Genomic DNA, 59,013 nt, shown 5'->3' on the forward strand with positions numbered 1-59,013 from the left:
TTTTTTTTTATTGTTCTTTTCGCTTCGTCTTTTGATTCCAAATCTTTAAGTAATCACCAACAGCTTTGGCAACTTCTTTTTATTTCGCTCCAAATTCCAAAAATCTGTAATGAAAAGACAAATACCAAAGAAACGTAAAATAGAACAAAGTAAAAAATAATAATAATAATAATAATAAAAACCTAAAAAAAATCAAAAAACTCTAGCATAAAGACAAGTCCGCGTCGGCGGCGCCAAAAAAAGATGTGATTTTCAATTGAGTTGTAGTGAAAAGGTTCGTTGAGACTTGTGAAAGCAAAAGCATTTAGACTTAAAAATTAAAGAAAACTTAACTCAAAATTTGATTTCAAGATATGAGAAAATAACTAAGACACTGATTCCACTATTACACATGAATGAATGATGGTAAATAACCCAAAACTCTAATTATCTTTAAGTCCTTTATTTTCTTAACTCACAAATAATCAGGCAAATTCTCAAAACTTAATTGTATCCCCTAAGCATAGATTAATAATCAAAGCATAACCTATCTACCTGAATCACAACTAATGAAGAAAATTATGCAAACAATTATAAACTCTGCAAAAGCAGTGATTGAGTGAATTATAATTAAATATTAGAGAAAATATAATAGTTACCAAATTATTCATGCGTAAATAGCTTCCTCATTGCCTTGGTTGTGAGAGAATTACCACATCATCATGTTGGAAACACGCTCGAAATTCATTATTATTGCTCAAAAATGGTTTACAAATGATGAAAAGGGAGAAATATAATGAAAACCGGGTTTGTAACAGTTATATGTGTTACAAACCAGAACGACCTACAATATGTTTCACTGATACTGTAGATATACGACCCACGGCTAAATGTCGTTGTCACTATTGGAAAACGACTGTCCTGGTAAGTCTGTTCTTCGTGTTCTTCAGCTTTGCAGTAGCAGAAATGGAGTTTCTGCAATTTGATCTTCTCGACTCTCTGGTGCTCTATTCCTCTCCCAAACTCTCCATCCCCCTTTATGAAACACCAGCACCCTTTATATAGCCAGTAGCACCAAGAAATCTCGCTATAACTCAAGATAATTCTCTCTTAACTCGGCCTTGATGAAAAATATTTTGGGAATATTTTCTTCGCTGATTTAGCTTCTCACGTTGTTTCCCCACGCCAAATTACTCTCAACGCATCCAGTCATTGTCCAGAAGTGTTCCAACATGCAGCAGCCATGCTAAAATCTCTTGGCCACTCAATCAGGACTCGGAATGGAAAACCAACCCGCGATGCTCTGATTTCATATCTTGGGTTATCTAGCCAAATTTGATCGAAAAAAACACCCATACCAGCTTTGTTATGACAAATCACATCCACCCATGAAGTTTCAGGGATTGAATCTCACTAAATCACGTCCAAACATCCGATTGAAAATCTGCCAGTACTCTTCACCATTTTCCCGCCAAAATTTTTTTTGAATTTGTTAAAGAAGGTCACCCCTTATCTAGTGGTCGCCCCTTATCCGTTGATGGAGTCCGAATAACATATGTCCTCCGGGTGCCTTTAACAACAAACACACAATATTTATTTCCAAAAAAATACCTACAAACACACAAAACACCATAATAAGGACGAAAACAAGTACTAACAATACGAAACATTGAGGACAAATTAGACATATAAATGCGTCTATCAGTCCTTCATCTCAAAAGTTGAGGACAACCACTCTTTTGTGGCGACAACAATTTCCATGTTACTTCCAGCTATAAGGATATCATCAACATATAAGGACAGGATAAGGAAACCTTTATCGGACCGTTTAACGTACACATTGGAAACAATGGCTCGATCAAGTTTTAAATACCATTGTCTGGATGATTGTTTTAGGCCATAAATAGATTTTTGGAGCTTGCAAACTTTGCGCTCTTGACCTTTAATCACAAATCCCTCTGGTTGCTCCATATAATTTTCCTCATCTAGTTCTCCATTGAGAAATGAAGTTTTAACATCCATTTGATGAAGTTCCAAATCCATATGTGCGACAATAACTATCATAAGGTGTATCTAGAAAATTCTCACCACATGGGAGAAAGTTTCCTCGTAGTCAACACCCTCCTGTTGGGTGTATCCTTTCGCCACAAGACGAGACCTATATCTTTTATCTAAACCATCCGCATTGCGTTTGACTTTGAAAACCCATTTGTTTCCAATAGCCTTACACCCTTCTGGGAGGTCAACGTATTGCCACACACCATTTATCCTCATTGATTCTATCTCTTCTTTCCGTGCAATAATCCATTTTTCCCTTATAGGAGATGACACAGCCTCTTTGAAATTCTTAGGCTCCGCGTCATCATGTGAACAAGCCATGAAACTTTCCCCCTCAATCTGAAAACGACGACGAGGGACTTTTCCACGTTCACTTTTATGAGATTGGGTATCCTGATTCGATGGAGCCAATCCAGTATCAGGTGGAACACTCCCACTTTCCCTAGGAGAACGAGGAATTTCTTCTCTATTCTCAACTAGACGAATTGGTGTGTCTTCCATTGACTCTTCCTCCTCAAAGAGGCTAAGATCTCCCCCTACCTCGTTCATTCTAGGAAAGTCCTGTTCTAGGAAATCTGCATCACGTGACTCAATCTCAGTTACACTTCCATCAGGCTTCTCACCAATGAACACATGGCCTTTTGAGTGATCAGAATATCTGATAAAGATACACTTTTTCGCTCGAGGGCCCAACTTCCCATACCGATGAGAACTGTTGTGTACATAAGAAGCCGAACCCCATGGTCGCAAATTACCCAATTAGGGTTTTCTGCTGGTCCATAATTCGTATGGGGTGGAAGGCACTGACTTCGAAGGCACACGATTAAGGACATAGGCAGCAGTCAGTAACGCAACTCCCCAAAAAGAAATAGGAAGATGAGCTTGCGCCATCATTGACCTAACCATGTCTAACAAATTACGGTTCCTTCTCTCTGCTACACCATTTTGTTGCGGAGTACCAGGAATAGTCAATTGTCTCAGGATACCTTTTTCCTCACAATACCCTTTGAATAGTTCAGATAGATACTCGCGGCCACGGTCAGTTCTGAGAGCCTTAATGCTCTTATTTAGTTGATTTTCCACTTCGCATACATAGCTTCTAAAGCAGTCAAATGCTTCTGACTTGTGGGATATCAAGTAAATATGACCATATCGCGTAAATTCATCTATGAAAGTGATGAAATAAGAGGCTCCATGTCTTGCCTTAACGTTCATTGGGCCACATATATCAGAATGAATTAATTGCAAAGGCTCAGAGGACCTTTTGGCTGTCCCAAACGGTTTTCTAATGGCTTTACCTGCAAGACAATGTTCACAGGTAGGCAAGGAGACTTTAGCGATGGGGCCTAAGAGACCTTCTCTAGCTAACCTAATCATCTTTTCTTGCCCTATATGACCTAATCTAGCAGGCCAAATCACAGAATCATTATTAACATCTGAGGAAGACGCAACTAATGAAATAGATTTCTTAGCATCACAAGAATTAGAATTGTCAATATCCAAAACCATAAAACTCAGTTGCCAGGCAAATCTTAACAGAATTACCCCCAAAAAGAAAACTAAAGCCTAGACGCAACATACTATTAACTGAAACTAAATTTCGTCGAATATTTGGAGCATAAAGTACATCATGGAGGATTAAGGTGCGCCCTTGTCGTAGTTTTAGCATATAAGTACCGATTCCAAGTACTTCTATGCTAGATGTGTTTCCCATATAAACTCCCATGCTCCCAGAAGGAACTCGACGCTAATCTAGGAACCCATCTCGGTCCCTTGCTACATGGTCGGTTGCTCCCGAATCTACAACCCACAAATGAGGAGAATGAGCAACTAATGCTTGACTAGAAACAAAACATTCATAGCGAGGAATAGGTTCAGAAATTACCTTCTTATGCTCAGTGCATTCACGAGCAAAGTGTTCTTTCTTATCACAGTTAAAGCATTTCATCTCTTCTTTGTCTTTCTTACCAGTACGCTTGCCTCTTTTGCGCTTAGGAGCGTTGGTAGTGGATGGCACAGATCCATCACGAGAATTCTTAGCAGACGAACCCTTACCCCTCTTGCGCTTAGACCCATTGGTCTTATGCGAAACAGCTTCAGAAGCGAAAACAGAACTGTCAGTCTTAGCAGCTTCCAAGCGCTCGACTTCTAGTTCCACACGACGAGAAATTTCCTCAAAAGTGCGGATATTGTCATTATGTGTCATGTTTTGCTTCATCTGATCCCAAGAATTGGGAAATGAACGAATAAAAACTTGTACCTATTGTACATCTATCATGACCTGAAGCCTCAAGTTCGCGTATCATTGACGACATTGTCCTCAAATGTTGTTTCATTGTAACATTCGGCTTCTTTTGAAAAGTGTCAAACTTCATAGTTAAAGCGCGCAACTTAGCCACAGAGGTAACTCCATATTTCTTCCTGACTGCCTCTAGCATGTCATGAGCAAATTGGTGGTTCTCAAACTCGCCAATGAGATCATTGTGCATCGAACTCATGATCATATGACGAGCACTGCGATCCTTCTTAATCCATTCCTGGTATGCCTCGAGGTTACGAAGGTGTTGAGCCGTCGTACCCTCCTCATGCCGAGGCATCAAATGCTCAGTTCTTTCCTGCAGCACATCATCATGCAAGAGAAAAACTATATTTCGGCGCCATATGTTATAGTTGTCGCCATCAATTTTTTCTCCCTTGTTCAAATCGCAATGATGTTCTTGGAAGCCATATAGTCTAACATAGTAGGAGAAAAATAATAGAAAGGGATATTAAACTTATGGCACTATACACATATTCAAAAATAATTTTGCAACATTAATCTAAATAAATAGCAAAACAACATTACAAGTCGCAAAATCGAAAAATCATTAAACTCCTAATCATCTCTCGCGCCACAAGTAATATTTTCTACATCTATTTAATATATATGCACAAGTTAATGGTTTTTGGGAATTAAACAAACTCAACCAAACAACCTCCCATTCAAATGTTTTAACATGTTATTCAATCAAAATAATAATTCAATCAAACATGTTACCAAACCAAGAAGATTATCTAATCAATCAACATGTTATCTAGACATGCAATTCAATAAGATATGAATTCAATCCAACACCATACGTGTTGTATATTAAAGAAATTAGACAACCACAACGTATAACCATTCACATGTTTTCATGGATAAAGAAATTAACTATATAATTTCAAAGAAACTCTATCATGTGAATCTAATAGGTTCTGAAAATAGTTTTATTGAATCCAGAATGTCGAAAAACCTTAGCATACCAAAATTGGAGTTGATCCGACAACCACAAATAGAGAAACAAAAGGAAAAACAAAAAAAACCCGGTCTAGACCGCGAATCGAACCTAGCTAGACCGAACCGCGAGCTGACCCACTGGACTGAACCGCGATCTGACCCACTGGACCGAACCGCGCGCTGACCCACTTGACCGAACCGCGAGTTGAATCGTCGGTCCGTTACCGAGTTGACTCGCCGATTTAACTCGGTTACTGTTCATCATCTTCTCTAAAAGTCAGCAGCGTGCAGACGCGCATGACCAACTTTGGGAGACGATATCTCACTCATACAAGCTCTGATTCAAGCAAATAATATGTCAAAAGAAAGCTGTCAGAGAGCACTATCTATCTATATTAATTTTAATTAACATGGATCGACATATATACATCAAAACAATCATCAAACCACTGCTCACAAACATGATATAAAACTAGGGTTTTACCTATATCTATCAAACCACACGTTCAAACGATATAAAACGTTCTAGGAGATCATTTTAATCAATAATGAACATACCCAATTAAATATTTCAAAACAAAACACCCTTATCAAGATCCGAAATATTTATACATCCATTAATGGTTTTTAACCCAGAAAAAAAAACAAGAACCCTAATCATGATACTATCATGTTATCAGCAACTTTCAAGCACACAAAGCATGTTATTTCAAGACACGAAAACGCATCAAACCATAGTTCACGTACCAATGTTAGAGATTTATACGATTAGGAGGAAGTGGGCATCGGTTCATACCTTGAACTTGAGCTTCGATTAGCAAGAACAAGGAACAACAACAGCAACAACAACGATTCAACACGACGATCATCAGGTACTACAATCACCAAGGATGAGCACAAACTTGATTCACAGGCTAAGAACTTGAAACCTTTATCTCCTGATGGTATCTCTCTTCAGGGTTAGAGTTACCACTTTTATTTTGGTAAAACTTAGGTGTGATATTGGTGGGAATCACGTAACCTCTACACACATATTAGAGATGCTTATATAGGGTCGAAACCCTAATGGTATATGGAACCCTATCGGACTTACCACATACATATGGGCGACCATATTCGGGTCCAACCCAAATATCTAACAGGAGAGCATACCTTATCCCAGGAGATGAAATAGTGAAAGGTCCAGAATATGATAAATTAGCTGCTTTTTTCGAAGCATATAGACAAAAGGAGGAAGCAGCAGAGAAGAAACGTAAGGCTCATGAGAAGAATTCAGAAAACAAAGAAGCTTCTTCTACTGCTAAGAAGAAGAGTAAGATATCCACCGAAGAATGAATAAAAGAATTCAGTGGAAAAGCTTATTTAGGGTTTGATAATTAAAAAGTAAGATCTACTATCTTGCCACTAAGTTTCTGTAATTTAGGGTTCGATAAATTTCTTTCTTTCCACTACTAAAATGAATAAACGTCCTTCAAATTTCTAATTTCTTTATCTCAATTGGTTTTTGGTGCATATTAGCAGTTTCATTACAAGATCCAAGGTTGTGATAAAGTCTTCCCTTTAAGCCAAGGTTCCAAGATCCGTCCACAAGTGGAGTCATTTTGCTCTGCATGAAAGATAGTATTAATTTACTTTTGAATGTAGTTGGAAGAAGTAGGATTCCCACACACCATATATATATATATGTTTGCTAAACATAGTGCAGACATGAACTGGTGTGTGGAAATCCAACCTCTTCGAGCCACATCCTAAATGTCGACTTGTTCAATTAAGCGTTTTCCATAGACGATCTATGGCATGGGATGACTACTATATAGAGATGGGGTTATACAAATATTTAGCAGTAGTATGAACTGAACCAACCACACCACCACGAAATCCCCGCACCAGGATGTCTCGTTAAATTAAGCTTCATTTCAGTACCAAGACAAGACCAGCACCAGCACATTTAGAAGAATCAGCAAAACTGTGAATGGAACTTTCCTTGGTGCTTTTCTGGTAATGGTGGTTGTTTTCGTCACACTGCTGATTTTTGTATGACCCCAGCTCTATACTCTTAAGCAAAAATTTCTATTGATAGGTAGGTAGCTCTCTAAAATGTTACTCTTATAGGAAATATATATGTAGAACGAGCATAAACATCAAGAAATCTCGATTGATTGTCATTGCATTAATTATACGAGTCTGGTTCATCTGTATCCACGGTATGTCTATCATTTTCAATATAATAAGAGACTCCAAAGATTTTTAAAGTTTAGTGTTTATTAATGTTCAAAATATTGGGTCTTATTTCTATTACACGTATACCTGTTCCAGTATTGACTCATCTGACACAAAATATGAAGGCCGTGTGGGTAAAGGTAGCGTAACTGAGTTGCTAGTAAGCATCATAACAATCACAGCCATGGTAGGTCTATCAGCAATACTGTCTTGAACACATAACAGTGCAATGTGGATACATCTCGTTACTTCGCTTCTCGAACATTTCTCTTTCAAACATGAATCTAAGAATTCCAGGGCTGAATTATTCTGCCAATATCTCCACGCCTGTAGCGATAGACCAGGCTTAGAAACAGAAATTAACTCCCAAGCTTCCAATTCTACAAATCCAGGGCGAAATAACTTTTAAGCTTTCATACTTACATAAGTTAGAAGATCTTGAGCTTCTGTACCTTCTATTACTGATTCATAACACGAGATGTTCTTCTTTCCACTAAGAATTTCGAGAATTAAGACACCGAAACTAAAAACGTCAGACTTGGCAGAGAAATGTCCATGCAGTGCATACTCTGGAGCCATATATCCACTGCAATATCAAATTCAATAGTATTTTGTTAAAATAAATATTAATTCAGATTTATTATCTATTTGAAGTGTTTGCATGCATGTACTTACTATGTTCCAACGACTTTATTTGTATTATCTTGGGTTTGATCTACCACAAAAAGCCTAGCCATTCCAAAATCTGAAATTTTTGGAAGCATATCTGGTGCTAACAATATATTGCTAGTCTTGAGATCTCTATGAATAATCCTTACTCGAGAATCCTCATGAAGATACAAAAGACCTCGTGCAATTCCTCCAATAATCTTGTATCGACATTCCCAATCCAAACATGTCCGTTTCATATTGTCTACATATACATTAACCAATATATATACACAATCATCAACTTATTAAGCCACAAATTTCATATGTAAATAAGTAACTTATATACATACCAAATATGAAATGATCGAGGCTTGAGTTCATTAGTTCGTAGACGAGCAATTTCTCTTGTCCATGCAAGCAAAAGCCTAATAGTCTCACAAGATTCCTATGTTGAAGTTTAGCTAATAATAAAACTTCATTCTTAAACTCCTGATCACCTTGACCTGAACTCTTAGAGAGTCTTTTCACAGCAATTTCTTGTCCATCAGACAATGTACCCTGAAGAAACCAACAAGTTGGAATTGAAAATTCTTAATAATCCACCTAAATGAAACTTTTAATATTAACATAAACATTGCAATATACCTTATAAACAGTGCCGAATCCACCTTGCCCGAGCTTATTAGCTTCGGAGAAGTGATCCGTTGCAATATTTATTGCATCGAAGTTAAACTGTAGTGATTCCGCACTTGAAATATCTTGATCCACATCTTGGGCTATGACACAACAACACAGTAATACAATTAGGATCAATGGTCTATTAAACGGAAGACACTATAAGTAATATCCAGCACTGCTACTCACCATAATCTTTATGATTTAGCATCTTTCCCTTACGGGCATAGAACCAATACCATACAGCAGTATAAGATAGCAGTACAGCAATTCCCAAAGGAACCGCGACACTCACAGCAAGTTTCAATGAATGATTTCCATTTCCTTCACAAGTATAAAACAATTAGTCATTTCCATAACTTGTGCTGCTTTCTTCTCAATATGCAAATAATCAAACAATAGAATATAGTAAAAAAGCGATAACCAAAACCATATCGAAGTACTTACGTTTTGCTGTATCCGATGCTGATTGCAGAATTGGAGGTGATGCTCGAGTAGTATATTTATACTGACCATAAAAAGTATAAATCTCATATCTAACAGTACAACTAGGAAGTAGAACTCTAGCCCCTTGCGTATCATTACAACAACCAGGTAATTTCCCAATAGCCAATCTAAGACATCTATTACACAGTGTTGGTGTTAAATCGGGTGTACATTGGACCATTCCATAAATATCACTAAAATTTGTATAATTTGTTGCACCAGTAGCAAATAAAGAAGGCCTGTTAACGCTATTGATGACAGCTTTAATTACTAAATCATCTAATAATCCAGTAACTAATTCCATACGTGGTTTCGGGTCCAAGATATAATGAGCACTAATCCAATGAAGTGATGGGTTTTCACTCAATAGTGAGAAATAAGATCTATCTGAATACCTTAAAATACATGCACTATAGAACATGATAGCTCCTTTTGAATTTGGACACATGGAATCTTTTACAACTTCATCGGTGGCAAGCTGAACACAATCTGAACATATATCTGGTGCTATATCTTCTCTACAATGTAAAGAACCGTAAACAGTATCTGGGTTTTCCCCGATTGTGACGTTGCGATAACCGTTTAGAGGAATTGTGTTGTTGTTTCTGAATGTATCTGAAAGAGAAGAAAGTAAGAGATTGAGATTGGTTTTATATGTACTGTTGGCACTGTAATTACTTCTTGAACAGAACTTCTGAGCTAAGAAAGATGGGTTAGGTTCCTGATCTTCTGCACTTGCTGTTCGAATATCATAGTAAGATATGAGCATCAAAATGACGATAATGAGTTTATTAGAGACCACCATTGCTAGTTAGTCCATGATGTGTATATGTTTGTATATGTTTGGTTTATGAATTGGAAATTTGTATATGTTTGGTGTGTGAATTGGAAATTTTCACAAGTCAGATTGATTTTCCAGTCTATCTAGGCGGCTGCTTGCAAATTGCATTAAAAAATTTAAAGTTGGTAATGATAATAATATCTTTGTTGTTTTATTATGTTTGCATTGGAAGACTTGAGTCACGCGGGATGGCTTTTTGAGTCACGATGAAGACCAGTCCACACACCAACTTTATAATATTGTCTTAGCTGTAGAATTGTCACTCAAAAACAACCTACTTGGTGTGTGGACTGCTGTCTCCTGTCCTGGTCTTGTAGTATAAGATAATCACCCTCTTGCAACCAATTATGTTTGCATTGGAAGACTTGAGTCACGCGGGATGGCTTCTTGAGTCACGATGAAGACCAGGACGGGAGACAGCAGTCCACGCACCAACTTTGAAATTGTATATATAATTTGAGGCCGAAATACTGGCTCCAGAATGAAAGTTAGGCCAAAAGCTTGAATTTTAGAGCTCCTGACCCCTACCAATAGGAATCGAGAATTTTGAAATATTCTCGGTGTTTTTTGACGAACGTAATGGATAAGTGATCAACATCAGAGTTATAATAGGCCGAAATACTGACTCCAGAATGAAAGTTAGGCCAAAAACTTGAATTCTAGAGCTCCCGGCCCCCTACCAATAGGAATCGAGAATTTTGAAATATTCTCGGTGATTTTTGACGAATGTAATGGATAAGTGATCAACACCAGAGTTATAATAGCTTTCGCAAAACCAAAACCCTAATTAATATTTCTCTTTCCGTTTTCTTTATGTTGACGTCTCCATTAATTTTATTATCTTCCCTTTTCTTGATCTGTTCTCTTCCCTTTCTGTTATACAATAGATAGTATACCATTAGAAAAGAAAAGATTCGAAAATAAAAACTTCGATGCTATTAGATATTCATTGTAATTTATTAGGGTAAAATCTTTTGATTCAATCGTGATCAGTATAGCCTAAGAAGCAAACACGCCCAGCTGTTACTGTTCTGTATAGTAATCTTTCCGCATTAGTCTATAATTGTTTTTCAACTACCAATTGTTGTTTTCTGATGGCAGGACTAATCGAAAAACTTTGGGTGTATGATCTCTGAAATATCAGTGAAGAGTGCATTTGATTTTCAGGAACTTGCTGATGAGATAGAGCTTGGTCCAGAATCTCACATCATTTGATATTTTATTCGTTTCTTTTTCGTTATTATGCTGACTTACTATATAGTTTTCTTCAATGTATGTTAGCTTCTTTTCATGTTTAGTGTACTGTAGCTTGATTGGAATTGTGTATGCATTTGTCTGTGTTATGGATTCTGATTTTCGGATTTCATACATTCCAATCGTAGATTCTTTAAAAAAAATCTTTTGTATATACGATATAGCTTGCAGGGTAGTCTTCCAATCATTGTTTGCAGTTAGAGTATTTCAGCCTTCAATTGATTGTTTGATTTCAGCAAGTCCCTTGATTGGACATGTGATGTCAAAGCTCCACTTTGTTTTTTTTTTAAGTTTAGTTCACTGCATTGTGTTAGTTGTAGAAGCCAAGATAATTTTTAAATTATTTAAGCTAATGGGTACTTGATGGTAGTGTTGTCTACAACCAAGATTATTCATCTTTTCCAGTTTTGTTAACAACTGATAAATATAATATGTTAATGTATAAAACCTTCTTAAGGGTGTCAGAATCGATCTAGAACGGGAGAAAGCTGTGTTGATAAGGTACCCAACATCCCCTAAGTAGCTATTTATTAACCAACACCAAGAAGTCCCTTTACAGGTGTAGAATTCCATCTTATATTGTTTCTTTGCCACATAAAATTAACTACAGGTCGGTTCATATGCTTTGTTTTGTTCCTAATAACAATCTAATTCATAGATTGTTAAACTCATATCCGGAAGGAGCTTAATTTATGTGTTGTGTCATTTAAGGATTTGGATGAGTCTGCCGGCAACAGTCTAATTAAAACTAGATGCCATCTTATATTGTTTTTTTGCCACATAAAATTAACTACAAATCGGTTCATATGCTTTGTTTTGTTCCTAATAACAATCAAATTCTTAGATTGCTAAACTCATATCCAGAAGGAACTTAGTTTATGTGTTGTGTCATTTAAGGATTTGGATGAGTCTGCCGGCAACAGCATAATTAAAACTAGATGCCAACTCCCTTATGGAGATAGTCGATCTACATTTCATAGTACATCACTACATGGATGGGTGATGGGTCTATGACATTAAAGGAAAAGTTGTTTTTTGTTATCCTAATTTCTACAACTTTGTTTCATGAATGCAGCATCATCTTTGGAGAAGTGAAACCATAACTTCGTCATTGCAAAACCAGCCAATGTATGTTGTTTGATTTTCCACTATTTCTTTAAAATATATGTTGATATACATTCTTGCAGTAGTTATTTAGGAAACCATGGTAGCTTATGATTCATGTTTTGGTTCGTGTTTAATTGACTCTATACACAAGGTAATTGATCCAGACAACAATTAGCTTTGGTAAACCCTGGAATTGTGTATGGAGGCTGAAGTCTCAACAGAACATCAAGTTTTTTTTCTTAGCATATCTTGTCGCCAAAACAATTACTAAAAGAAATATAACCTAATTCCTTAGATATTGGGCTGTGGAGCCGTCACAAGCAAAGAGATGTGAAAGTGCATTTAATACTCTGCTATCTCTACAAATTCGCAGTTAAAGCTATCCGCTCTGCTAATACTACATTTTGACACAGTAAGAGCGTCCGTTTCTACATTTTCAACACAAATAATGTAATTAACTTAGTCCTGTGCAACGCACGGGCAAGATACTAGTATTGTCTTAGCTTTAGAATTGTCACTCAAAATAACGTAGTACAAGTCTTTTGAAGGATTACGTAGTCAGTACGCGTCCTACTTCATATATATACCTTAAGATGTTCTTTTGAGTTCTCATCACAAAAAAAGAAAAAAGAAAAAAAAAAAAAAAAAAAAAAAAAAAAAAAAAAAAGAGCGATGACTGTCTTTCATAAACTATCTTTCTTCATTTTGATGTTCATCTTTTGCCCTGACCAGATAAGAAATGCACAGGCTCAGGAACCTACTCCATTCTATTTAGCTTATAACTTTTGTTCGGTAAGTAATTACAGTGCCAACAGTACATATCAAACCAACCTCAGTCTCTTACTTTCATCTCTCTCAAAGACATTCACAAACAGAAACACAATTCCTCTATATGGTTACCGTAACATCACGGTCGGGGAAAACCCAGATACTGTTTACGGGTCATTACATTGTAGAGAGGATATAGCACCAGAAATATGTTCAGCTTGTGTTCAGCGTGCAGCTGAAGAAGTTGGGAAAGATTCAATGCATCCAAATTCAAAAAGAGCTATTATGTATTACAATGGATGTGTTCTAAGGTACTCAAACAGGTATTACTTCTCAATTATGCAAGAAAATCCAGCGGTTCCGCTAAATAATCAAAATAATGTCACAGACCCAGCCAGCTGTTTGACATTAGTAACTGGATTATTAGATGGCCTAGTGATTGAAGCTGTTAACAATACTTCTAGTAGTCCATCGTTATTTTCTACGGGTACAGCAAATTATACTAGAGAAAATACAGTTTATGGAATGGTTCAATGTACGCCAGATTTAACACCGAGTAGCTGAGTTGGATCAGCTATCGAACTAATTCCTAAATATTTCTATGGTAAGCGAGGGGCACAAGTTCTTTATCCAAGTTGTACTTTCAGATATGAGATTTATCCTTTTTATGGCCAATCTGTTTATGCTACTACTCAAGCACTAGCACCAGCTCATGTAGTGTTACCTCCAACTCAGCAGCCGTTATCGAATACAACTACTTTTAAGTACTCAAACACCTTTTCATGCTTAGCGCAAGAGTTTAATCTCATAGTGTGTTGACTAATTGGTTCTTAACTGTGTAGCAAATGGAAGTAATTCAAATTCATTGAGACTATCTGTTGGTATCTCCGTTCCTTTGGGAATTGCAGTACTACTTTCCTCCATTGCCGTTTGGTGGTTCTATTTCCATAAGAAAAAGAAGATAAATGGTAAGTGGCTAAATCCTGTGTATACATGACTTGTGGCTTCTCTACCAAACATCTGAAAACAAAAGTTTCAATGTGTTATGCAAATAGCCCAAGATGGGAAAAAAGATTTTCGAACTGTGGAATCATTACACTTCAAATTCGATATAATAAGTACTGCGACAGATAACTTCTCAGAGGCTAACAAACTCGGAGAAGGTGGATTTGGCTCTGTTTATAAGGTATATTACAAAATATATATTAAGATAAAACATTTCTTCCAAGTGGATTCATATATTTCTTCGGTTCTCACAATATTAGCATCTCCAGGGTACGTTGTCTGATGGACAGGAAATAGCTGTTAAAAGACTCTCTGAAGATTCTGGTCAAGGTGATCAGGAGTTTAAGAATGAAGTTTTACTATTAGCTAAACTTGAACACAAGAATCTTGTGAGACTGTTAGGTTTCTGTTTACATGGACAGGAGAAACTACTCATCTACGAGCTTATGAACGCAAGTCTTGATCAATTCATATTCGGTATGTTCAGTCACTAATTTTTGAGTAATTTGATGCATATGTAGTGGCCCTTTTATGAAATTGGTGACGATTGCTGAGTGCTGAATTTGCTAAATATATTAAGACACCTTAAAACAGACGTATTTGGATTGGGAAATGCGATACAAGATTATTGGAGGAATTGCTCGAGGACTTCTATATCTTCATGAGGATTCTCGACTTAAAATAATTCATAGAGATCTCAAAACTAGCAATATACTATTAGCACCAGATATGACTCCTAAAATTGCAGATTTTGGTATGGCTAGGCTCTTTCTGATAGATCAAACTCAAGCTAATACAAATAGAATCGTTGGAACATAGTAAGTATACAAATCCTTCAAATCATTAAACAATTCATTCTTGGTAACAATATTGAAACAAAGAAACGCGTAGCACACAAACAAATGATGATATCCTAATTCTTTGTGTTTGATATGATAGTGGTTATATGGCTCCAGAGTATGCATTTCAAGGACAATTCTCCGTGAAATCAGACGTTTTTAGTTTTTCTTAGTTCTTGAGATTCTTAGTGGGAAGAAGAACACTGCATTCTATGAATCAGTGACTGGAGGTGCTCAAGATCTCTTAACTTATGTGAGTAATTTTTACACACAACCAAGAAAATAAATATAAAAAGACTGGAAACTTACTCTTGCGCAAATTCTAATGAGAATTTATTGTTGCAGGCATGACACTGGCAGAATGGATCAGCACCAGAGCTGTTAGATGCAAGTTTCAAGGAGAATTGCTCGAGAAGCAAAGTAATTAGATGTATCCACATTGCACTATTATGTGTTCAACACAGTATTGCCAGTAGACCTACCATGGTCTCAGTCATTGTAATGCTGAATAGCTCTGTAACTCTCCCAGTACCTACACCACCTGCTTATCTTGTGTCAGATCAAGCAGTTGAAGATCAATGGATTATCTCCTCGATAACATGTAAATGTTTCTCCCAAAAATAAACTTGATATAGGATTTGCATCTGATGTAATAAACTCCTTATTAGCATTCATCAGTGTAACAGCATTATTTCTTTGAGGCATTTCATCAATGACTACAGAATTTTCTGTCTATTCAACACTTTCTTTAGTAGATTCTCAGGCCCTGGAAATGGACTAGCCGCAGGTTTCTCCTCAGCCGCCATTAGATCATCATCGTCATCAGTATGCTTTGATAGCTTTTGAGTAGAATAGGTGTATCAGTATGCTTAGTTAGTTTAATTATATATTATGTCTGAAGTTCGTAATTTTCTTTTATTAGGTTGGAGACTTCTTATTTATATATATTATTATATATTTTATAAAGCTCGCTTTTGCTTTTGCAACGCTTTACGCTTTGATATGAAAGCGCTTCGTCCAACGCTTTCGCTTTTTAAAACCTTGTCTTCAACATTTTAATTCTTACTTTTCAATATTCTCCTGCTTCATAGTTTTGTTTGTAGTTTATGGCTCTATTTTTAGATGGAAGCTTATATTTTGTGGTTCCTCATGCAGTGTTATTGTTGGTAGTGTAACAATAAAACACTAAAAGTAAAGATGTTAAGAAATAAGTTTCTGAAACTTTGAAGTAGACACTCAAGAAAAACAACAAGTAGAGGACAGAGTCACCTGATAATCAAGCTGTCCTTAACATGATAGTTGACCGGTACGCCTCAAGAATTAGTGATGCCTATACCCTGTGGTAAAGTCGTATCCAGGATAAAACTGTCCGTTGCAAATACTGTTAGCACTACAGTACTTGCCCACTCTTACAAACTCAACAACAATGGCACAGAAAGAAAGAAAAAACCACACAGAGGGAGAGAGACGAAAAGAAGAAGGATAATAGCTTCTTCTGGACAAAAATTGGAATGAAGAATTCGAGTCCCTTTTATAGGTAGAAATGAGGGAGGTGAATTGATGTGCATAGTGGATTAGATAAATAGTGGAACTCCTTTTTAGTTATACCCTATGTGGGACAAAATGTCATATTTCATTCACTCATAAGAAAATGAGCAAGTACCCTTAGTAACTTAAAGGTACTAAGTTCCATTCCCACTAAGACTACAAAAAAAACAAATAAAACTCACTTTATCCAACAATCCCCCACATGAATGAAATACCGATAAAATCAGAAAACGAAAAGCGAGAAATACCACTATAGGAAAGAGGTGTCCATGAGGTCTTGAACCTTTGCTTAGTGAGAAATTGTCGGAACTACTTGATGGACAGTGAACGCGATGTCTTGAACTGCCATCATTTGGTGTAATCCGCGATAATAACCACGCGTGATATCTCTCTGGGTGTTGTCAAGTTCGTGCCGTTGTGTCCTTTTTGGCCCTGGACAAATCCCGTTTCTCAGAATGCTCTAGAGAATCATCTCTATTCTCATAGGAAGCGACCCACATTCAGATAGGTGAGTTCCATCAAGAGTGCTTACTGCTACACCCCACTTCAATCTTAAATTGAAACTATAGAACTCATTAATACTTAGTTAAAAGTCATCATTCACATCCAATCACACTATCACATCTACACCATAAGGAAGGGATAGATAATGAAATTCTCTGATAGTGTTTAACTTGACCCACCACAAATTATTTGTCTCATTCAAAACCTTGATCTTGAGATCTCCAGTCAACAAGGTTGAGTATCCTTCATGGCAAGTTTATTTAATGATCCTAAGCTCTATCCCCCTCGATGCATTACTAACTATCTCCTTGGACAAACCTTTCGTCAAAGGGTCCCGATATTCTCCTTGGACTTTACCCATTCAATTGAAATACCGGCTTTTGAGATTAGTTTTTTCAGGATATCATGTCTTCTTTTAATACGTATAGACTTCCCATTTTAGTAGTTGTTTTTAGCCTTAGCTATAACAGCTTGATTATCACAATGTGTAGATATAGCTGGCACATGCCTATGCCAGAGAGGAATGTCTTCTAAAAAGCATCTTAGACAAGAGGCTTCCTCTCTTGCTTTATCTAACGCAATAAACTCGGATTCGATAGTGGATCGGGCTATGCAAGTATGTTTGGAACTATTCCAAGAAACATCCCTACCTGCTATAGTGAAAACATATCCACTCGTAGACTTAGACTCCTCTGGGTCTGATATCCAGTTTGCATCACAAAATCCCTCAAGGACGGCAGGGTACCTTTCATAATTCAAACAAAAGGTCAAAGTGTATTTCAAATACCTCAACACTCTAAAAAGTGCATTCCCATGTTCCTGCCCTGGATTACAAGTATACCTACTTAACCTACTCACAAAATAAGCAATGTCTAGCCTAGTACAGTTCATCTAATACATCAGACTTCCTATAACTCGTGAGTATTCAAGTTGTGAAACTCCATTACCCTTTTTTTTTGAGTCTACAACAAGGATCATACGGAGTATAAGCAGGTTTAGAATTAAAATGATTGAATTTTCTAAGTACAGATTCAACACAATGAGATTGACTAAGATTATAACCGTTAGAATTTCTTCTAATTTTCATCCCTAAGATTACATCCACGGGGCCTAAGTCTTTCATTTCAAAGTTCTCATTTAGCGTGCTCTTAGTGGAATTAATTACATTCATGTTAGCACTAAGTATAAGCATATCATCAACATACAAGCATACGATAACACAAGCACCATTCACAAGTTTGGTGTAGACACACTTGTCAGATTCATTTATTTTAAAACCACTAGAAAACATTACATGATCAATTTTTCATGCCATTGTTTAGGTGCTTGTTTCAATCCATATAAAGATTTTTTCAGTTTACAAACTTTCTTTTCACTACAAAGCCCTCTGGTTGTTCCATGTAAATTTCTTCATCTAATTCACCATTTAGAAAAGTTGTCTTAACATCCATTTGATGTATCTCTAGATTATGAACCACGTCTATAGCAATTAACGACCTAATGGAAGTAATTATCGTGACATGTGAGTAAGTATCAAAGAAATCTACACCTTCCTTTTGTTTATAGCCTTTAGCTACTAACCTATCCTTGTATTTTTCAACAGTTCCATCTATTTTACATTTCCTCCTGAAGACCCATTTACATCCTATGGCTTTACACCCTAGAGGTAACTCTACCAGCTCTCACGTATCATTTTCTTTGATGGATTACATTTCACTAATAGTAGACTCTTTCCACCATGGAGCTTCAGAAGAAGTCATGGCTTCTCTATAAGTCTGAGGATCAGTCTCGGCTAGGGTTACGAAGTCAGATCCAAAGGAGGGTTTTGGTTCTAGCCCTTTTACTTCTCCTAGGCTCAATCTCTACTTCATCTTCCTCTAAAGGTAAAGTCTGACTGGTTGAAGGGACATCTAGGGGATCAAGACCTCTCTTACGAGAGTCAGATTTCAATGGAAAAACATTTTCAAAGAACACAGCATCCCTAGATTCCATAATAGTATTCACACCAATTTCAGAAATTTCAGAACTCACAACCATAAATCTATATGCAGGAGTATGCTCAGGATACCCTACGAAGTCAAAGTCAACAGTTTTGGGTCCTATCTTGGTTGTCTTAGGAGGAGGATGAAAACCTTAGCCAAACAACCCCACACTTTGAATTATGCAAAAGAAGGTTATCTACCTTTCCACAACTCATATGGAGTTTATCTGATCCTTTAAAGGGTACTGTATTCAGGATATAACAAGCTAAGAGAACAGCGCCCCCCCAAGTTCGAAGGTAATTCTGAACTAATTAACATGACATTCATCATTTCCTTAAGTGTACGGTTCTTACGTTCAACTACATCATTAGACTGAGGTGAATATGGAGGGGTAACCTCTTCTTATTGCATTAACTGGAAATTTTCATGTATGATGTGTGAACTGGAAATTTGCATATTAATTTTCCAGTCTAACTAGGCGGCTGCTTGCAAATTGCATTAACTTTTTTAACTTAGTGTTTATTCTCCAAGAACAGTCCACTTATCATAATAATTATAGCATCTCTATTGTTTTATCTAGCAAAGTCTTGATGTGCACCCCCACCACCTTCTGTTTTTCTCCCATCTGACAAACAAGAAGACTAGAAATACGCATAAATAATTCTGTATCATCAACAATAGCGCGTGATGGTTTTTTCGTTGCAAAAGGACCTCCTAAAATCTTAACTTACCCTAAAATCTTAACTGACTCCCTTCGGTCGTCCCGATTAAGACCAGGAGACAGCATTTGACTTGAGAGACCACACACCAACTTTGACTTGAAGTCGTAGAATAGTCGTCATTGGAAAATAACCCTGTACCAGTCTTTCGAAGGAATATATTGTCAAATGTCAACTGTGAGTGACATTATTGTAGAGAAGGGACACAATGAAGAAGAAGATTGCATGTAGTTTCCTTATACATATATGTGTACTAGGTATGATTAAAGAAGTAATGACGACAGCCGCCAAACGTCACTCAGTAGTATGCATTCATATATATATATCTTAAGATGTTCTTTTGAGTTCTTATCACAAAAAAAAAAAAAGAAAAAAAAAAAAAGCGATGTCTGTCTTTCATAAACTATCTTTCTTCATTTTGATGTTCATCTTTTGCCATGACCAGATAAGAAATGCACAGGCTCAGGAACCTACTCCATTTTATTTAGCTTATAACCTTTGTTCAATAAGTAATTACAGTGCCAACTGTACATATCAAACCAACCTCAATCTCTTACTCTCATCTCTCTCAAATACATTCACAAACAACAACACAATTTCTCTAAATGGTTACCGTAACGTCACAGTTGGGGAAAACCCAGATACTGTTTACGGGTCGTTACATTGTAGAGAGGATGTAGCACCAGCTATATGTTCAGCTTGTGTTCAGCGTGCGGCTGAAGAAGTTGGGAAAGATTCAATGTGTCCAAATTCAAAAAAAGCTATTATGTATTACAATGGATGTGTTCTAAGGTACTCAGACAAGTATTACTTCACAATTATGCAAGAAAAACCAGCGGTTCCGCTAAATAATCAAAATAATGTTTCAAACCCAGCAAGCTATTTGACCTTGGTAACTGGATTATTAGATGGCTTAGTGATTGAAGCTGTTACCAATACTTCTAGTAGTCCATCGTTATTTTCTACGGGCACAGCAAATTATACTAGAGAAAATACAGTTTATGGGATGGTTCAATGTACGCCAGATTTAACACCGAGTACCTGTGCTACGTGTGTTAGATCAGCTATGAAACTAATTCCTAGATATTTTTATGGTAAGCGAGGGGCACGAGTTCTTTCTCCTAGTTGTACTTTCATATATGAGATTTATCCTTTTTATGGCCAATCTATTTATGCTACTACTCAAGCACTACCTCCAGCACCTGTAATGTTACCTCCAACTCTTCAGCCGTTATAGAATACAACTACTTGTAAGTACTCAAGCACCTTTTCACGCTTTGCGCAAGAGTTTAATGCAATTGATATTGTAGCTCATAGTGTGCTGACTAATTGGTTCGTAACTGTGTAGCGAATGGAAGCAATTCAAATTCATTGAGGATTGCTGTTAGTATCTCCATTCCTTTGGGAATTGCAGTACTACTTTCCTCCATTGCCATTTGGTGGTTCTATTTCCATAAGAAAAAGAAGATAAATGGTAAGTAGCTAAATCCTGTGTATACATGACTTGTGGATTCTCTACCAAACATCTGCTAACAAAAGTTACACTATGTTATGGAAATAACCCAAGACTGGAAAAATGATTTTCAAACTGTGGAATCATTACACTTCAAATTCGATATAATAAGTACTGCGACTGATAACTTCTCAGAGGCTAACAAACTTGGAGAAGGTGGATTTGGCCCTGTTTATAAGGTATATTACAAAATTTATATTAAGATAAAACTGTTCTTCCAAGTGGATTCATATATTTCTTCGGTTCTCACAATATTAGCATCTTCAGGGTACAATGTCTGATGGACAGGAAATAGCTGTGAAAAGACTCTCCGAAGACTCAGGTCAAGGTGATCAGGAGTTTAAGAATGAAGTTTTACTATTAGCTAAACTTGAACATAAGAATCTTGTGAGACTGTTAGGTTTCTGTTTACATGGACAAGAAAAACTACTCATCTACGAGTTAATGAACGCAAGTCTTGATCAATTCATATTCGGTATGTTCACAGTCACTCGTTGTCTTTGAGTAATGTGATGCATAAATAGTTACTTTTAATGAAATTGGTGACCAATGCTGAGTGTTGAATTTGCTACATATATGCAGACGCCTTAAAACAGACGTATTTGGATTGGGTAATGTGATATAGAATTATTGGAGGAATTGCTCGAGGACTCTTATATCTTCACGAGGATTCTCGACTCAAAATTATTCATAGAGATCTCAAGACTAGCAATATACTATTAGCACCCGATATGGTTCCAAAAATTGCAGATTTTGGTATGGCTAGGCTCTTTGTGATAGATCAAACTCAAGCTAATACAAATAGAATCGTCGGGACATAGTAAGTATATAAATACTTCAATCATAAACGTTCCATTCTTGGTAACAGTATTGAAACGAAGAAACGCTTAGCACACAAAATAATGATGATATCCTAATTCTTTGTTTGTTATGACAGTGGTTATATGGCTCCAGAGTACGCATTTCAAGGACAATTTTCCGTAAAATCAGACGTTTTTAGTTTTGGTGTCTTAGTTCTCGAGATTCTTAGTGGGAAGAAGAACACCGCATTCTATGAATCAGTGACGGGAGGTGCTCAAGATCTCTTAAATTATGTGAGTAATTTTTACACCCAACCAAGAAAATAAATATAAAAAGACTGGAAACTTACTCTTGCGCAAATTCTAATGAGAATTTATTATTGCAGGCATGGAGACATTGGCAGAATGGATCAGCACTAGAGCTGTTGGATACAAGTTTCAAAGAGAATTGTTCCAGAAGTGAAGTAACGAGATGTATCCACATTGCACTATTATGTGTTCAACACAGTATTGCCAACAGACCAAGCATGACCACAGTCATTCTAATGCTCAATAGCAACTCTGTAACTCTCCCAATACCTACACAACCTGGTTATCTTGTGTCAGATGAAGCAGTTGGAGATCAATGGAGCTTAAATAGAGCTTCACTTACTGAATTATCTCCTCGATAAAATGTAAATGTTTCTCCACAAATAAACCGCATCTGCTCTTGATATATCAATTGTATCCAATGTAATAAACTCGTCATTCTTTTGGGCATTCATCAAATAAAATGGATAACACTATAATAGCATTATTTCTTTGAGGCATTTCATCAAACACTGCTTGACTACATAATTTTCTGTCTATTTAACACTTTCTTTAGTAGATTCTCACGCCCTGGAAATGGACTAGACACAGGTTTCTCCACCGCCGCCATTAGATCATCATCGTTATCTCGATCACTACGATGCTGATGCTGATGTTGATGATGATCAATCTCTTTTTTCTTGTTTGCAACAAAATCCAGCTTCACTTTCCGCAATTCTAACCCCCTTTTTAATCTCTGTTTTTCTCTCCTCTCTTCTCTACTACCTCCACCAACATTACTACTGCCATAACCCATCATCATTTCCTCAGATTCAACCCCAGAAGACCCTTTGTTATAACTCAAACCCCCAAATTTCTTCTCCCTGGCACCCTTTGAATCTTCATCATCATCATCAGAAGAAGAAATGGCTTTTCTGGGTATTCTTCCAGTTTTAGAAGTACCAAGCAACTCAAAATTAATCTTACTCCAACCAATCTTATCATCATTATCCCAACCAAATCTTTCACTGATCTCCAACAAATCAGAAACAGGGCTCTTTACATTCTTCCCTGATGAAATTTCATTCCCATTTAATAAAACCTCAGCTAATTCCCATTCAATTCTATCTTTGTATACAGGGTCTACTAATACTTGATCAGCCAGTTGTGCCCATTCTTCAAAGTCTCTAGCTCTTAGTGTTTTTGATACCCATTTTAAGTATTTTGATGGTAATGTTCCCAACATTCTTCCTTTGTGTTTCCCAAAATCTATGACTTTGTCTCTTGCTGGTGTTGCAGAGATTGAGATGTTTCTTCTTGTTGCTGAAGATGGAGAAGCGGATGGATTGAATGAACAAAATAGGGTTCTAGATTGGGTGGAAAGGGTTGTTGATGGATTTGAGGAAGCAAGGAAGTAATGGAAGTTTAAGTGAGACATTATTTTGATACAAAGAGAGAGTGGGAGGGAGATAAGAAACTAATGGTGTGATTTCTTTCTCGGATTGGTGTGTAAGAATGCCAAAGCCAGGGCAGCACAACGGTTAGGATATGGCCCATTTCGCCACCCTACCGGCTGACTGGCAGGTAAGAAATTTTTTATCCGTCACTCTACCCGCCATTATATGGGTAAGATCATACCCGACCCATTAATTGGTGGGTCGGGTAGGATAGACGGGTATAACCGTTTTTTTTTTTTCCCTATGTTCTAGACTTTCATGTTGTGGATGGATTTACAAAATTCTAAACTATGAAGAATTGAAGGAAGCTGTTGTGGATGAGTATACATTTTTTGCATAATCATCGAATTTGAAGAAGAAGAAGAGTTCATGATTTTTCTCTCTTTCTCTCATTCCTAAAGCTTGGAGACCAAATTTTGTAAATAAACAACAGCTAATTAATGTGCTCGGTGTCTGATTATTCACTACTCGTAATCTCTCTAAGCATCTCTTGAAGTTGAGTAGCAGCAGTTAAAAGCCTCACACTCTAAACAATCTTCCTTAGCGCACAGTTGTCATCTTAATGAAATCAACACTTTCATCAAAAGCTCTTCATATGATCTTCTTCTTCAATCATCATCTACACTGACGGAATACGTACTAAGATCACCAAATAAAGCTGCATAACAACAGATAAAGCCAATTAACATCAAAATCTCTTTATACGCTACATATCAAAGCTGATTAACATAGGAATGGGCAAATAATGAGAAATATAACAAAACAAGTCATGTTTTGCAGAAACACTCAAAAGAAATCATATAATGTGTAGGAGAAGGAGAACACACTCTTCTGCGGAAACGAAATGCCAATCCAGCTATGAAAATAGACAGGGCCAACATTACATAGTAAAAGAAAAGAGAGCGCGACCTATTACTGTAAGAGGTCAGATTTTCTTCTTGATGCGCTCATTAATTCATACGTTGTAAAACAGTATTCTGACTACTGAATTCTGGGATGAGCTTCTGTATAAAGAAAAGTACTATAGGAGATTCTAGTAATTACTTATTGGCTACAATGCAATCTATCTATCAGGAACTACTTGGTAGTGCAGTAGATTCCTATCGCCTCCCCTTCCAGAAAAGAAATTGGTGCCATACAAGATAATCATGAAACTTCAGATCTCACTCCTTTTTTTTCTATTTGAAAAATCCATTCACTTATCATGACACTTGGCCGGATAAGCGCAACTAATGGCTGAACCAGGAATCCAGGTAAGACGGCAACAAAAAAAAAATGTTTTTGTTAGGTGAATACACTTTCCACGACAGTCTTCCACTCAACGAGGCTTTATAATTTTGTTGGGTGAATACACAGCTTGCTACTACAACATATATATAGTTTGTTCGAAAGGGAGGTGGTGAGAAAGAGAGTGTCTCAAACCTAAGGTAGAAAGAAGACTATTAACCAACAGTACCGACCCTTCGTTGCACAGATTGAGATGCAGCTTCATAGGGAATAGGAGGTCTCATTGACATCTCTTATGTAGTCTCAATCATGTTTGCTCATACTAAGCCTGCAGAAACTAAACCATGTTTTGTGACTTTTCATGATGTGAAGATCAGTCTCAATAAGGACTTTTGACTAACTGGGCAGTTAAAGGGGAATAATTACATAAGATTTGCAAACATTGTGTCATTTATTCCTGCACTTAACTACGAGCTTGGAGAATCAATTCACACTTTTTCCTTAAGGAATTTCCTAGAAATGTTATCAAGAAAAAATATTTTCGAAGAACAAGCGAGATGTATCTAATATGTTTTAGTGGCACGAAGTTTATCTCTTCAGGTGAGAGATCCTGGAAATAGAGAAACAGACGCAAGTAAAAGATGCAGCAGCATTGTTAGAGTACACGTAGGGAAACACATTTTTAAAAAACAATATAGAGACCCGAAGTAAGAGGTAGGAGGAACTAGTAAGCAAGAATCATATACATCACCCACTGTTAACAGTACCTCATATGTGAAAGGACATTGTACTGTAGGAGATTCTAGTATAAGTTACACATTTGATGGCATCACGCGTGAACAAAGCTTATAAAATGTGCTTGTTGGGGTTTTTATCGTTAAAATATATGTATGACCTGAGTCAAGCAAGATCACATGCCTAAGCCTAACCAAGCAGCTAAACTTTGCCATTCCTACAAGTCCTGGTAAGCAGACACTCCAAGCAATTCAAAAGAGAATCATGACAAGGTTATAGAAAATACTTCATTTTCCTGCCAGGAATAAGCAAGTCTTTGAGGTGGATACTACTCATGTGTATCTTCATTTGCCAAAAATCAGGTCCTCTTCCGCTTAAGGGTCTTCACCTGTTTCAGTAGATGAGAAACTACTTCCTTCAACGACGCCTTTCTCCCCTCCCTGAAGTTCCAAAGTTCTGAAACAACAAACCTCCCGCTTGCATTGTACTCATTCATCTCCATGATGGCGGTTGTGACAGCCCTGTATACTTCCTCACCAAACTCGTTTCTAAGGCCTCTCAGCTTCTCACCGTCTTCATTTATTGTCTCCTGCAAATCAACGACCATATGCAGGCATAAAATATACTAGTATATATTTTTTTGTTACAAAAAGCAAACAGAGTTAAGCCACTGATTATCTAAAATATGGAAATCAAAACTGATTTTCCAAGGTTCGACAACATTTGGACTAATTTTTTACATTGGTATTTGAAATGCAGATGAAGTTGTATTAATCAGTCCACACTCTCTTTGGGTTCCCTGAAGTCTGCAGTTGCCTTAACAGCTAAATTCAAAGCTCTTTCATTTTTTAATGTTTTAGTGAGACAAGGATAATGGCATAATACATGTAACTTCATTTATTAGTTAAGTACACACAGCCAAACCATCTGTCTTACTCTTAGCCACAAAATCTAGGATTGTATCCCCACTAAAACACATAGTTTACTGGATAGTGGTGAAACACGTAGTTTACTGGATAGTGGTGTTATGGAATTATGCGTCCTCCGTGGTATGGATCACATTTAGTTATTGAGAGCTACAAAAGTACAAATTCACTCATATGGAAAACTAAGCATCCAAATTCAAATCAGAGTAAAGCGTCTGAGCTACCAAGCTCAACTCAAGTGAATCACTCAATCACAAAATAAACAAGTAATTAGAGAAATCCCAATTCCCAAGTCCTATTTCAGTAGTATAGGATTTTTCATAAAAATTTCAAAATCAGTTACTAATAAAAGGGAAATCAAGACTCTAACCTTAATTTCATCCTCCATGTGGAACAAACTAAACTCCTATGAGAAATTTCATCAATCAGTTAACATGCATGTTAATTTCTCATAGTGACAATTATATTGCTCAACTGATTTCAAATAATTTCTTCAAATACAAACGAAAGCACCAAGCAATACAACATACTTCAGGTATAAAAATAAAAACCCATTCAGATGATCAACTAAAAAAATGATAATTATGTGATTATTATGGACTTACCTAAGTTTGGACGTCAATTCATAACTTCTCCATCAGATTTGCTGGAATCATATTATTAGGGTGTAAGCGAACCAACTGAGTAAAGGGTTTTAACTGAGACCTTGAAAGATGAACATGAATTCGAGAAGAGTAAGGTCTAGGGTTACCACCGGGAAAGAATTGGGTTTCCGTGACTCTGTGTTCGATTTGAGGAAGAATAAGAAAGACGGGAATAGAGATAGGTAGACGAAAAGGCCAGTTTGCATTATACCCCTAATATGTTTTAAAATAATAAAAAAATAGGCATGAGGAAAAAACAGTAGAAGGGTTATTTTGTCTTTTCATTATTAGACGGGTAGGCAGGTAGGGTAGGATAATTTCGATCATTACCCGTCAAATAGTGGGTAGGATTGGATACTGTTAAAACACTGACGGGTAGGGTAGGATTGGCGGATATGGATAGGGTATGTGCACCCCTATCCAAAGCCTGGCCAGGAGTTATTGAGAGGCCAGGCGGGCCTAGGGCTCAAAATAGGCCTAGGCAAGGCTCGACTCTTCGGCCTTCAATCCTAAAGGTGTAAATTGGGCGGGCCAGTTCATTTGTGCACAACACGACACATTAAAATTTGAACATATACAACTCGCAGCGGTCTTCGAATTGCTTTCGTAACCTTTTTCCAATCTGCGCTGTGAGTGAGGGTCCTGTGGCTTCGGAACACGAGATGGTGTTGATTGTTCGGTTTCCTTCCGGAAGTTGGACTGGTTTGGTTCGTTTGGATCTGTCCTCGGTAACATCCTTTCGTATGTAATGTTTGAGCTCTCCCGCATCAATTAATTTTTGGATCATTATTTTAAGGTTCTTGCACTTTTCGGTCTGGTGTCCGTTGAAACAGTGATATTCACAGTAATCTTTAGACTTCTCGGATCTCGGGGGCTGCTTTCCCTTAGACCATGGCCACTCTAAGTTTTCCCTCCCTTTGATCTCTCGTAGGATACGAGCATAGCTAGCGTTGAGTTTCGTGTAAACTTGATCTTAGAATTTTCGGTCGTCTGTTCTTCGTTCATCCCTCCGTTCCTTCCTATCTTCGTGAGGTCTCTCCCCTGAGCAACTCCTTTTGGCCCCATTGGTTTGTTCCGCTGAATTGGTGCGGTGAGACCTCTGCGGATATTCCCTCGGGTTTTCCCGTTGAATTTCTTCAAGTCGAGCGTTCTTTTCGATAATTATTCGAAGATCTCCCTCTGTCTTGGGCACGCTCCCATGAATTTCAACAAATAGGGGACTCATTCGGTCTAAGCCCCATTTGTAGCAGTTGATGCTTACCACTGGGTCCACGCTTCCTATGGCTTGGCAGATCTTGTGCCATCTGTTAGTGTACTCCCTCGTGGTTTCCTTGTAGCCAATTGCTAGTGAAAAGAGCTTATCCATCCCGGTGTTTACAGTCTTGTTGTACATGTATGTTCTTAAGAATTTCTCTGCGAGTTGGTCGTATGAGTGGATGGAGTTTGGTGGCAGATTTTCAAACCATGATAACGCCGATCCCTTCAGGCTTGACGGGAAGTATCTGCAGAGTACGGCGTCGTTTTGACCCCATCTAGCTAAGACACGGTTGTAGTACCGAATATGTGCAGCAGGGTCGCTGGATCCATCATAGCATTCGAACGTTGGGACAGGGCATTTCAGTGGAATAGGGGTGTTGGCCAAGCGATGAGTTAAGGGCATGGAGTTAGCTTCTCTCATGACCTCTTCTAACCTTCCCCCGCCTTGTTTATTTTTTAATTGCCTGATCTCGGCCATCATCTCATCTCGTAGTTCCTCCATTGCGCGTTGGTGCTCTAAATTCTTTGGTTCATTACCGTCTGACTCTCCATCGTCATAGTCCGGGTCGGATACGCTACGTCTCCTTGTCGCGTCTTCATTAGCCGCTATGACGACTCTACAGTCTCGGTTTGGCTCTGGTGCTTTGGAGCTTGCTTCCTCAAGTTGTTGGCTGGTCTTCGTGCTTAGAGCAATCCGCTCCTTTAAATCTTGATTTTCTCTGACCAACAGAGCTACAGCTTCTGCGTAAACCTGCTGGTTCTTCCTCAGTTCCTCAAGCTCAGCCATTAGTCGGTGTGATTGGTTGGACCCCTGATTGGGAGTCCCAACGCGTGCTGCTACAGCCATGGTGCCGCCCTCCTCCATGGTCTGTACTAAAGTTGGCAGGGGTTCAGCCTCGGTTGCTGGTATTTCCAAATTGGGGTGAGCGCCCCTCTGCGGTGCTAGAGCCGCCGGTATGGTTTGATTCTGATCATTTGTTAGTGGCATTTCAAAAGTTAGAAGGTGCGCGGGTTGGAATGTTCTGGATTCATCCACCCTTTCTCTTGGTTTATTAAGTTGACTCATGGTGAAGGTATTGCTAGCCTCTGCAACCTTCGGGACTACCGCAGCCTCCCCGTACTTTGTCGTTGCTGCTCTGAGAGCCGCCGCTGCAACTGAATTAGCGTTCATGGGTGAAGTGATTTCCGCAGTATCTTTCCTTCGATTGGTCATTTTAGCTTTATCTCCTCTCTGCTTGCTTCGGGTGATGACCGGGGTTGTCCTGGGTGTTTCTTTTGACAAAGCTTTGGATTTTCCTGCTTCCTGCGTCTTTTCCATCACGTGCCCTTTTGTTGATAATGAAATCTCGCCGAAACTTGCCTTCTTTACTCACAATACGTTCTTTCTGCATAGGTTATTTCAAACAACAAAAACGGGAATATCCGCGTGAAGCGGGTTAGTTGGAGAAATACAATCTTCCAAGAGAGAATTAATACACGCAAGTTATAATATACGGGTTAAAGTTTTATTAAAGGAGATCCTTAGTATAAAAACTATGAAAATTGTAAATCCGACGGATTAGAACAATAACTCTTATCGAAGATAAAAGGTGGGTTTTTGAACATAATGCAGTTAACGAATGATCTATACGGTCCGAGCTGATAAATCAGAGCAATCATATGCCGATTTAAAATGAAATCACAAGACAAGATAAATCTTTTACCGGGACGAAGTCCCTGTTTCTAGCGCCAAATTGTGAGCACACAAACCTGCGTGGTGGTCCGAACGCTCACAATCAATCATTATCATCTAAAGAGATTGTGATGATGATATCCTGGTGTTGATTCATTGGCTCAAAACCTTCGGGTTTATCATGGCCTCATCTAACAACTCCATGCGAGGCGTTTGCGCATGGGATATAAGTATTAAGGAAAACAAAACATATAAGTAAACATCCATGGAGCTAAATAAATGTAAAGTGCTGAAATATAAATAAGACCAAGGTTTACGTGGTTCAGCACTAAGGCCTACATCCACGGGGTTTGTTGTTTTACTATGTTCTTCACGGTTACATGAATAGTCGAATGACTTTTGGGTTTACATATTTCTCTCTTCTAAGTGATTAACTTACCCTTGCAATCTCTCTCTCTCTATCTCTTTCTCTCCCTGATTTTTCCGATCCCTTTTCTCTTGGTGGAGATTGGGTATTTATAAGGTTAGAACGTGGGACCCATCTCTGAAGACCGTTGGAACCTTATCTTCTTGTGTCCTTGCGTCCATCACGCGGAGGTCTGCGTTTGCTCCTTGATCCCGCAGAAACATCCTCGCTCGTTCCACAGGTTGGTCGACACGTACACTGCTCAGAGTGTTTAATGCGGGTAGTTGAGGGGTCTGCTCGTGTCAGACAAGTGTCTTCTGCCCCTGTCAGTCCGTGTCAGCTAACTTTCTCTCCACCGTTGATCTTAGCTTCTCTTTTGGGGATGAAATAAAGTAACTCCTCGGGGTTTATTTGGTGTTTCGTGACGCATCATGTTTTGATGTTTTGGCCTGCATGCTTTCCACGTATCTTTTTATATACACGTGTCTGATAGTGAGATATATGTGTACACAGATATATGTTTGTGTAGCAAGAGCTGTGTTACTATCCATTACTATATGACCTTGTAGGCTACTGCATATTATATGTTTATCTTTAGATTTGATGCTGTAAGAATTTCTGTTTTGGTGTCTAATTCCATTACTTTACCACAGCAGGAAGAATCAACCATAGAACCAAGGAAAACAAGGGAGCAACGGGTAGCTATATACAAAAGGTATCCCTCTCATCATTCTCATTATATGAGAATTTATTTTTCATTTGACATGTTCATAGTTAGTTTTCTATCAGTTCCCCACTCTCGTCATTGGCATCACTGTATTTTTTTTTTTAACAGGGAGTTTTCTCAAAATTGTGTCAAGGTTGCCAGATTGAGGTATCGTCTCCAAACATGTTACGAACGTTTCAGGAACTACATTAAAAAAAAATACTATTGCTTGTAATATATGAAGTATCCCATGATAATGAAACTAGTCCATAGAGTGATGCTGCAGACCTTGGCCTAGGGTTAAGCTTTTCTTTTATCAAGATATGCAATTCTTTTAATTTCTTCCAAAGATAGCATAGGTAGGTTGTTGATAATTACATTTCACCTTTACATAGTGTGTCATATCATCTGAGTTACGTGGAACATACCAGACAACATAGCATGTTGCTTGTTTACAAAATTGTTTTATTGCCAGTTTGTGCGACTTGTTTTCTAATCTGTATCAGTAAATTTTGAACTAAGATAAGCTTTTATGCATATCATGTGTCTCTATTATCAGTTCATATACGATATGCAATATAACTTATATTCTTGTACGAATTTTTCGATGAATCTGATATAAACTAAAGTTGATATTGCTTATAACTAGTTTATGTTTAACAGTGAGCGTGGTACTGTAATCTACCGTTACATACCAACGCGGTCTTTTTGGATGAGAATGTGTCGTGAAGAATTGGGAGTAACAGATGAAGAAACTACATCTTTAATTAAAATCTGTCATAATCATCATTTTTATATTGAAATATGTGGTTCGCATATGGGATGCGGGGTTATTCTACGTGACAGCATGAGGAACCCAATAGTTGCTCTATCTAGCGTTTTATATGATGATGTTTCACAGTTTTATTCTGAGCTGCAAGGAGTGTCGGTGGGTTTTAAACTTGCAATGAAGTATAAAATTCATAATTTCGGTATGGTTTGCATTTCCGAAGATATTCCACAGTATGTTATGCTAAGTTGGGAACGAAAGAATAAATGTCGTTGTCCACCAAGAGATGATCCCAAGAATCCCGAAAATAAAAAATATTATTGTGTTGAATGGTCAAGGAGTTTATTAGATGAGATTGATGAAGTGGGGAACGCAGGAAAACTATTACCACTCATTGTTGAAATCTTTTACGACGCTTTGGAGTTTAAAGGCTTTATATATTTTAGTATGCATGCTGATGAATTGTCAAGACTAAAAGTTGTATGGCATATAGCAAACTCGAAAATGGACCAGGAGCTGACATTATCTGAAATTGAGGAGGATGCAAAAATAGTTGAGATTCTCTATAAAGTTGTTTACCGTCACATAGCTGAGGAGGAGGTGTTGCAGCAACAGTGATAAAAGGATGAAAAAATGGTAGATATTTGCATCTGAAATCTATTGTTTCAAGGAAACTATACACTACGGTAAATTTAGATGTAATTTCAACTTGATGGTTTTCAAATTTTTTATCAGGGAAGAAAAAGATTGATGGTGTTGCATTTTGTTAAGCATTACATTTGATTAAGTTATTTTGTTACGTATGATATGAATGTAGAATTTTGTCTGCATACATCATGTGCTAAAATTGAAGATTAAAAGCGACAAAATCGAAGCTATTTGGAATTATAATAAAAGAAAGAGAGATAAGAAAAATGATGGGTTATGTATTCCACTGTTCATCATCTCCATCTTTGATTCGTCTCTTTTCTTGGATTATAAATAGTGCAGATTTGAATTTTAGACACCATTGATGAAGTTGAACTCAACTGTATTATTTACTTGATGACGATAAAGAATAAAAGGGAAAGATAAAAGGAACTAAAGAATATGAAATATTTTAGCTGAAAACTGAAATTCTAAAATCTTAGTTGAAAACTGAAATTCTAAAAGTGGTTTTCTATCCAAAATTCCACCAATAGAAACGACCGGAATATGCATCCCGGTTCTAGAAGGGTGCACAAATTTGGACTCGAAACTATTAATTTCAATAAAAATAAAAGTACCAACCTAATTAAAATGGAGCCCCAACACTTTGAAGACTACTGAAACTTTAATACTACCTCCGTCCCGCAATTAGTTGACCTACTTTAAAACTAAATTTTATAAAGTAGGTCAACTAATAGTGGGACATAGGGAGCATATAGGAACTTCTTTAATCAGAAACAAAAAGTTGTTCACATGATATATTGCACCAAAGCCTGAGGAAGAGTTAGGTTTGCACTGCTACAAAGGTACCTCAGTATCACCAAGAACACGATCATACACACAAAAGAAGAACAATTATTTAACGAGGTCTAATCCTCGGGAAGGAATAAGCAATTGTATATATCACCGTATATGTTGGAATATACAAAACCTAAGAATTGAAGAAGAGAACTCTTTTAGTTCTGGTGTATCGTTATGTTCTGTCTAGTTCTCTCTATGGCTATGTATACATATCAACAAGACTAGACACATTCCTTAACAAGGATTACTTTCCTACAAGTATATGGTTTCCTAACTTAACTCTAAGAGACAAACTTATTAAGTTGTTATAGTTAGGACACTAGTAATTGGTTTCCCAAACCAATAGATTTGGGAAACTAGTTAAGTTGCTATACTTAAGCAAACAACTCTTTCCTAATAAAAATCAATCTCTAACAAAGAACACTTCAAGAAACTTAGAAATTCTAAATAGTAAACCCTAATACTAGAATAACTTGTTTCTCAACCAAAATTCTTAGCACACGAGCCAGGTGGTAAGGGAAATTATTGTCTCCTGAACCTCAACCGAATAAATAAAAGAACCATATCCTAGGATATACAAGAAAATATTAGGGCATGCAAAAATATTAAACCAATTTGGGTGTGGTAATATGGAGTACCATAGTATATGTAAATTACTTATTTGCCTTAGATTATTTTATACATTATTTACTTATTTATTTAATTTTTATTTACTCATTTGTTTATCTAATTTTTTTTTTTCTATTTTTTTTCCACAAACCAATGCCTTATTTTCTTGTGTTTAATTCATATATTAGGTTCAAACAAAAAACAAAGGATTTTTTTTGGTAGTTACAAAATCAAGTTCGACTAATAATTAAAACGAATTATTAGCTGAACTGTTTTATTTTTTTTATTTTTTATTTTTTTCATTTTGAAGGTGAAGGTGCTGATGAACAGTTCGGCTGATAATTAAACACGAAAATGATAGCCGAACTTCGCTTTATGAAGAACAACACTAAGTTTGTTATTCTATTTTTTTCTCGAATCATCCGAATCTAAGTTCAGACTTCAGAGTGAGTTTCGGCTGAAAACTTGTCCCCCGATCCTAGGTATATTTTCAAAACACCTAGGTTCGACTGACAATTTATCAGCCGAACTGCTCATTGTTCTTCATATATGAAGAATGCCTGGATGTTCGGCTGATAACTTGTTCACCAAACCTGCTAGTGTGTTGTTGTAAATAAAATAATTTTCTTTTTAAATTTATAAAAGTTTTCAAAGACCTTTAAAAGGTTTAAAGACAAAATAATATTATTATTTTTATATAAAAAGATACCAATAAGGAAAAATTTTCTATTAAGCAAAATATATGGATAAGAGGATTTTAAGGTTACTATCTTATGTCCAATTTTTGTCTTTATCTGTATGCCCTAAATTTTTTGCATATGTCCTAAAACAGGAACGATTTTTTGGGGACTACTCTAAAATGGTGGGGGACTACTAAGTGATAAGAATATCTACCCTATAGTTATAAGGGGTGTCCTAAAGTGTGGACATGACTAACCTACCGTAACTTATATATATATTTATTTATATATAATCACCTACTCCCATCACCACCACCTATACATATATAAGCACCTCCTCCCATCACAACCGTCGCTCACCACCACCACCGACCACCTCAAACCACCACCACCGCCACCTCTATATATATAGCTTAATTTAAATCATTAACAAAACAAAATCAAAACCAAAATTATAACAAACCTATTACTTGTCATTCTTTTTTGGTTTAAAAAATGAGAAGTAATCATCAAAATGAGTTGAAAATGGAAGTTGCGGAGAGAAGATCGGCTAGCAATTATGTGAAAAACTTTGTCGAACTAGCCGAACTCAACTTTAATGAAGGTTTTTCTTTTTTTTTTCAGAGAAAAGTTCGGTTACATCGTAAAAAGTTCGGTTACGTCGTAAAAAATTCAGTTACGTCGCAAAAAATGTCTCAGCCAAACTTTTAATTCGGTTACATCGCCAAAAGTTCGGTTACGTCGGAAAAAGTTCGGTTACGCCGCAATTTTTTTCTCCTTACCGAACTTTTCTATGAAAAACCTATATATTGAGTTCGGCTACGTCGCAATTTTCTTCTCCTAACTGAACTTTTATCTGAAAGAAAAAACTCCATTAAAGCTGAGTTCGTTTACCTATGTTTTCAGAAACATTAGCCGAACTACGCTTGCAGATGAGTTCAGCTACATGTTCTTCAGATGTCGTAGACGAACTTTGTTAACAAAACCGAAATCAATTTGTAAATTGTTCTTTTTTAGGAATGTTTTGGTCAATTCAAGCACCATTAAATAAATTTGAAGTATACATGAGTACCCAAAACATCATACTCTTGTTGTGGCTCTTAAAGAAAAAGATCTAACTTTTTTTCTTCCTAAACCCTCATCTTCATTATCATCTTCATCTTCTCCCTGTCAATAATTCTTCTTTTGAAAAAAATCAACTTATTAATTTAATCTCACCAATCATTAATTAACTCACTAACCATTATCAAGGACAAGTTTGGTTTTTAAAAAAACTTAGATAAAAGATGACTCAATATTACTTCTAATATCCACCCAAAAAAGTAATAATACTCCCCAACATTTTGGAGTAGTCCACAAAAAAAATCGTTCAAAAACAGGGTTCAAACAAAATGCCAATACTAGACCGATAGGCACACCCTTATAGAAAACTGCTAGGCCTATGCAAAAGCCCAACAAATTCTTGCCAGTTAATTTAATCCACCAAACAATTCATTGCATTCACTGATTCACAATGTATACGGCGCCCTATTTTATTAATCCAGCGAACACATTAGTTGCATTCACAATGACTTGCCCAGGTTCCCATATTCTGCTCATTGATTAATAATATGATTTCAGGTGATTTTTTTCTGTTGTGGCTAAAACCTGAATCAAGCTCTCTTCCTAAAGCTTCTGGCCCCATCAGAAATTATTTAGACCAATAGAAATCACGTGTTGCCATATTTTATTTTTGCCGTTTTGGTTGCACACAAAAAATACGTGGGTGCTCAAAACCTATTACTGAGCTACAAAACTTCGTGCAAACCCCTAGTTTTTATTATCGCTTTTCAAGCCTCTTTTAGTTTTCCCTAATCTCATAATCCTCTCTCTCGGAGTTGTGGTTTGATGCATATTCTGATTTTTATCTCAGGTGATGATAATTTAATTCATGTTCTGATTGCTATATCTTCTGAAATACTGTTGATTTTGATTTATTTTCTTTGTAAATTGCAGGTGCTAAATCCATGGCAATGGAGGGAGTATGTTTAATAGAATTATCATCTCTTAAAAGTGACGTGATCACTGCAACAGGCTAATAACATGATTTCAGATGGTACAATTTTATTATGTTAGGTTTTCTATGATTCTCAGTATAATCCTGACCTAACCCTAACCACTACCACCATCCTGCACACCAAACCCTAACCTGCAATTAATACTTAGAGACGAATTAACGAAACTTGCCTCTCAATCTTTGCCTTTCCCTCTACTACTACCACCAATCTGCACACCAAACCCTAACCTGCAAGTAATACTTAGAGAAAATTTATATCGTAGGTGAAGGTTTAAGCGTAAAGATGTGTTTTTGCAGGTGAAGATTTATCAACTCGAACCATACGTTATTTAGTGTTTGTTATTTTTTTCTATTTTGTCCATTTTCTGTGTTTCGAATTAGGGTTTCTAATCATATGGGTTTTTTATTTTGGGTTTTCGAAACAACCTAACCAAGATTACTGTTGGGTCGTTTTTGCTGTTCAATTTTGAAGTTTTGATATCTTAATTAGTGTCGCATTAGGATTTCCAAGAATAGTTTTGTTTTAATTTTTCAGGTGATTTCTAATTAGATAAAATTTTGTTTTAATTTTGCAGGCGAGGGTTAATCTCTCTACAATAATTGATAGACAGGGTTTGCTTTTGATCTCCATTCTATTTTGCTTTTGATTTTTTCCCCGGGTTAATCTAAGCTTTCCTAAGTTCTTCTTAATATAAGGCTTTTGCCATATTAAAATTATTCTTATCTTAATATGGTTCAAATTCTCCTTTTAACTGATATAAGCTCACTGGATCTTCATTTTTCCATAAGAGTACATTGTTCTCTATTTAGTTAATTGAAATTTGAGTTTATTGAAAGGAATTTGGCGAAAGGAAGTACATTGTTTAAGTTAGAGGGCTAAGTTAGAGGAGGTAGAGAAAAAAAGTAAATTTTAGTGGTGTACTGAATAGATAGATTGGTTTATTGATTTTTTTTTTTTTTTTGTTTCTTGATTTTGTAAAGGTATGGGTTCGATATAAATCAAATCACCTGGTCCTGGACAGTATATGTAGATCTACTGATAAGTGATAAGCTTACTATAGATGTTTGCTTAATTATTTAGTTTTCGTGAGTGTTATGTGCTAACTCCTTTGTGCTGTAGTTAGGTTCGCCAAACATGATGTTGTCATAACAGAATTAGGTCTCCAGGCAGGATCAAGATATTTGTCGTATCACTGCACTCTTGCAGACAATTCATAAATATCCAGCTCACTACGGCCATAAATATCCAGCACAAATGTATATTAACCTAATCTATTTTTGTTGTTTGTTTTGCAGGTACCTTGAAAGTGTACTAATTTGTACTAATGGCTACGAGAGTGGGAACGCACATGATAATACAGAATTACTAATGGTGCTGGCGAGTACTGATTTGGTTTGCTGCTAAAGGTTATGTTGTGCTAAGAGAGGCAAATATATAAGGAACGTAGATGAAGGTATATCTAAATCTATGTTAATTTGATTACACTCAGTTTTTTCATGGGTTCTTTTTAGTTCAGCATATGTATTAAGATTTAACATTTATATGAAACTCAAGACCTCTAGCATGTTTGGTATCTCCACTATGTAGCATGTCAGATGGTAGTACCACTAGCCAGGGGACATTTACTAAGGTTTGATAAAGTGTTAACGATTGAGTCCACTTATTTGAATTGTCTTAGCTCAAACTGGTGAGGTATTGCACCAAATTCTAAGCTTCTCTAATGGTTAATGTGTTAAGACTAAAAGTGGAAAACCATTTATTGGAGCAAAAGTGATAATTCGTTTTATTGGATTGTTGTTTATGCTGACTGAAGGAGAAAATGCTGTAATCCAGTTGCTGACTGAGGGAGAAACACTTTGGCATTCATTCATGCTCAACTCTCCCTGCTGCAGAGACAAAAAATTGCTGCTCTTACTGAACTTGGTTAACATTTGTACATCTAAGGTTTGTTGGAAAACATATCCCTTTTAGATGTATTAATGCTAACCCAATTCAAGCTAGGAAAACTAATACAATTCCAATTTATACTGCTGCTCAGCTAGCTTCAGCTTCAGGTAAAGGTAATTAGTCATGTTTTTTTCTTTATGTAGCAGTCATCTCAATGTTCATCTATACCTAGAGCAAACTAATTTTTGTTTGATTTTCAAATCGATTTAGCGAGTAAAATTCGATCCGGAACAGTCTGATTTGGAATTGATGCCATGTCTTCTTATAAGTAACAACATAGTTGTCTGCTTACACTATCAAAATAAACATTGTTATAGTATCTATCAGTGTCTTCCACTGGCTAAATTAGGAGTTAATTAGTGTTTGGGTCGTGGATTTTGGTATCTTTTAGTGTTTGGGTCCTACGTTTGTCCATTATAGTGTTTGGGTTGTTGACCCCGTTAGTCTACACGGTCAAATGGTTAAACTGTTACCATCCATTAACTTCCGTTAGTATAGCGATTAAAAAGATATCAAGAAATTCTTCTTCGTAGGTTCAGTTAAACTTAAACTTTACAAAGGGAATTTCTTCTTTCTTTTATCATTCTTTCTTAATCTATACGAAGAAGTGAGGTGATTTATCATTGATTTTTGATGAAAAACACAGGAGATCAAGATGGGGTTTTGAACCTGTGATAGATGTCGTGAATAATGGTTTCATGGATGATTGCCTGAGATGTTGAAGTCTCTTGAGTCCTATTTTGATTTGGATTAATCAGTCATGTATGGAGTCGAATTTGCAGGGATGAATTAAGCAATAAAAGGCGGTGATACATCAACAAAAAATAATTAACGGAAGCTTCCCTAATTACCTCTCCACTGAATTCGTGGCCCTCTTTGTAGAACATCGTCCTAGCAGACTCACATTCTAGGGAAGACTGTGCACATAAAACAACGAACTGTGAGGACTTCCGCACCAATCTGGTCTGAGCAATGTTCGGATCAAGTAGAAAACATAAGCCCTGACGCGACCTCTGCTATGCTCCATCGGTTACCTCATGGTACGGCATCTATATAGTGGAAATCCTTTGAGCGATTATCAAATCATTTCCCTGTTTTCTTGATAAAGAACAGAGCTAAAAGTTAACTGAATATGGGTTCTTTGAATTTTTGGTTTTCGAAGAGTCACGGTGATGATAAACAGGGATTTAACTATAACTAACACTTTGACCAAACATGTTAGTTGACTTAGTTGACTAACTGGGTCAACGACCCAAACACTATGACAAACTTAGGACCCAAAATCTAAAGGGTACCGAAATCCACGACCCAAATATTAATTAACTCCTAAATTAAACATGGAATATTTCCCTAAACGTCCAGATGATTTCCATTATTTCCTTAATTTTTTTTGTATCTTTCCACCGAATACAGTTGGTGTTATTTCATAGTACATTCGGCTTTTCCTTTAATTACTCACAGAATGGGTAATATAATTGCAGTGAAAATCTGTTTACTGCAAAATCTAGCAAAACATGTGCTCTTTATAACTGTGAATGCTCAACGAACTGTGTTATCTTATTTTAGGTTTCGTAGCCTGTAGGTGTCTTTGTCCTGCATATCATGTAGCAGTTCGTAGAGTAGTGGAGAGAAAAATTTTGGTCATATGTGTACTCTCTTTCCCTTTGCCTAATATATACTTGGTTTTTTTCATATGTAAGGAGAGTATTGTTCAAGAATACAGACGTCAAATGTGGGCCATACATAATCTATCTCCAATATACACCAGAATAAATCTACAAAAAAAAAAAAAAAGTTCCAGGCACTTATTTCAGTTGTACTAAATAAAGGAAAGCCCTGTAGTGTTTCTGGCGGGCATAAAGGAAAGCCTGGACTTCCACTTTTCTTTGGATGATGAATCTGCGCCCGTGCAGAACACGGGCGCACATCTAGTTTACATAAAGGGCACACTTCTTGTACTCGTAACCAATCCACCGTTGTTTCAAACTTGGAAAGTCTGCAAGTGCAGGTAACCGACTCATTGATATATAGGCTGTCCACGGGACACAACTGAGACGTGCACTCACCAAAATCCGTCTGTCGATTGTTTGTTTTATATGTCTTTTGTTTTTTGGGTCCAAACGCGTGTACTCATCAATAACAACTATTTCGTTACTTCTTCTTTTTCTTCTTCTTCTCATTTGCGTGATCATGTTGCACTAGCAGTGAAATATCTTCTTCTTATAAGTAGTGGTACCAGTTCATGACGAAGATATACAGAAACCAATTCTGCAACCATTACAAAAAAAAACATTTAATCATTTATATCTCTTTTCTTCACCATTCTTATATTGTCCACAGTTTAAATACTATCCACACAACAGAGAAAGGTTGTTGATCACCATGGAAATGACTAGTTTTCTTGGAACCACATCATCAAAGTCATTCACGAAACCCATCATTAACAGCAACTTCTCCGTTTCATTACCAGTAAACACATCTCGACGCGCACTCACCTTAACATGTAAGTTATCTGCAACATTTTAATTCCTAAGTTTCAATATTCTGCTCCTTCATAGTTTTGCTTGTAATCTATAGGTTTTTCTTTTCAATATGAAAGCTTGTACATTATGTGGTTCATCATATATACAAAATGACCACTCCATATTTGGGTCATGGTCAAATCAAGATGACTTGGAAAGACCATTGTACTCAAATTACTCATTAGCTTCTTTTGTGTTTGTTAATCAACAGGTTTCAATCCCAAACCTTCTTCACAAGATGAAAACAACAACAGCATGCCAGCAGTTCATGCTGATTGGAGGTCTTTTAGAGCCAAGCTGGTCACTCACGAACGATCATCAAAACCACACGGAAAATCAAATTTGACGATGAATCATAAACCCGTTGAAGAACATCAGGCAAATGCAACAAATGAAGTCTCATGGGCGCACATTCTCCAGGAACCCGAACAGGGTTGTTTGCTTATAGCCACAGAAAAACTCGATGGGAGCAACATTTTCCAAGCAACGGTGATCTTAATCCTGTCGATCGATTCAAATTTCTCCACGGGGATTATACTCAATAAACCATCATCAGTGACAATGTCAACCGTTATAGATACAATGGATGGACCGTTATACTTCGGTGGACCATTAGATGAAAAACTGGTTTTGGCAAGTCTCAAGAAGAATAGTGATGATGATCGGACACTAGCCAGTAGTGGGTTTTTTGAGGAAGTGATTGAAGGCTTGTATTATGGAACCAAGCAAGAAAGTTTGTGTTGTGTGGATGAAATGGTTAAGAGAAGTGAGATTGGAGTTGAAGATTTTAGAGTTTTTGAAGGGTATTGTAAGTGGACTAATAAAATACTAAGAGATGAGATTAGAACCGGACACTGGAAAGTTATAGCTTGTAGCCCGAACATATTTAGTCCACTTAATTCTGCAGAATCTAAACACAGATATGGAAACACTTAATTCTAGAGCCAAATTAAATTTTCTAGAGATGAATTCTCATAGTTACCCCACTTACATCCGAGTGGGGGATTTTTCTTTCAGTTTTGTGTCTAGTTTGTCTAGCTACCTGGATTGGTAGGTAGCATGCCACTTCTTGTTAATCTTAGGATGAATGCTTAATGCATGCACACCTGAAGTCAGGGGATTTGTATTTGCAAAAAATGGAAAGTTTCATTTACCATTCATTTAGTATGCAGAAAAGACCATTTTTGTTTCTAATCGGCACACATAAGAGTTTTATAAAGAGAAAACACCACCTTGTGAAAGAGACATTTATGGTGATTGAATTTTAGTATGCATAGAGCTTTGCAATTTGTACATGGTTATATATAAGATCGGATGTTTTTGAGTACAGACGTTCAATCAACGACAGTGCTATTTGGCTCCCTAATCTCTACCTCTCTATTCTCCTCCCTACAATCTAAACCCCACATTAGGGGAATGGTGAACCCCACATGAACCTGAATGCAGATCTCGATATGAAAGTGGGCTTAGGCTTAGTTTTATGGGATAGATTGGATGGAGAGATTGGGTGAAAAGTGTTGCAAATTCTGATAAAGCTGTTGGGAAAGTGTTGAAGGAAAATATAGATAGTTCTCTCTCTTAGCGATTGCTCGCAGGTGAAGTAGCTGCGAGATAGAAACGCCGAACCGTTAGGCGCTCAAAAAGTTCCCCAAACGCCGAATGGAACGGCGCTGAAGGAAAATTTTGAAAATTAACGCTGGATGGTTCGGCGTTGGACACCAACGCCGAATGGAACGGCGTGGGAAGCCAACGCCGAACCGTCCAGCGCTTGACCTTTTTTTTTCCCAACTCTTCCTGAACTCTATTTACGTTATGTTCCGATCGTATTTTGTTTCAAAATTTGGAAATTTCGCCTATGTTTTCCAGAATTCGATTTGTACATTGCAATTTATTTCAATCGACTTTTGTTTAAAGAATTGGGCTTGTTTCAATCGTATTTTGTTTCAAAATTAGGAAATTTATGAAAGTAAAATAGTCTTTTGAGGATTTGTAATCTTCCATTACATTGCAAAACAATGTTACAATTTTTTTTGACATTAAAATCCGACTAACTTAAAACATAAAAAATTACATTTAAATTGAAATCCTACAAACTTGAAACATTAAGAAATACATTGAAATTGAAATCTTACTAGTAAATAACTTAAATTATCACTTTAGTTTAGGGGATAGGGTCCGAACCATAACGGGCTAAAATCTCGTTCTTCCATATTTTGTAGATGGGTCTCTCACATTCTTGTAATTCATCCAAGGGTTGTCGTAGGATTTTCATTTCCGAATCTCTTTGCTGCGTTTGTGCCAAGATTGTAGAGCTTTCCAAGTTCTTCCTTAGATACTCTTCCTCTCTTTCATATTTGGCCTCTCTTTGTGCTTGTGCGTTTTCAAGAAGATCGATGAGTTTATCCATTTTTTCATCTGATTTGTGCGATGCTTTAGCCTCACGAGCCCTTTTTTTTGCTTGATCTCTACCTTCACTTCTAACATCATCAGTTACTTCAAAAAAGCGCCTTCTGTTTGATAAATCAGAGGATTCAGAATTAGATGAACTTCCACCAAACCTTGCCATATTTTGGAAATCTTGATCCAAATTATCATCTTCATTTTCTTCAGTAGCTTGAGTTTGTTGACTAGGTTGCGTGGAAGTACCGACCCCATCATCATTATTCACCGCCGGGTTGTAATCGGGTTGATAAGTCTTCAATATATGGAAAACCGAATCGTACTTCCAAAGTTTTCCAGTCGATGCTTCATAATTCTGCTTTCCACGATGATACTGGGAAAATAATAAAATGAAAAACTTAGAGAAAGAAAGAAAGAGAACAAAATGGAAGAAAGAAAACATTAAAAAAATTATCATTCTTACATAATCCGCCTCGGTCATCCCCGTAGGTTTGTTTCTGAAGTAAGGCCTAACAAAAGAAATATATTTCCTCACATCGGTTCTTATTGTGTTGCACTTTGTTTGCAATGCTTTTTTATCTCTTACGTTACCATCAGGACCCTTTCTTTTGTTGTACTCCTCAATAATATTACTCCAAAATATTGCACCCTTTTTATCTTTTCCATGAATTGGATTGTTGCTTGCTATGACCCAACCATAAATTAGCGCCTCTTCTTCAGTTGTACTAAAGTGTGACATTTTGTGGTATGAGGTAGAGGAAGAAAATCAAAAGTATGTGAAGTAGAGGAAGAAAATCAATGAAGAAGATAATCAATTGATTTTGGTGTGAGGGATGGAGGTGAATTAGTATTCTATTTATAGGGAAGCTTGAAAAATTAGCTGTTAGGATTTTAAACGTATATGTAATCTTAGTCGTAGAAAAGACAACGGTCATCAGCATCCAAGGGCTGATACACAGAGCGCCGTTTGGTTCGGCGCTCCATTTCCAGCCGTTGATCCACTAAAACCAAGTTCCTGTCGTTGGATTTTCCATCATTTCCAATTATCTTAAAACAAAAACTTCCTAATTCTCTAAGATAAAAATAGTATTAAAGTCTAATTAAAATGGAGTTTATGGAGTTTACAATGCCGAACCGTTCGGCGCGGTCAATCTGGTTGACCAAGTCAAGCACCGAACGGTTCGGCGTTTCACTAAAGAAGCCCAGCGCTGCGGTTCTAGCAGCGCCATAAGACTTAGTAGCTCTGCCTGGGTGAGCTGGATGGCCAATCTAGCTGCTAGATTGGCCACCCATAAGACTAAGCCTTAGATTGTAGGGAGGTGAATAGAGAGGTGGAGAATAGGGAGCCAACTAGCATTTCTGTTCAATAAAGAAAGAAAAATACCATTCCTTTTCTTTGTTTTTTTTTTATCGGCAAATATAAGAATTTTATAAAGAAAAACACCACTAATAAAAGAGACATTTATGTAATCTTTATAAATAAAAACACCACTCTGTAAAAGAGACATTTATGTTGATTGCATTTTAGTACGAATGAAATGATTTTTGCTGCAGTAAAAATAGTGCTCGTTTCACTCTACTCTATCCTACAAAGAAGGTGCAATTGGGCTCTTACTTTAACTAAACTTCCAGTATGAGCTAGCAGCTGGTTTTGCTGGGGTGATGTGTTGGTGTTCCAGGATTGGTTCGTTGTGAAGATATTTATTTTCACACAGTTTCTTCCAAATCGACCGGTAGTTGTTATGTGTGTGCCACACTCTTGAATAGTATTGCTTGGTTGTATTGGTTGCTCTTTCTGATGTCCACCCCTCCTTCCTTCTTTGTTTTAGGAAGCTTATCCCATCCAATAATGGGATGCATCTTCTTTGCTAGGATGTTATGATCCCAATTCTTTTTTATGGTGATTCGATCCATTTTCTTGTAAACACGGTCTGAAAACATTTGAGTTTAGATCGCATGGTTGGTCGTTGGTGTATAAGGGAAGCGTTAATAAGTACAACTTTTCCTGCTTGGTTAACACATTTGGTGAACCATCCTTGTGCTTTTATTTGAATTCTTTCCAGTAGATCCACATAAATGCGTATCGAGTTCCTCTCTCTTGAATGTTACCCCCAGATATTTAGGTGGTTCTGCCGTTGTGCTTATTTTAACTCAGTTGCAGTTGGCCATAACTTTGGGTGGTGAATGATGATTGACTTGGCCTTGTTTATCTCTTTCCCTGCCGACATTGGGTGTGGTTAAGGGGTAACCTTGCCATAATTCTCGATTCGGTTGGACGTTTCCTTGAATTGTGCCATTGATATTGACGGCATATGTAAATGGTGTTATGAATGTCATGTTTGCAGTCAACAAATTTCTTTGGAAAGACCCATCTTGATGAAAGAAGCTTCAAGAAACCCCCAATCTAGACTATCATATGCATTTTTTATATTGAATTTCAGTGCTATCTATTCTCTGGGTATTTTGTTGGGGCGAAGGATCAATTATGATGGAAGAGTTCTGCAGCTATAGCAATGTTGTCACGCATAGCCTTATATTGTACAAAAGCACTTATATGATGGAAGAGTTCTGCAGCTATAGCAATGTTGTCACGCATAGCCCTATATTGTACGAAAGCACTTTGAAATGGGCTGATAATAAACTGGAGAATGTGTCTCAATCTATTAACCAAAATTTTAGTAAGCACTTTGTAAGCCACGTTGCACAGATTAATCGGTCGGGATTGAGAAGGGGTGATTAGGTTTGAAGTTTTGCGTATGAGGGTAACGTTGGTGTGGTTGATTGGGTGTTGTAGACGGTTGTGTTGGAATAAATTTTCCTCCATATCCCATAATGATCGTCTTATGATATATGGTAGTTCTTTGTGAAATTTACCCGTATACCCGTCTGGACGCGGTGCCTGATCCGAACCAACGCATTTCAAAGCTATCTAAAATTCCTCACGTGTGACATTTGTTTTTAGCCTCCAACATTGAGAGTTAGTTAGTCTATGATGGAAACCCTTGAATAAACTCCAACCCTTTTTTTTTTTTTTTTTTGCCTGTATTGATTATCAAAAAACCGATAATGAGATCAACAACTTCTTTTTTTTATCAACAAAACAATATAATTTTATATATAGGAGAAAAGAATGAAAGAATTACAAACCCAGAACGGTTTTATAGATAACAGTTGAAAACAATGTCTCAGGAAGAAATTATCTCCTAACTAATTCTTCGAATCTAACATTCTTAAGACTATGAGAGGAGTGAGACCAATACAAAATGATTGCTTTTATGTTTAAGATAATACTATGCACCCCCTCCTCCCTAACCCCTTCGCAGAGCATACGTTGATTTCGCTCTTTCCACAAGGTCCAGCAAACTGCAAACGGCAGAACTTCCCATATGTAGTTACCATTATCAGAAAATATTTTCTTGCTAAAACCCTTGTAAAGGTCCTTTATATCTCCACACTGTGCCCAGCTAACTCCAAAGTCATTGAACAATCTATTCCATATCTCAGACGCAACCTTGCAGTGAATGAGCAAGTGGTCTATGGACTCTAAATCTATTTTACACATACAACAGCGGTTAACCAAAGTTCTTCCTCTTTTAGCTAGATTGTCTTGAGTTAAGATGGAATTATGATGTACCAGCCATGTGAAGAAACACACTTTAGGTGGTACATTATTATTCCACACAACTGTAGAAGGGAAATCAAAAGAAGAATCATGGTTGTGTAAAGCCGAGTAGCAAGAGCTTAGCGTGAAGATACCGTCTTTCGTCCATTTCCAATGCCTTGCGTCCTCTTCCAAAGTGGGAGTGAAATAATGAAGCTGATTTGTAAGAGCTGACGCTTCTATAATTTCATTGTCTGTCAGCCTCCTCCTCAAGTCTAGATTCCAATTAACTTGCCATTTGTATTTATGGAGTAAAATTGGCTCACTAGGTGTTGTTTTTTCCTAGAGACCTTGTATAGATTTGGAAAAGTAGCTTGAAAGGTCCCCTAACCCATCCAATGGTCTTGCCAAAAAAGGGTTCTATTTCCTTTGCCCACTTTGTACATGATCCCCTGTTTGAACTTTGACATCCTGTTGCACACACCCAGCCAAATGTTATTTCCATAAGCAGTCTTTGGGATCTTGGTATCCCACCCCACAACAGCAGCACCGTACTTCTCATATATTAAGATTCTCCAAAGCGCTCTTTGTTCCACAGAATATCTCCATAACCACTTACATAAAAGAGAGTCATTCATGGTGATTAAGTCTCTAATACCAAGCCCTCCCTTTTATTTTTCTGTGCACACCTTTCTCCAAGCCACCAAGGGGTACTTCTTAGCTTCTGAAGTTCCTTTCCACAAGAAGTTTCGCATAATACCGTTTAGTCTTTTCGCCACAAATTTTGGCATTGAGTAAATCGACATCATGAAGATTGTAATTGCACTAAGAACGAATTTTATTAATATTAATATTCCTCCGTATGTCAAGCATCTGCCCATCCACCCTTGAAGTCTTTCCTCGGAATTTTCAATGACAGGATCCCAAATTCTTCTACATCTGTATGAGGCCCCGTCTGGCATTCCCAAGTAAGGTATAGGGAATTCCGTGATAGTGCACCCTAAACTCGAAACTACAGGTTGTTGAAAATGAGTTTCGCCCATTCCAACAGCAGTGCTCTTGGCAGCATTGATACCTAAACCCGAGCACAGACGAAAGCAAATAAGGGAGGCACTAATGTAGTGAATTTGTTGAACAAAATCCGATGAAAATACTACGGTATCATCCGCAAATAGTAAGTGAGACACTTGAGTTCCATTGTGGCGAACGCGAAAGCCCTCATATAAACCATTTCCTTCCAGTTTGAAGATCATTTTGCTGAAAGCCTCCATGACCATAGAAAAGAGGAAAGGTGACAAAGGGTCTCCTTGACGCAACCCTCTAGAGAATTTAAACAAGTCGCCTGGACTCCCATTCAATAAAATTGAAAAACGCGAAGTTGATACACAAGTCTGAATCCATCTTCTTCACTTTATCCCGAAACCCATTCTTTGTATCACCTTGTCCAGAAAATCCCAGCTCACCTTATCATAAGCTTTCTCAACATCTAGCTTGAAAACCCACCCTGAATATTTAGACTTTAACCTTGAATCAATGCACTCATATGCCATGAGAATACTGTCAAAAATCTGTCTCTTCGCCACAAAAGCATCTTGAGTTTCCGAAATTATTTTTGGAAGAACTAGCTTCAGCCGGGAGGATAAAACATGGGTCACAATCTTGTATGAAGTATTAATCAAACTGATCGGCCTAAAGTCTTTGACATCTTCAACTGTAGTACTTTTAGGGATAAGACGAATGAAAGTATTATTTGCTCTCCAATCCATAAAGTTTTTTCCTCAAAGAATTTCACGAACCTCATTTAGTCCACCTTGATGATATCCCAGAAGTGAACATAAAACTCTACAGGAAATCCATCTGGTCCCGGGGCTCTATTCTTTCCCATTTCCTTGATAGCCATCTTGACGTCTTCTTCGGTGATTGGACGTTCTAGACTTCGACAATCCTTCATATCGAGAGTAGTGAACTGCAATTCCTCCATGAAAGGTCTATTACGATCTTCTTCCTTGTACAGCTCCTCATAGAAAAGTTTCAAGTGATGTGATATTCTCCGCTTGTCCTTTGTTAACTCACCATCCACTTTTAAGCACCCTATGTTATTTTGTCTTCTTCTTCCATTTGCAAATTTATGAAAATAACTTGAATTTTTGTCTCCATCTTGAAGCCAATGATCTTTAGCTTTTTGCTTCTTTCTTTTATCTTCCAGTAAAGCCCACCCACAATAATCAGACTTCAAATTTACTCTCAAAATCCTGTCCTCTTCTGTTGTTGTACCCTCCGCGTCCTTTTCATCCAAGTTTTTAATTTTTACTAACAGCTCTTGCATAACCTGATCCAACCTCCCAAAACTTTCTTTGTTCCAAGTGTTCAAAAGATCTTTAATAGCCATTAGTTTTTTGCAAAATATGAACCCTGGATTACCCATAAAATTAAGATTTTCCCACCACTCCTTCATCAAATTTGGAAGTTCTTCATCCTCCAACCACATTAGCTCGAACTTTTTCGGCCTTGGACCACTGTCGCCCATTTCAGTAGATAATAAGAGGGGAATATGATCTGACACAGGCCTCGGCTTTGCAATTTGAGTAGTACCTGGGACGTAGTTGTCCCACTTTTTGTTCAGCAAGAATCTATCGATACGAGTGCAAGTAGGAGGGTCCTGAAAATTAGACCAAGTATACTTTTCCCCACATAACGGTAAATCAACAAGGTTAAAATCTGACATGAACTGGTTGAAATTACGCATAGCACGAGATAGAGTTCTCTGTCTATTCTTATCTTCAAGAGTTGATATTACATTCCAGTCGCCACCAAGACACCCTGGAATATCCCAAATTCCCAACACTTCTCCTAGCTCCCTCCAAAGAATACGCCTTTCTTTTCGATCATTAGGAGTGTAAACAGAAGATACAAAGAACTCAAAATTGTTTGTAGTACATCTAAACATACACGAGAGAGAGAAAATACCATGTAAACTGTCCACCATATCAAATTTATCTCCATCCCACATAATACATATCCCTCCTTTAGTGCCTTCAGATGGTTTAAAGCAAAATTTTGCGATTGGCTTGTTCCAGATTTCCTTCCTTATCATTTTTGTCATATCTTCCAATTTTGTTTCTTGAAGCAACACTGTGTCAGCATTCCATTTTGAGAGGACTGAGTTAACAAAAATTCTCTTATTCACATCACCTAAACCCCTTAGATTCCAAGAAATAATTTTGTTTGTCATTTCAAACGACTTCCCTTAGCTCTCTTGCTCCGTTCCTCCCTGGATCCCGATGGAGTAAGATAATTTAGCAGATTAGACAAACGAGATTTCTCCCTGGAAGCTCTAGGAGTTAAAACAATTTCGACTTCGGCAGAATTCTCGTCTTGGGAGACAAAATCTTCCTCTTCGTCACTCACTTCAGAATCTCCTTTTTTTTTATCTTGCAAGTGCAATTGAACTCCTTTTAAAGACTCATTTGATATTCCTCCTCCCACAAAACCCTTCTCTTTTCTAGTGGAATTAGTTGAATTTTCCTTGAGAAACGCTTCTTTAAGAGCATTCACAATACTATCATGAATTGCATCTTCTTTTCCCTTGACCGGTAACCCCATAAGACCTCCAACAACCTTAAAATCCTTGAGATCAACAACTTCTTGAGTGCGGAAATATGCTCTATTTAGGTTTCCTTACTGTAATCATTGAATTCTTGAGCGTTGTTTCCAATACACCTACGGGAAGTGTGTTAATGCTGATGTGTGTTTCTAGCTTGCTACTTTTGTTGTAACCAAAAACTCAACGCATGACGAGATGTTATGGCACATCGTTGTTGTGTATGTTGGGCCAAGATTTCTGCAGCTTTGATGAGTGAAGGGAGATGAACAAAAGTGGCTTTGCACCATTGATGTAAACTTGAGGCTATATTCGATAATTTTCTCAACAGGTTCAATGGTGGTATTGGATGTTGAGTTTGACTCCATACTATTGCCACTGTATCTTTGAATTTGGGTTAAGGAACCGTGGATGCTCCAATTTTAATGTTGTACCCCTAGGAAAGGTCATTGTTTCTTGTATCATCATCAAAGGTGCATGGTCTGAGGCTAGTCTTGGTAGATGCTTTATTATAACACTTGGTTGGAGATCGAGCCACAACTGGTTGCATAACCCTCGATCAAGTCTCTCCAAACTGAAAGCATGCATCTCTTACTTGTCTGTTAAACCAGGTATAAGGATCCCCTTGGAAGCTCAAATCTATGAGACTATTCAAGTTGATCATGTTGATGAAGTGTTGAGTTTGGGTCGTAGTAACTGGGTTACCACCTTTTTTTTTCTTGTTGACATGTGACATCATTGAAATCTCTCATTAGTAGCAAGGATATTTGTGTGTGGGGATTAATAAATTGAAGTTCATCAGGAAATATTTTCTTGCTGGTCGATGAGGAAGAGCATATATTCCAGTGAAGAAATGGAAATATATTTCCTAGTTTTAGGTGGTGGTGGTGTTGCCGCAAAGTTAGGAGTGGGTGGAAGGTTGAAGTGTTGTGGAATGTTTTTTCTCTGGTGCTTGAGCTTTCTTTTGTAGGTCTGTAAGGGTGCTGGTGGTTCAGGAGTAGGTGTGAGAAAATGGTTATGTGTAACGTTGACACGTGGTTCACCTTCTTGGTTTGTAACCGCCAAATTAACCTGCGCATCCTTATCTTACAAGAAGGACTCGAGCCGCCTGATGTTATAAGACGTATGTACAGGTCACATTGATATGTGCGGTCACAGCACATATTCAACGTACAAGTCCAAGAATGATATAGTCCAAGTCCGTTGCACCTATCAAGCCTGATGACTAGAAGAAAAAGTCTGTACATATTCAAGTCCTCCAACTAATAAGAAGATATTTGTTGTAACAAGTTATTTTGAATCTCCAGCAATGTCGTACAGTTTGTTTACTTAGGTTTAGAATTCTTCTCTTGTAAATCATATATATACTGAATGAAAACTAATCTGCTCATTATTGTGAGATAGAGAATTATCCAAACTTAGATTTTTGATGGTATCATCTTGATCCATCCTAGGACCTAAATTTATCTCTTCCGCATCTATCAAACTCTGATATATATTTTTTTTTTCTCCTTCTTTCTCACAATGGTGGAATCTGCTGATCAAATACCTCCTCAAAGTCCTATCAATCATGAAACTTAAATCAATACTAAAACCCAAACCAATTCTTCAGGGAACATTCGAACCCTAGACCCTTACGTGATACACCCAAGTGATAATCCTGCTACAGTTTTATTTTCTCCTCTTTTGCAAGGTGATAATTACGGTTCCTGGGTTAGGGGAATAACCAAATATCTTAATGCTAAGGGTAAGCTTGGCTTCGTGGATGGTTCGTTTCCTCCACTTAAGGATGAACTGCAGTATCAATGTTGGAAAAGGTACGACGATCTCGTTGGAAGTTGGTTACTGAATTCCTGTCAACCTGATATTTGAGAAAGTTTTCTTTATGCTCCGTCATCTCATGCAATCTGGAAGGATCTCCAGGTGAGGTTCTGTATATCTAATGCACCTATTCTTTTTCGTCTTAAGTCTGATATAGCTGCTATTAGACAAGAACCGATGTTCGTCTCTATGTATTACACAAAGATAAAAACTTTGTGGGATCAATACGATTCCCTGGTAGCTGTCACCGAAGTTTTTATCTGTGGAAAGGGAAAATACCTTTTGGAAAGATTTGAACGTGAACAAGCCATGGAGTTTCTCCATGGCTTACATGACCGCTTCTCCAACCTCAGGAGTCAGATCCTCATGATGGAACCTTTTCCTACTGCTCTGTGCATATTCAATATGGTGCAGCAGGAAGAAGAACAACAACACATTCAAGCGAGTCATCTCCCTCACATCGAATCTGCTGCACTCAATACAAACCGGTATGTTCATCACTCTGCCTCATCTCAGTCTGCTGCTCGTCCGTCTGCCAGTTAGAATAAACGCCCAAGGCCTCACTGCGATTTTTGCAATCTTGATGGCTATGTACGTGATCGCTGCTATAAGCTTCATGGTTTCCCACCTTCGTTAGCATCGAACCCTGTTGCTTCTAATATTTATGCTGCTCCGGAACACCAACCTGCACAACATCCTGTCATGCCTGCTTTTTCAGCTGAACAGTACTCGCGCCTGTTAGCTCTCATCAACACTCCAGCTGAAGACACTCCTATGGAGCCGAGAGTCAATTTTGCTGGTAATTTTCTCACTGTTTTTTCTGAACCATGGTTTGTTGATAGTGGTGTTACGCACCATATATGCAACTCCCTTTCTTATTTCAGTTCGTACTCACCTGTTAAAACGTTAATTCAAATGCAACTCCCAGATGGTACTTATTCCACTGTTAAACATATTGGTGAAGTCGTATTCTCACCCACTCTTAAGTTATCCAATGTTCATCATATTCCGAACTTCAAATTTAATTTATTGTCTGTCAATCAGTTGACTTGAGCTCTCCATTGTGTGGTTCTTCTTACACACAATTCTTTTCTTTTTCAGGACTTGTCAACGAACAAAGTGATTGGTCGGGGTGATCTTCATGAAGGTTTATATCAGCTCCGGGTTTCTTCATCACCACCTAAAGTTTTGTCCAATAATAAAACGCCATTCGACGTTTGGCATTGTCGACTTTTCCATCCCAGTTTAGATCGTTTTCGATATTTATGTAATTCGCATAATTATATGCACTCTACTTTTTCCACTGCTTGTGATGTATGCCCATTGGCTATACAATCTCGATTGTATTTTAATAAACATAGTATTTCTTCTAAACGTTGTTTTGAACTTGTCATTGCGATATATGGGGACCTTTTTCTACCCCATCTCTCACAGGTGCAAAATATTTCCTTACCATTGTAGATGATTTTTCCCGTTGCACATGGGTCTATTTAATGCATTCCAAAGGTGAAACTTGCAAATTCACAAAGTTTTTTGCCGAGTATGTTGTTACTCAATACTCAACACAACTTACTAATATATCTACTGGTGCCTCTTTACCTTTTTTGCCTATCTTACAACGCATCCAATCTGATAATGGTCAAGAATTTATTTCTCATGAATTTCAGGACTGGGTGCATGAGCATGGTATTCATCACCAACGTAGCTGCGTTTACACTCCCCAGCAAAATGGAGTAGTGGAACGAAAGCATCGGCACTTGTTGACTGTTGCTCGTGTTCTTTGTTTTCAAGCAAACTTACCTATTACCTATTGGGGAGAATGCATTTTTACTGCTACTTATCTAATCAATAAGATTCCTACTCCGGTACTCTCTAAACGATCTCCTTATGAAGTCTTGTTGGGTAAGCAACCTGATTATCGTAACCTCCGTGTTTTTGGTTGCCTATGTTACGCTCGTAATACTAAAATTGTCAATAAATTTGATCCTCGTGCTACTCCTGGTGTTTTTCTGGGATATCCATACAACCATAAAGGTTATATAATATTGGATTTGTCTACCAAGTTTACATTCATCTCTAGAGATGTTGTTTTTCATGAATGTATCTTCCCCTTCAAAGATGCAAAAATACGTACATCTGATTCCTTTCAATCAGTTCCTCAATAAGAATTTTTTTATGAGGCTACTTCTCTTTCCCAATCATGTTTGCCTCCAGCGACCATTATGTCCCAATCCACTTCACAGTCCCATGCGTCTACTGCCAGGGAATCTGATGATTTTTTGTCTAATGTATCTTCAAAGTATGATGACTCTTCGGCACGCACTGACGCCGACTCCCCTGCCAGGGAGACCACAGATTCTCCTATGTTATCATTTTCTAACTCAGCTCCTGCTATTGGCAGCAATGTTTTACCTTCTTCAGATTCCTTGCAGACCCCTGAATTACGTCGTTCAACCAGGGAACATCACCGACCTGCCCACTTGAAAGACTATATATGTTCTGTTAATCAATGCACTTCACAGTCTAATTATCCTATGACTAATTATATTTCTTTTGATCAATTCACTGCACAACACCGTGCATTTCTCTCCTCCGTCATAGCCAATGATGAACCGCGTAGTTTTACAGAGTCCATCAAAATTCCGGAATGGCGTGATGAAATTGTTAAGGAGCATACATCCTTTCAAGACAATGATACTTTCACCCTCACTCCTCTTCCACCGGGAAAAACTGCCATTGGATGTAAATGGGTTTTAAAAATAAAATATCGACCGAATGGTGACATTGAACGTCGCAAAGCTCGTCTTGTTTCTAAAGGTTATACACAACAAAAGGGCATTGATTTTCATGATACTTTTGCACCGGTTGCAAAATTATTTACTCTGCATGTTTTATTGTCTCTTGCTGCCATTCATAACTGGCATTTGCATCAACTCGATGTTAACAATGCTTTTTTGCAAGGTGATTTACTTGAGGATATTTACATGAAAATCCTTCCAGGTTTTTAGAAAAAGGGTGAAACACGTGTTTATAAACTCAACAAATCTCTCTATAGACTCAAGCAAGCATCTCGCCAATAGTTTGCTAAGTTCTCTGCTGCCTTAATTAATGTTGGTTTTAGCCTGTCGCCTGCAGATTACTCTATTTTTACTTTATTTTCTGGTAATGTTTCTTTATATGTTTTAGTTTACGTCGATGACATTATTACAGGAAACAATGAATCTGCCATTCAAAAGCTAAAAGATACACTTGAGTCGCAATTTTTTCTTAAGAATCTTGGTCGCTTACAATACTTTCTTGGTATCGAGATTTCTCGGTCTCCAAAAGGTATTTTTCTTTGTCAACGTAAATACATTCTTGACATTGTTAATGATTCTGGTCTTTTAGGTGCTAAGATTGCTTCTTCTCCCATGGAACAAAATCTTAAGCTTCTACCTATTTCGTGTACTCCACTAACTGATCCAAGTATCTATCGTCGTCTCATCGGTAGACTACTCTATCTTCAGGTCACCCGTCCTGATATCACTTATTCAGTTAATTACTTGAGTCAATTCATGAAGCAGCCCTGTTCTGTTCATTTAGAGGCTGCTCATCGTGTTGTTCATTATCTTAAGGGTATTGTTAGCACTGGCATCTTTCTTTCTGCTACTAGTACTTTGTATCTTGCTGGCTATACTGATTCTGACTGGGCAGGATGTCCCACAACTCGTCGATCAACGACAGGATATTTTACAATGCTAGGCGATAGTCCTATTTCTTGGAAATCCAAGAAACAACCAACCATATCACTCTCATCTGCTGAAGCAGAATATCGTGTCCTTGCAAGACTTACTTCTGAGCTGCAATGGTTACATTATCTTTTCCAGGATCTTCGAATCAGTATTCCGAAGCCTATTCCGGTCTATTGCGACAATCAAGCCGCAATTCATATTTCTGAGGACCCAGTATTTCATGAACGAACTAAACATATCGAGATCGATTGTTATTTTGTTCGTGAAAAACTATTGTCTGGTCTCATCAAACCAACTCATATTCTGTCGGCTGATCAATTGGCTGAACTTTTTACTAAACCTCTAGGCGTGGATCATTTTCGACGTTTGTCCAGCAAGTTGGGCCTTCGTCCTGACTCTCCTCCGGCACCAACTTGAGGGGGGTATAAGACGTATGTATAGGTCACATTGATATGTGCGGTCACAACACATATTCAACGTACAAGTCCAAGACTGATATAGTCCAAGTCTGTTGCACCTATCAAGCCTGATGACCAGAAGAAGAAGTCTGTACATATTCAAGTCCTCCGACTAATAAGAAGATATTTGTTGTAACAAGTTACTTTGAATCTCCTACAATGTCGTACAATTTGTTTATTTAGGTTTAGAATTCTTCTCTTGTAAATTATATATATACTGAATGAAAACTAATATGCTCATTATTTTGAGAGAGAGAATTATCCAAACTTAGATTTTTGATATGTATTCTGGGTAAAGTAGAGAGCCAATGAGTTTGGTTTTGAGGAAGAATGGATATGAAATGGAGGTTGGGGTTGAGGGGTATTTTTCTGAAAATGTTGAGTTAAGACCTTTGATGTTGGTGCACTTTTTTGGGGTGGAAATATTCTGGATTTGCCGCATCCAACATAATTGAATCTGACAAAGGAACCCCGAAGTGGATAAGTCCTCCGAAGATTTTTCTGATGTGAAACTGGTTACTACTACTTGGGTTTGACCTCATGTGTGGGACCTTGTCTACTGGGATATTCCTTGAAACCAGCAATTCATGATTGTTTTGTTCTGAAGTAGCCGTCACTTCTGCAGGTATATTAGCTGGAGTAGCATCCACATTAGAATGTGCTTTTACAATAGCAGAGGCCTCTTCCGACTGGTTTTGAGGTACTGAGTTCCACTTTAAACCTAGGTGAGTCATGATGTTTGAGATCCGAGTTGGTACCTTACTAGCTCGGGCCTGGTTGCAGTTCTGGATCACTTTCTATACTCACCTTCTTCAATAAATCTTCTGTGCCATTCACATCCTGCATGAACTATTGTTGTGTGTGTTGAGCAAGAGTGGTGGGTTGAAGATGAATCTGTAGAGTTTGGGTTGGATGATGACAATGAGATAAAAATTATTTGTTTAGGTCAGTTTTCAACATCCGGGGTTCAAATATTACTAGAGTTAGACTTGAGTCTCTCTTTCGGATGAACTGGATAGGAAATATATCAGTTTTCAACATCCCGGGTTCAAAGATTACTATATTTAGACCTGAGTCTCTCGTTCGGATGAACTGGATCAGAAATATATCAGTTTTCAACATCCCGGGTTCAAATATCACTAGAGTTAGACCTGAGTCTCTTGTTCGAATGAACTGGATCGGAAATATGTCAGTTTTCAACATCTCAGGTTCAAATATTACTAGAGTTAGACCTGAGTCTCTCATTAGGATGAACTGGATCAGAAATATATCAGTTTTCAACATCCCGGGTTCAAATATTACTAGAGTTAGACCTAAGTCTCTCGTTCGGATGAACTTGATCGGAAATATATTAGTTTTCAACATCCCAGGTTCAAATATTACTAGAGTTAGACCTGAGTCTCTCATTAGGATGAACTGGATCAGAAATATATCAGTTTTCGACATGCCGGATTCAAATATTACTAGAATTAGACCTGAGACTCTCGTTCGGATGAACTGGACCGGAAGTATATCTGTTTTCAACATCCGAGGTTCAAAGATTACTAGATTTAGACCTGAATTTCTCGTACGGATGAACTGGATCAGAAATATATCAGTTTTCAATATCCCGGGTTCAAATATTACTAGAGTTAGATCTGAGTTTCTCGTTCGGATGAAGTGGGTCAGAAATATATCAGTTTTCAACATCCCGGGTTCAAATATTACTAGAGTTAGACCTGAGTCTCTCGTTTGGATAAACTGGATCGAAAATATATCAGTTTTCAATATCCCAGGTTCAAATATTACTAGAGTTAGACCTGA

The 59,013-nt window shown here is 37.4% G+C and overlaps 7 protein-coding genes, 3 long non-coding RNA genes and 1 pseudogene across 11 annotated transcripts; 6 read left to right on the plus strand and 5 right to left on the minus strand.

Moving 5' to 3' along the window:
- Positions 1-5,272: 5,272 nt before the first annotated feature.
- Positions 5,273-6,218, minus strand: LOC113335309. Its single transcript, XR_003353254.1, has 2 exons — positions 6,093-6,218; positions 5,273-5,633 (listed from the first exon to the last, which is right to left on the minus strand). It is a non-coding gene; the product is annotated as an uncharacterized LOC113335309 (long non-coding RNA).
- A 1,322-nt stretch (positions 6,219-7,540) lies between these two features.
- On the minus strand, positions 7,541-10,190 carry LOC113335202 (cysteine-rich receptor-like protein kinase 10). 2 transcript variants are annotated; one of them, XM_026581321.1, is made up of 7 exons: positions 9,290-10,187; positions 9,032-9,166; positions 8,813-8,943; positions 8,518-8,725; positions 8,192-8,429; positions 7,940-8,102; positions 7,541-7,843 (listed from the first exon to the last, which is right to left on the minus strand). In XM_026581321.1, the coding sequence occupies exons 1-7, from the start codon at positions 10,131-10,133 to the stop codon at positions 7,592-7,594; spliced, it is 1,971 nt and encodes a 656-aa protein (XP_026437106.1). In that variant the 5' UTR covers positions 10,134-10,187; the 3' UTR covers positions 7,541-7,591. The 2 variants fall into 2 exon arrangements, with proteins under 2 accessions (XP_026437106.1, XP_026437107.1); XM_026581322.1 differs by having other exon boundaries at positions 7,576-7,843; positions 7,969-8,102; positions 9,290-10,190.
- Positions 10,191-13,193: 3,003 nt separating this feature from the next.
- Positions 13,194-14,122, plus strand: LOC113335275 (putative cysteine-rich receptor-like protein kinase 9). The gene has a single exon (XM_026581384.1). The coding sequence runs from the start codon at positions 13,203-13,205 to the stop codon at positions 13,860-13,862; it is 660 nt and encodes a 219-aa protein (XP_026437169.1). The 5' UTR covers positions 13,194-13,202; the 3' UTR covers positions 13,863-14,122.
- LOC113335295 lies at positions 14,122-23,008 on the plus strand (annotated as a pseudogene).
- On the plus strand, positions 20,275-21,369 carry LOC113335273 (putative cysteine-rich receptor-like protein kinase 9). Its single transcript, XM_026581383.1, has 2 exons — positions 20,275-21,145; positions 21,244-21,369. The coding sequence occupies exon 1, from the start codon at positions 20,281-20,283 to the stop codon at positions 21,130-21,132; it is 852 nt and encodes a 283-aa protein (XP_026437168.1). The 5' UTR covers positions 20,275-20,280; the 3' UTR covers positions 21,133-21,145; positions 21,244-21,369.
- A 29-nt stretch (positions 23,009-23,037) lies between the features above and the next one.
- Positions 23,038-23,742, minus strand: LOC113335296. The gene has a single exon (XM_026581396.1). The coding sequence runs from the start codon at positions 23,740-23,742 to the stop codon at positions 23,038-23,040; it is 705 nt and encodes a 234-aa protein (XP_026437181.1).
- Positions 23,743-31,489: 7,747 nt separating this feature from the next.
- Positions 31,490-32,244, plus strand: LOC113335306. The gene is made up of 3 exons (XR_003353251.1): positions 31,490-31,535; positions 31,656-31,694; positions 32,190-32,244. It is a non-coding gene; the product is annotated as an uncharacterized LOC113335306 (long non-coding RNA).
- Positions 32,245-36,915: 4,671 nt separating this feature from the next.
- On the plus strand, positions 36,916-39,288 carry LOC113335260. Its single transcript, XR_003353236.1, has 4 exons — positions 36,916-36,984; positions 37,068-37,167; positions 38,425-38,582; positions 38,943-39,288. It is a non-coding gene; the product is annotated as an uncharacterized LOC113335260 (long non-coding RNA).
- A 2,058-nt stretch (positions 39,289-41,346) lies between these two features.
- LOC113335149 (UPF0301 protein Tfu_2389-like) lies at positions 41,347-42,791 on the plus strand. The gene is made up of 2 exons (XM_026581279.1): positions 41,347-41,579; positions 41,810-42,791. The coding sequence occupies exons 1-2, from the start codon at positions 41,459-41,461 to the stop codon at positions 42,532-42,534; spliced, it is 846 nt and encodes a 281-aa protein (XP_026437064.1). The 5' UTR covers positions 41,347-41,458; the 3' UTR covers positions 42,535-42,791.
- A 968-nt stretch (positions 42,792-43,759) lies between these two features.
- LOC113335297 lies at positions 43,760-44,737 on the minus strand. The gene is made up of 2 exons (XM_026581397.1): positions 44,462-44,737; positions 43,760-44,371 (listed from the first exon to the last, which is right to left on the minus strand). The coding sequence occupies exons 1-2, from the start codon at positions 44,735-44,737 to the stop codon at positions 43,760-43,762; spliced, it is 888 nt and encodes a 295-aa protein (XP_026437182.1).
- A 3,282-nt stretch (positions 44,738-48,019) lies between these two features.
- LOC113335298 lies at positions 48,020-48,870 on the minus strand. The gene is made up of 2 exons (XM_026581398.1): positions 48,289-48,870; positions 48,020-48,070 (listed from the first exon to the last, which is right to left on the minus strand). The coding sequence occupies exons 1-2, from the start codon at positions 48,868-48,870 to the stop codon at positions 48,020-48,022; spliced, it is 633 nt and encodes a 210-aa protein (XP_026437183.1).
- Positions 48,871-59,013: the final 10,143 nt, after the last annotated feature.

The sequence above is a fragment of the Papaver somniferum genome, unplaced genomic scaffold (genome assembly GCF_003573695.1).
Source record: "Papaver somniferum cultivar HN1 unplaced genomic scaffold, ASM357369v1 unplaced-scaffold_139, whole genome shotgun sequence".
Taxonomy (NCBI): Eukaryota; Viridiplantae; Streptophyta; class Magnoliopsida; order Ranunculales; family Papaveraceae; genus Papaver; species Papaver somniferum.

Coding starts and splice junctions, on each gene's coding strand:
- LOC113335202 (XM_026581321.1), bottom strand. CDS start 10,133: ATGGTGGTCTCTAATAAACTCATTATCGTCATTTTGATGCTCATATCT. Junction 9,167..9,289: donor AGCATCGGATACAGCAAAAC/GTAAGTACTTCG, acceptor ATACTTGTGAAG/GAAATGGAAATCATTCATTG. Junction 8,726..8,812: donor GATTCGGCACTGTTTATAAG/GTATATTGCAAT, acceptor TGGTTTCTTCAG/GGTACATTGTCTGATGGACA.
- LOC113335275 (XM_026581384.1), top strand. CDS start 13,203: ATGACTGTCTTTCATAAACTATCTTTCTTCATTTTGATGTTCATCTTT.
- LOC113335273 (XM_026581383.1), top strand. CDS start 20,281: ATGTCTGTCTTTCATAAACTATCTTTCTTCATTTTGATGTTCATCTTT.
- LOC113335296 (XM_026581396.1), bottom strand. CDS start 23,742: ATGTTGGGAACATTACCATCAAAATACTTAAAATGGGTATCAAAAACA.
- LOC113335149 (XM_026581279.1), top strand. CDS start 41,459: ATGGAAATGACTAGTTTTCTTGGAACCACATCATCAAAGTCATTCACG. Junction 41,580..41,809: donor ACGCGCACTCACCTTAACAT/GTAAGTTATCTG, acceptor GTTAATCAACAG/GTTTCAATCCCAAACCTTCT.
- LOC113335297 (XM_026581397.1), bottom strand. CDS start 44,737: ATGTCACACTTTAGTACAACTGAAGAAGAGGCGCTAATTTATGGTTGG. Junction 44,372..44,461: donor GGATGACCGAGGCGGATTAT/GTAAGAATGATA, acceptor TTATTTTCCCAG/TATCATCGTGGAAAGCAGAA.
- LOC113335298 (XM_026581398.1), bottom strand. CDS start 48,870: ATGGAGGCTTTCAGCAAAATGATCTTCAAACTGGAAGGAAATGGTTTA. Junction 48,071..48,288: donor CCTTGGTGGCTTGGAGAAAG/GTGTGCACAGAA, acceptor TGTGTGCAACAG/GATGTCAAAGTTCAAACAGG.